This window comes from Cherax quadricarinatus, chromosome 39 (genome assembly GCF_038502225.1).
Source record: "Cherax quadricarinatus isolate ZL_2023a chromosome 39, ASM3850222v1, whole genome shotgun sequence".
Lineage (NCBI taxonomy): Eukaryota > Metazoa > Arthropoda > Malacostraca > Decapoda > Parastacidae > Cherax > Cherax quadricarinatus.
The window spans coordinates 16,193,214-16,265,302 of NC_091330.1; the positions used below are offsets into that span (position 1 = coordinate 16,193,214).

Below are 72,089 nucleotides of genomic sequence, written 5' to 3' on the forward strand. Positions count from 1 at the left end.
GACAGACACACACCTCTCAGTGCATATGCACTGACAGAACCACACCTCTCAGTGTATATACACTGACAGACACACACATCTCAGTGCATATGCACTGACAGACACACACCTCTCAGTGTATATACACTGACAGACACACACCTCTCAGTGCATATGCACTGACAGACACACACCTCTCAGTGTATATACACTGACAGACACACACCTCTCAGTGCATATGCACTGACAGACACACACCTCTCAGTGTATATACACTGACAGACACACACCTCTCAGTGTATATACACTGACAGACACACACCTCTCAGTGCATATGCACTGACAGACACACACCTCTCAGTGTATATACACTGACAGACACACACCTCTCAGTGCATATACACTGACAGACACACACCTCTCAGTGCATATACACTGACAGACACCTCTCAGTGCATATACACTGACAGACACACGCCTCTCAGTGTATATACACTGACACACACCTCTCAGTGCATATACACTGACAGACACACGCCTCTCAGTGTATATACACTGACAGACACCTCTCAGTGCATATACACTGACAGACACACGCCTCTCAGTGTATATACACTGACAGACACCTCTCAGTGCATATACACTGACAGACACACGCCTCTCAGTGTATATACACTGACACTGACAGACACACGCCTCTCAGTGTATATACACTGACAGACACACACCTCTCAGTGCATATACACTGACAGACACACGCCTCTCAGTGTATATACACTGACAGACACACACCTCTCAGTGCATATACACTGACAGACACACGCCTCTCAGTGTATATACACTGACAGACACACACCTCTCAGTGCATATACACTGACAGACACACGCCTCTCAGTGTATATACACTGACAGACACACACCTCTCAGTGCATATACACTGACAGACACACGCCTCTCAGTGTATATACACTGACAGACACACACCTCTCAGTGCATATACACTGACAGACACACGCCTCTCAGTGTATATACACTGACAGACACACACCTCTCAGTGCATATACACTGACAGACACACGCCTCTCAGTGTATATACACTGACAGACACACACCTCTCAGTGCATATACACTGACAGACACACGCCTCTCAGTGTATATACACTGACAGACACACACCTCTCAGTGCATATACACTGACAGACACACGCCTCTCAGTGTATATACACTGACAGACACACACCTCTCAGTGCATATACACTGACAGACACACGCCTCTCAGTGTATATACACTGACAGACACACACCTCTCAGTGCATATACACTGGCAGACACACGCCTCTCAGTGTATATACACTGACAGACACACACCTCTCAGTGCATATACACTGGCAGACACACGCCTCTCAGTGTATATACACTGACAGACAAACACCTCTCAGTGCATATACACTGACAGACACACGCCTCTCAGTGTATATACACTGACAGACACACACCTCTCAGTGCATATACACTGACAGACACACGTCTCTCAGTGTATATACACTGACAGACACACACCTCTCAGTGCATATACACTGAAAGACACACGCCTCTCAGTGTATATACACTGACAGACACACACCTCTCAGTGCATATACACTGACAGACACACACCTCTCAGTGTGTATACACTGACAGACACACACCTCTCAGTGCATATACACTGACAGACACACACCTCTCAGTGTGTATACACTGACAGACACACACCTCTCAGTGTATATACACTGACAGACACACACCTCTCAGTGTGTATACACTGACAGACACACACCTCTCAGTGTATATACACTGACAGACACACACCTCTCAGTGTGTATACACTGACAGACACACACCTCTCAGTGTATATACACTGACAGACACACACCTCTCAGTGTATATACACTGACAGACACACACCTCTCAGTGTATACACACTGACAGACACACACCTCTCAGTGTATATACACTGACAGACACACACCTCTCAGTGTATACACACTGACAGACACACACCTCTCAGTGTATATACACTTACAGACACACACCTCTCAGTGCATACACACTGACAGACACACACCTCTCAGTGTATATACACTGACAGACACACACCTCTCAGTGCATATACACTGACAGACACACACCTCTCAGTGTATATACACTGACAGACACACACCTCTCAGTGCATATACACTGACAGACACACACCTCTCAGTGTATATACACTGACAGACACACACCTCTCAATGCATATACACTGACAGACACACACCTCTCAGTGTATATACACTGACAGACACACACCTCTCAGTGTATATGCACTGACAGACACACACCTCTCAGTGTATATATACTGACAGACACACACCTCTCAGTGTATATACACTGACAGACACACACCTCTCAGTGTATATACACTGACAGACACACACCTCTCAGTGTATATGCACTGACAGACACACACCTCTCAGTGTATATGCACTGACAGACACACACCTCTCAGTGTATATACACTGACAGACACACACCTCTCAGTGTATATGCACTGACAGACACACACCTCTCAGTGTATATACACTGACAGACACACACCTCTCAGTGTATATGCACTGACAGACACACACCTCTCAGTGTATATACACTGACAGACACACACCTCTCAGTGTATATGCACTGACAGACACACACCTCTCAGTGTATATACACTGACAGACACACATCTCTCAGTGTATATGCACTGACAGACACACATCTCTCAGTGTATATACACTGACAGACACACACCTCTCAGTGTATATGCACTGACAGACACACACCTCTCAGAGTATATACACTGACAGACACACACCTCTCAGTGTATATGCACTGACAGACACACACCTCTCAGTGTATATACACTGACAGACACACACCTTTCAGTGTATATGCACTGACGGACACACACCTCTCAGTGTATATACACTGACAGACACACACTTCTCAGTGTATATGCTCTGACAGACACACACCTCTCAGTGTATATACACTGACAGACACACACCTCTCAGTGTATATACACTGACAGACACACACCTCTCAGTGTATATACACTGACAGACACACACCTCTCAGTGTATATACACTGACAGACACACATCTCTCAGTGTATATACACTGACAGACACACACCTCTCAGTGTATATACACTGACAGACACACATCTCTCAGTGTATATACACTGACAGACACACACCTCTCAGTGTATATACACTGACAGACACACATCTCTCAGTGTATATACACTGTCAGACACACATCTCTCAGTGTATATACACTGACAGACACACACCTCTCAGTGTATATACACTGACAGACACACATCTCTCAGTGTATATACACTGACAGACACACATCTCTCAGTGTATATGTGTAAGAATCGCAACAGAAATAAGTCACATAGTGTGACTGTGTTATCATGTTATGTCAGTCTATTTAGGTATAATGTTACACAATTTTTGGATGATTACAGTTAAGTTGTAAATGGTTGAGAAAACCGACAAGTTGAAGAATGAGACACTTGTGTAAGTAGGTTTATTTAGGCACAAGTATACATGAATACAATTATCATATATAATAATAAAATCTTTATTTGTACATGTTTACCTGGAGAGAGTTCCGGGGGTCAACGCCCCCGCGGCCCGGTCTGTGACCAGGCCTCCTGGTGGATCAGAGCCTGATCAACCAGGCTGTTGCTGCTGGCTGCACGCAAACCAACGTACGAGCCACAGCCCGGCTGATCAGGAACTGACTTTAGGTGCTTGTCCAGTGCCAGCTTGAAGACTGCCAGGGGTCTGTTGGTAATCCCCCTTATGTGTGCTGGGAGGCAGTTGAACAGTCTCGGGCCCCTGACACTTATTGTATGGTCTCTTAACGTGCTAGTGACACCCCTGCTTTTCATTGGGGGGATGGTGCATCGTCTGCCAAGTCTTTTGCTTTCGTAGTGAGTGATTTTCGTGTGCAAGTTCGGTACTAGTCCCTCTAGGATTTTCCAGGTGTATATAATCATGTATCTCTCCCGCCTGCGTTCCAGGGAATACAGGTTTAGGAACCTCAAGCGCTCCCAGTAATTGAGGTGTTTTATCTCCGTTATGCGCGCCGTGAAGGTTCTCTGTACATTTTCTAGGTCAGCAATTTTACCTGCCTTGAAAGGTGCTGTTAGTGTGCAGCAATATTCCAGCCTAGCTAGAACAAGTGACCTGAAGAGTGTCATTATGGGCTTGGCCTCCCTAGTTTTGAAGGTTCTCATTATCCATCCTGTCATTTTTCTAGCAGATGCGATTGATACAATGTTATGGTCCTTGAAGGTGAGATCCTCCGACATAATCACTCCCAGGTCTTTGACGTTGGTGTTTCGCTCTATTTTGTGGCCAGAATTTGTTTTATACATGTACAAGGTACACAGTCCTAGCTGACACCAGTGATAAACTACTACATAGAAAGCCGCTTGTTATCTACCTGGAGTCTACCTGGAGGTCATTCCGGGGATCAACGCCCCCGCGGCCCGGTCCACGACCAGGCCTCCCGGTGGATCAGGGCCTGATCAACGAGGCCGTTACTGCTGGCCGCACGCAATCCAACGTACGAACCACAGCCCGGCTGATCCGGCACCGTCTTTGGGTATCTGTCCAGCTCCCTCTTGAAGACAACCAGGGGTCTTCCCGTAATGCCCCTTATTGCTGGTGGGAGGCTGTTGAACAGTCTTGGGCCCCGGAACTTATTGTGTTTTCTCTTAGTGTACCAGTGACGCCCCTACTTTTCATTGGGGGTATGTTGCATCGCCTGCCAAGTCTTTTGCTTTCGTATGGAGTGATTTCTGTGTGCATATTAGGGACCAGTCCGTCCAGAATCTTCCAGGTGTAGATTATGATATATCTCTTTCGCCTGCGCTCTAGTGAGTACAAGTCAAGTGCTTCCAGGCGCTCCCAGTAGTTAAGGTGTTTCATGGAACTTATACATGCAGTAAAGGCTTTCTGTGCATTCTCTAGCTCTGCAATTTCACCTGCCTTGAATGGGGATGTTAATGTACAGCAGTATTCCAGCCTAGAAAGAATAAGTGATTTAAAAAGGATCATCATTGGCTTAGCATCTCTTGTCTTGAATGTTCTCATTATCCATCCTATCAGTTTCCTAGCAGATGTGATAGTGGCATTGTTGTGGTCCTTGAAGGTGGGGTCTTCAGACATTACCACACCCAGGTCCTTCACATTACTTTTCCGCTCTATTGTGTGATTTGAGTTTGTAGTATACTCAGTCCTAGTTATTATTTCCTCCAGTTTTCCATAATGGAGTAATTAGAATTTGTCTTCATTGAACATCATATTGTTCTCTGTTGCCCATTGGAAAACTTGATATATATCTTCTTGGAGCTTTGCCGTGTCCTCATGCAGATCCTAGTATCGTCTGCAAAAGATGATACAGCGCTGTGGTTTACGTCTCTGTCTGTGTCTGATATGATTGTTATGCTGAGCATTTCAGGCAAATTAGGTCAGTTTTGTCCCAGGATGCGACCCACACCAGTCGACCAACACCCTGGTACTCATTTTATTGATGGGTGAACATGGACAACCGGTGTAAGGAAACACACCCAATATGTTTATCCTTGCCGAGAATCGAACCCGGACCCTCAGCGTGTGAAGCCAGAGCTTGAGTCACTAGACCACGAGTCACCGTATCAGTTACCCAGGATAACCCAGAGAAGTCAGATATTTGGGAATTTTTATTGTGGAAGAGTTTCTTCAGTCCAATACAGAGAAGAGCAGTAGATGATGATGATAATTATCTTACTTAGTAATATATGTAAATTATCTAGAATAACTCCCCCCCGCACACACAAAAATAAAGTCAAAGTGACTAATTTTCACTGGGTTGTTATTAATGCTTTACTCCCACCAGTTTAACTATCAGATACAGTAAAAAAAAATCATGACTGTTGACAATAAAAATAATACACCTTTGATTATTCTAATGCAAATAAAATAAGCAAATCCAATTCATTAAACAGAGGGGAAAAAATCAAGGACCCTAGTGGAAATAAGCCATTTTTGTCTGACTTTTCTGGGTTATCTTATGTAATGTTACTTAACTGTATTCATGTGTACCCGTACCTAAATGAACTTGAAAATTAAGACACATGTGCAACATCTGGGTATCTTTATTGTAGACGTTTCACCATCCAGTAGCTTTATCAATACAAATTCAAGGACATGAATGGAAGACAGTAGAACTATATGTAAAAGTTGAAGTAATCAGTTGGTTGGTTGATTACCTCATCTATTGTACATAGATCTACTGCCTTCCATTCATGTCCTAGAATTTGTATCGATAAAGCCACTGGTAGGTGAGACGTCTACAATAAAGATACCCAGATGTTGCACATGTGTCTCAATTTTCATCTCGTCAGTATTGTATACCATTCATGTACAACTAAATAAACTTACAAAAAGCGACATTTTATAGTAGTAGATTCATATACTTAAGTTTACCATCTAATTTTATCGTTTTCTTTAGTAAGAACTTTTTTACAGAAAATCTTAATGGATAACTATATAAAATTTAATAAAACTATGCTTGAGAGTAACTACATTTTAAACCCCCCTCAAGGGAGGTTCCTTGACGCTGGTGAGAGACTCTTGATCTAGGTAATTGGATCTGTGTTCTGGTTCTCTGAATCGAACCTGAATACCTTCCATCCCCCCACCACATGCGCGGTATAATCCTACGGGCTTAGCGCTCCCCGATGATTATACAACTACTACTAATAATAATAATAATACAGTTTAAACTAAGGAAAAGCAAATAAATGAAAGTAAGTTAGTAAATAAAATTATGCAAATAAGTAAGTAACAGAATCAGGTTTCTTGCTGCATCTGCGTTACAGGGCTGGGTATTTGACGGGTGGTTGTGACGGGGACTGTTTTGACGGGGTGGTTGTAACTGGGGGTGATTGTAACGGGGCCGGTTGTGGAGACGAATAGATCTATGACCCCAAGGGAAATAAGTCACTCTGTCTGACTTTTTTGGGTTATCCTAGGTTCTTTACACATATGCTGCTATGTATGATAATCTATGTAACTGCATTTGTGTTAACCTGAATAAACTTACTTACTTACTTACTTATAGAGACGAATACTTGCTTGCTTGCTTGCTTGCTTGCTTGCTTGCTTGTTTGCTTGCTGTAGATTCGCCAGTATAATCGCCTGGCCCGGGCCTTTTCCAAGAGGTGACCCGGCCTTGGCTGCCTGTCATGGGAGTGTCTCAGACCAGTCTGCCATGGGAAGCGGTAATACAAGAGGTATGTATTATTAATGACAACAGAAGGGCTATAAGGACACCAATGGAAATAAGTCACTCTGTCCAACTTTTTTGGGTTATCCTAGGTTCTTTACACATATGCTATTATGTATGATAATCTATGTAACTGTGTATACCTGGATAAACTTACTTACTTACCATGGTGCTGGTGAAGGGCTCTTGATTCAATGAATTAGAGCTACTCTTCCCTTCCCTCGGATCAAAACTCATTACCTCGAGCTCCTCAGCGCTATAAACATATTTAAGACATCTTACTTTTCCCCATCCTCCTGGTTCTGAGACCCATCCCTGGAGAGTTATACTACACTGGTCCCAGAGAGAGTCGTGTATGTCAGTATGTTTATTTAGGCATAAGTACACATAAGTACAATTATAGTATATAGTGTAAATTACGTAGGATAACCCAAATAATCGAAGTGACTTATTGCCACTGAGGTGCCATCTATGATCCTGCTGCTGTATTATAAGACCTTGCCACCTGGTCATTATTAACCACGTGTCTACACTTGCCAGGCTTGTAATGGCCAATTCACTGGTGTCGCAGCTTCGTGTTAGTTAACAGCCTCATTGCAGTGTGAGCTGAAGTTACCATCGCTGTGCTGGGGAAGGTAGGCCGGTTACCAGTTGTTTAACGCTGGATTCGAGACGAATTGTTTCTGGCCGTTGATTCTTTGACGTTGGGTCGTCATCATGTTGACTTGCTGGTTCCTGCTGGTGAGTGTAGCCTGTTTGTGTTGGTATTTCATTAGTGTTGCGTCACAGGCTAAAGAATTTTGATGGTCTTTCACCCTGGGAAAGGTACAAAGATTTAAAAAATCAGTTATACCCTTTCCCTTCATCCACTATATCTAATTGAAGCGCATTAAGTAAATTTTTAGTAAGAGCACTTCATGAACTTTCATGGTTGTTTGCTGTATAGTCCTTGTGGCATAGCGCTTCTTTTTTTATTATAATAATAATATGGTTGTTTACATCTAATATGAAGAACTTGTATGATAGTAATCAGAGATGGACCATCCCGACCCCATCCCCATGAATGAGGACACCTAGCTAATATTTCGTGTAGACTCTATTTAAGGAGATTCTCCCCAAAATCGTAGCCTCTTAATGTATTCTAGAAATGGTACGGAAATCCTCTGTACCTAATTTTTGAAAGATTGCAGGATAGCATACTTAGTGATGTATATTAATCTGCTAGACCGTGTAGCTATGAGTTCATTAATTATTCTAGATTAGCAAAGAGTATGTGAGTAATGAGTATGTTAGCGTGTAATGTGGCTTCACATATTAACCTGCAAATAACGTGAGGGTCATGCTGTTTATTTCCTTGCAACCATTACGTCTCGGGACCTAATGATCGTTACCTCAAGTTAATGTTAAAAGTACTCGAATGGTTGAATGCAACACGAAACAGATGATTAATTCCGTGGGAAGCTCCTGATGCTTAGATATTTAATAAATACCATAGACGTGAGAGGCGCCTTAATACTGTTCCTCAGAAGACTCCTTCCTCTAGACTTTCCCCCCCCCCCATCCTTCCCTGCTTCATATCTAGTACTTGTCTTAACTCTGACAATAAGTAAGAAATAAAATTTTGTCCTACTAAACCACTACAATAATAAACGTGAGATACAATATTAAATCTTCAGTCCTCGGTTCTACATTGCCGATTTCTTTTTCTGGATCACAAACCTATTTTTTAATGCAGTATTCATGGAGATGCTTGGCAGTGTCTTCTAGTTAAGCTTCAGCGGGAACCGTGTTAAGTTCCCTGACCTCCTGGATGGGTTAGTATTATGGTGATACCTTAATCAGGAGATGTACTGTAAAATTTAATGTGATTGGTTTGCACTGGTGCCACAGACCGGGCCGCGGGGGCGTTGACCCCCGGGACTCTCCAGGTAAAGTAAAATGTTCAGAAAACGGCCCATAGAAAATTACTTAATTCCTAAACTTGTTTTAAATGATTACGAAAACTTTTTCATTAAGACAAGACATTGTAATAGTAATGTCTTAAAAGTAATTCTCGACTGTAATATTAATTAGCTAGGAAACTGTTTATTTTTCCCCACCAAGAATGGAAATTCATTTACGTAAGGACTTCGTTCGTTGCGGGAGGCTGTGCTGCCACCCGGACCTTGTTCTTGATCGACTCGTGTTCCCCTCGAGGAAGGAGAGGAAGGCCTCTCCTTCCTCTATTCAACTGCTGGATAGCTGCGGGTTTAGCGCTTCACCATGGAATATAGTTCACTATTTTGCTGCTGACTTGTATATTCTTGTATATTATTTACATAAATTAGCTTTGAATATTATCTACATTGATCTAACCTTGTATGAATCTTACAAATTTAGTTAACTTCAGTATTATCACGTTAGTGCCGAAAATGAGTTTAAGATTGAACTAGTGAAGACGGTGCTCCTGTAGTCATGCCTAGTAATACTTTAAAATTTAAAACTGTTACTCCAAGGGCTTTATCTAAGGGAACTGCAGCTACTCTCCACTTGATAGCCTCCCATTTCCCAATAGTATATAGCCTTAACGGGATTAGAGCTTCCCAACTTAACGTAATGGATTTGTTGCAGGTGTTGGTGTGTGCAGTGACCTGGGGGGAGGAGTTGTCTTGTACCACCGTTGATGCTGGTGCCACTCTCTGCTGCCCCGGGCACCTCGCTCAGGATGCTGCAGGTAATGAAGATGGAGGCTCCACCATTCTAGTTTTTAATGCCAAGGCAGCCACTCGCCAAACAAACTACGTTTCTTGTGATAAATGTAGTCTCTGCCATTTCAAAATTCGGATGGCCCTCGGACCTGCAGCAGCCTTGCCCCCCTCCCTTCCCCTCCTTATGGAGAGTGCAGGCACTATAGTTTCCACCCGAGACTATTCTAAGTTCCGTAAATCATTTCAAAATATTACCTTGTTTACCCTAGAATAGCATGTAAAGCGGTATAATCCACGGTCTCCACTCACTCCAATCTTGCCTGTGCTCCCTGTCCTTGGACTGAACCTAAATGCCTCCCATCCTTTCTCCAGGTGCTTTATAACTATAATTTTATCGATCTTCTCTGACTATTACCGTTTAAAATTTATAAATTGAATATCTTCTCTTTCCTAATAGAAAAGAAATTAATTGTGAGAGATAGGTGTGTACAGTACCTTCCCCGGGAGTCACTGAGGCTGGCATCCAGCGCTCTCAAGAAGGAAGAAGTCTTGGCTCTCTGGGAACTTCTTAAAGAAACTACCATACAAAACTCCGATGAGTAAGACAGATTTTTTCTTTGGTCAGATAAATGGAATTTTGAGTTTAGTGTAGACCTTTACAGGTTTAGGTATTTCCCTGGAAATTAATTCTTTAGATGGGTTTTTGTTCCTAGTTTAATAGCGTTGTGTGCAGGTCGAGCGGATGCTGCTGTGAGGAGACCAGAGCCATCACCTTGCCAGTTCATGTTGCCACAACCACAGGTAAAACTTTACTCAGTTTCCCTGAGTTTGTCACATTTAATATTTAAGGAAATAAATTATCTGACTTTTAAGGTTTAATTCCATAACTGCACTCAAAACTTTTAAATTTGGTGAGGGGGGGGGAAGTAAGCATTAAGTTTTTTATACATTTAAGTGATATGATTATGATGTATTTGTATTTGACAGTTCCTTTGTAGTGTTTTAATTCGTATTTTCTTTGTGATAAATATACATTTTTACCACTGCAGATATACCCTCATGGTCAAAAATGACAAGACATTTAAAACTTCTTAAATTTCTAAGTAAATGCTCATTCGGTTCTCCCTTTCTAATAAATTTTCGGGTTGCATTGTTTAAATCTTTCATTAACTAGGATAAAAAGCTTCACCGATGGTCAGGGGCGGATCTATGACACTAATGAAGCGTAAACTTCAGGGGTCCCTATCACGAGGGGCCCCCAAACACTTTAGTTCACTGTGAATAAAAATTTTGGGTACTGTATGAGAAGGGGGCCCCATAACTTAAAACTTTAAGGTCCCGAAAAAGTAAGACACTGCTGACAAGGATGAAAAATGTCCTGCTGCTGAGTTGTTGCAAAGTGGCATGAAAAATTGATTTTAGGTGTGATATACCGTCCCCCAAACTTAGATAGGGACTAAGGGAGACTACTGTGGGAGGAAATTGTTGGGGCCACAAGGCACGATAATGTAGTAATTCTAGGGGGCTTTAACTTTAGTCATATTGATTGGAATTTCTTGACTGGGAATTTAGAATCATGAGACTTCTTAGAAATAGTTCAGGATTGTTTTTTTTGAAGCAGTTTGTGACAGCCTACAAGGGTAATTCACTGATTGATCACGGTAGTGCGGTTGTGCTCTGCACCCGTTTGTAGGCGAGCTCCCTTGTCAGTTACCTGGCTGCAGCGGTGCGAAGTGGTGCTGTCACACCTGTTAACAACATAGGTGCACTGTTATTGTCAAGATGGCGGTTAGTCTGAGACGCCGGATAAATACTGTAGGCATTGAGCTACTTAAAGGAACGATAACTCCTAGTTCTGCGCAAGTCTTATTGCCAAAGATCATCCGGGAGACATGTGGCATACAAGATAGTGACTTGTATGGTGTAGCATTAAACGGAGGCCAAAGAATTTTTGTTAAATTGCTATCGGCTACGGTTTATGAATTTAGTCACCAGGTTTCAGGATGTAAGTCTTAGCGTCACACCAGCTGTCAGTGTAAGAATGATGGATGTTTCACGGCATTATACGTGGATCAAGTTACGCATCGTTCCCTTTGAGGTGGACAAGGCGGATATAATGAAAGTTTTTGAGACGTATGGGATGGTGCATTATGCTCAACATGGTACGTGGGTGGCAGGTGCCTATACTGGTTTTCCAGAGGGTTCTTTCAACCTTAATGACTTTGAGGCACCCAATACCGTCCTATGTGTATCTACAAGATTTCAGGATGCAGGTAATGGTAATGTACCCAGGACAACGACGTACATGCCGCCTATGTGGTGAGTATGATCACATAGCGGCGACCTGTGACAAGCGAAGACTTGTGCCTGGTCCTGTGGTGGACGTTGCAGCCCCTGCTTCAAAGGTGGCAGGTGAGAAACAAACATCGGATGGAGGGCGTGGTGTTTTGTGGAGCGAGATAGTGGATCGGGCACACAGGACTGGCGGTGAGTTGGAGTCCCTCCCCCAGCTTCCTGATCAGGTATCGTCTCCTGTGGATAAGGAGGAGCAGCAATTACAGGAGAAGGTTCTTGAGATTGAGGAGGAATTGGTGGAGGTGCTGAAGACTGTCACCGCCAGAGAGGGACGTTACATCTGAGCGTGGTGTCATCGGAGAGTCTTCGCTTCCAGAAAGTCTGAGACATGATAATTTGGGACGTGATGGTGGTTTGGAGTCGTCCGTTGAATCGTTAAACCATTCTCAGGTAGAGGTGGAGGTTCGAGAGGCAACATCTGACCAAGAAATGTGTAACATGACGGTCATGAGAAAGAGGGCGGCTACGTCAGATTCTGATGACGTCCTTACGCCTGCACAAAGGCCTGGGAAACGGACTGAGGTTAAGTGTGAAGGTAGTGGCGTAGGTGGTGGTAGCCATGATAGGAGGCACCGGAAGAAGGGGGGGAGGGAAAGAGCACTCTGAAGGTGTCAAACTTAAATTCAAGCTCTGGAGTTGTAAAGAGTGATGAGAGGAAGCAGGGGTGGAAACTTTAATAGGCCTTAGGTGTATGTCTGTAAATGTTAATGGGTTATGTAGCGGTATGAAGAGATTGGTTTTGTAATTTCCTGAATAAATCTAGAGTGGATGTTGTTCCTGCAGGAGCACAATTTTAAAGAGGGTAGGGTGTTGGAGGTGGCAGGATTTCGAGTAGTTACCCTGCCATCTTCCCGTCTAAAAGGTGGTGTGGGAATTTTAATAAGGGAGACGAGCCTGTTTGTTTTGCAGAGAAGCGAGGGAGGAGGGGGAGGGAGGGTGTTGCGTGTGGATGGGTGGTGGATGGGTAAGAGTGTGTCTTTTGTGAGTGTGTATGCGCCGGCAGAAAATAACATAAAGGTAAAGAATGATTGTGTGTGAGGATCTTGTGTATTTAAGTGCACTGCCAGAGGTAGCAATAGTTGGTGGGGACTGGAATAGTGTAATCAGGGTGGCTTGTGTGGACCCAAAAGGGGCTGGATACGTCTGTGGCTCTTAGGGATTTATTAAGGGATGTTAGGTTACGTGATGCCTTCGGGGGGGGGGGCGGTGTGGGAGACTGAATATACGTTTGTTAGAAGTGGATATGCTGCGAGACTAGATAGTGTACCTCTCAGGGAGTGATGTGAAATCTTTCAGTACTGTGGAGGCTACGATGTCAGATCATAGGGCAGTGGAGGTTGGGTGGGGGACGCTCGCGGACATACATAGAAGTTATTGGAAATTAAATGTGTTAGGTGATGAGGAGGGGTTGGAAGGGTTTTCAGTCCTATGGAGGGAGCTTAGTGTGGAAGAACAGGGAGTGGATGACATTGTGACATGGTGGGATAGTGTCGCAAAGGAAAGGATTAGAAAGTTTTATGTGAGAAGGAAAACGTATTAATAATTTAAAATATGGACTGGCTAACTATTTAGAGGATAGGTTAAGAGGTTGCTATGGGTTTACCTGGAGAGGTAAACCCTGGAGGGGGGTGGGTGGGAATAATTTTCCTATGGATGAAATAGCTGAAATAAAGGGGAGGTTGAGGGTGTTGCAAAATGAAAGGTTTCAAGCTGTAAGGGTGCAGGCAGGGGTGGAAGAAGTGCTTTGGGGCGACAAGCCATCAGCGTGTTTTGCGGCATCAAAGGCAGGCGGTGACAGCTATCCCATGTTTAGAGGTAACTGAGATGGTTGGGAATTATAGAGTAGGGCAGGAGATACGAACCACGAAGGGGATGTGTGCGTATGCAGAGGCTTGGTACGAGAAGTACTGGAACAGTGGGGGGGGGGGGTGACGTGGCGTTGGACAAGGTGTGTACGTATGTGACGTGTAATTTAGGAAATAGCGATAGAAAGGCTTTAGGTGGGACTATCACAGCAGAGGAAATAGAGAATGTGTTAAGGGGAATGAGGAAGGGGAAAGCACTGGGTATTGATGGTCTCCCAGTAGAATTTTATTTACAACATTGGACGTTAATAAGGGGACTTATAGTTAGGTTATTTAATCGTATGAAGGAGAAGGGTATGTTGGGGGAGAAGCAGGTAACAGCAGTTGTAGTGTTGGTCCCGAAGGTCAAGGGGCAGCCCACCCTTCCGGAGTACCGAGCCATATCACCGTGTGCAGACTATAAGGTGTTCACAAAAATTTTAGGTAATAGGTTCAAATGTGTTGGGAAGGGTCGTGTCAAAATCTGTGGGTTGCCGGGAAGGTCGATGATTGAAGGACATGGGATACTGAAGTTTTGTGGAAGCTAAGGGTGGGGGTGAAGGGGCGGCTTTGTTGGCTCTAGATTGGCAGGGAGCATATGATAGTGGAAAGGGGAGCTTTGCAGGTTATACTTAGGAGACAGGGTTTTGGGGAGGAAATAGTGGGTAAATACGTTATACAAGGGGGCGAAAATGAGGATACAGATTAATGGGTGTATGGGGAGGGATATTGCAATGGGTAGAGGCCTTAGACAGGGATGCCCCATGTCCCAAATATTGTTTTTCCAGGACCCCTTTTAAAGAATGGTTGACTGCAGCTTATGTACGCCATGTGAGGGAAGTGTGGGGGGTGGGAGGGCCTGGCCGGGTTTAATTGGATATGTTGACACCACTGTTCTCATTCGTGCAGGGATGTCAATGGGAGTGTTGGACGAGGTTGTGCAATTATTTGGAAGTGCCACGGGTATGCAGGTAAATAGTGCAAAGTCAAGGTGCATGGGGTTGGGTCCTTGGGTGGGGGGTGTGGGGGGGGGGAGATGTAATGTTGTTAAAGAATGGGCGATGTCTTTAAAGATTTGTGGTATTATTTATAAGGATGACATGGTTGCAGCGCGGGAGGAAAACTCGGATAGGTTATTGGAAAGGATCGTGGGGCATCTAGGTGTTCTGAGACACCAGCACCTAACTCTTATACAGCGAGTGATAGTCGTAAACATTTTATTGTATAATAAGATTTGGCATGTTGCAGCTGTTCCCAATTACAGGGACAGCGATTGCGGGAATTCTAAGACTGGTGTACAAATTTTTGTGGGGGTTCACGTTGTGATTGGTTACGGAGGGAAGTTGTAATGTTACCTGTAAGTCAGGGTGGGTTGGGGTTGATGGATTTGAGACGGAGGGCTAAATGTGTGTTTATTAAATGGGAAGTGTTGCGTGAGGGTGTGAACGCGGGGCAGTTGGGAAGGATACACGACAGGCTGGGTGTGTGGTATCGTGTGAGACCTCTACCCACTCTACCTGAGGTATCCCAGCGAGTGAGCACGTCTCCTGTATATCCCAGTGCTTAACAGAATAGGGAATAGCATATGAAGGTACAAAATAAAAATGGGAACTATGGCTATAGTTTACTTAATAACATAAAAGGGCTAGAATACAACATATCCTGATGAAAATTTACACAATATAACAATTAACCTATGAGACTTGTTACCAGGGGGAAGGGTAGATGTTATCAGTAACACGGACTAGTACTCACTCTTAATTCACCGACCAGCTGACCCGAGATTCCCAATGCGTGGTCCACTACACACGCGGCTGTCCAGAGCTCTCGCTTCCCGGACCTGTCACCAACAACCCCTTTGCTCTGCTGTTCCCTGGGCTTATATCGTAGTCAAAGTACCCCCTCCCAATGGGGTATGTACCACGTGTTACGACCTGACGCCGAGGTCTGACGCCGTTAAGAACAAAAGACCTCAGACGTGGGCGTGACTACCCGACATTTGCTAAGGCAGGTGTGACCAAATAATTAGTCTCCCTAGAAACCTCGCAAGCCCATCTGAACTGCATCACAATCGAGGAACGGAGTTGAGGGAATGCGAAATAGTTTTAAGGGCTGTGATGTTGGTTAGGGAACTGAGAAAGGTTCGTATAAGGGTTTTGTGTAGGTTACTTGTAGGTAGGTGCGTTATCCCAGTTGAGGGTTTGTTCCCCATGTATGCGTGGAAGAGTATTTGGTTTAGATTTAGTAAAATGAAGTTAAACCCTCGGGCGTGTGAGGTGATGATTCGTTTCCTGCATGGAATCCTTCCATCTGGTGAGATACTACGAAACACAGGTTGTAGAGGGTGGGAGGTGTGGTATCTGTGGAGAGGATGAGACTGCGTTCCATGTAGTTTACTTTTGTTTAGGGCTAGAGGAGGTTAGGTGCTGGTTAAGTAGGTTGGTACAGAGAGTGGGGGGCCGTGGGGTCTGTTCTGCGTGCTTTAAGTCTAGATACGGGTGGGTTAGACGAGGGTGTCATAAGAGCTTTAGATTATATCATGGTAGATTATATATATATGTCGTGGGTGATGAGGGGGAGAGGGGATAGTGAGGAGAGAAGAAAGGTTCTTGCGGTAACGTTCTATCGTACGATGTGTCGTAACAGATTTGTATGGGAGGAGGTGGGATCAGGCTTTCTCAGAGGGGTATAGAATACTAACGTTAGGGATTCTCGTAAATCTGTGATTGATAATGAGTGAGTGAAGGGGTTTTCATAGGTTGGAGGGAGTCGGGGTCACAACGGGCTCGCCTCCTTTGGGGGGGGGGGGGTCGTGAGTGTTGTGAATGTGGGTTTGGAATGTTTTCCTGGTTTTCATTGAGACTTTATGGCAGCCAAGTGTGGATGTAGAGCTCAAGGTCTCGTTATGTTAGATATAACACTTTTCAGAATGTAGGTATAATATAGTAGATTTTTTTTTATGTATTTTGACGTGTATCAGTCTTGTATGACACTATTCTTGAGTAATAAGTTCTTTGCGACATGAAGTGTTTTAGTTTGTATTTGTTACGTGCTGAGTTTTTGTATGAGATATACTTGTATACTGTTTTGCTTTGTGCATAGTGCATCTGATTAATGTGTTTGTCTGTTTGTGTCTGTTTGTGTCTGTTTGTGTCTGTTTGTGTCTGTTTGTGTCTGTTTGTGTCTGTTTGTGTCTGTTTGTGTCTGTTTGTGTCTGTTTGTGTCTGTTTGTGTCTGTTTGTGTCTGTTTGTGTCTGTTTGTGTCTGTGTCTGTTTGTGTCTGTTTGTGTCTGTTTGTGTCTGTTTGTGTCTGTCTGTTTGTGTGTGTCTGTTTGTGTGTGTTTGTGTGTGTCTGTTTGTGTGTGTCTGTTTGTGTGTCTGTTTGTGTGTGTCTGTTTGTGTGTGTCTGTTTGTGTGTGTCTGTTTGTGTGTGTCTGTTTGTGTGTGTCTGTTTGTGTGTGTCTGTTTGTGTGTGTCTGTTTGTGTGTGTCTGTTTGTGTGTGTCTGTTTGTGTGTGTGTCTGTTTGTGTGTGTGTCTGTTTGTGTGTGTGTCTGTTTGTGTGTGTGTCTGTTTGTGTGTGTGTCTGTTTGTGTGTGTGTCTGTTTGTGTGTGTGTCTGTTTGTGTGTGTGTCTGTTTGTGTGTGTGTCTGTTTGTGTGTGTGTCTGTTTGTGTGTGTGTCTGTTTGTGTGTGTGTCTGTTTGTGTGTGTGTCTGTTTGTGTGTGTGTCTGTTTGTGTGTGTGTCTGTTTGTGTGTGTGTCTGTTTGTGTGTGTGTCTGTTTGTGTGTGTGTCTGTCTGTCTGTCTGTCTGTCTGTCTGTCTGTCTGTCTGTCTGTCTGTCTGTCTGTCTGTGTCTGTCTGTCTGTCTGTCTGTCTGTCTGTGTCTGTCTGTCTGTCTGTCTGTGTCTGTCTGTCTGTCTGTCTGTGTCTGTTTGTCAGTGTGCGTGTCTGTCCCTTTCTAATGTATTGAGCCTTTGTCATGGGGTCAGACGTTATGTAATACTTTATATATGTATGATTCGATTCTTTTTAAAGTTTATAATTATGGTCTGTACCCTGATACCGGTTTGGTGTCATTGCTAAGTTCTTGATGTGAAGTTTTAGTCTGTATGGTATACAGACATATCTAGACGGTTTGTTTTTTCGTATGTTGGTATATGTAAAGCTGTATTGTTAGGGATACATATGTAGATGTTCTAGTAAGATTATGATGTTAGGTTTTGGTTTTTTGATTAATGCGAAGGATGGGATTTAACTGATATAACTTTGTATATTTTATGTTCAAGTGTATTGAGCCTTTGTCAGATGTCATGTTATATGTACAATTTATATATATGCAAGGTTTTGCATCAATGAATGTGTACACAGTGGCTTCATCAGTCCAATACAAAGAGGAAGGCATAAGGAGTGGAGGAGAATGAGGTAATCAGTCCCTCAACCTGGAGTCGATGTGTTCAGTCCATCAATCTTGTAGAAGATTGATGGACTGAACACATCGACTCCAGGTTGAGGGACTGATTACCTCATTCTCCTCCACTCCTTATGCCTTCCTCTTTGTATTGGACTGATGAAGCCACTGTGTGCATCAATGAATGTGTATGTCAATTCATGATCATGTGACTATTTTTTTTAGCTGTGTTCTTGCCGTAAGTTCTTGTTGTATGTTTGGCAGCAATATCTTGCGGTCATATAGGTGCAATCCGTTTCAGTTAATTTGTTTGAGATCCATACTGTTTCTTTATTTTGATGTTAAACTGTATTGGTTTTAAATAAAATATAAAAAAAATCACTGAATAAAAATTTTGGGTACTGTATGAGAAGGGGCCCCATAACTTAAAACTTTAAGGTCCCGAAAAAGTAAGACACTGCTGACAAGGATGAAAAATGTCCTGCTACTGAGTTGTTGCAAAGTGGCATGAAAAATTTATTTTAGGTGTGATATACCGTCCCCCAAACTTAGATAGGGACGAAGGGAGACTACTGTGGGAGGAAATTGTTAGGGCCACAAGGCACGATAATGTAGTAATTCTAGGGGACTTTAACTTTAGTCATATTGATTGGAATTTCTTGACTGGGAATTTAGAATCATGAGACTTCTTAGAAATAGTTCAGGATTGCTTTTTGAAGCAGTTTGTGACTGAACCTACAAGGGGTAATAACCTGCTTGACTTAGTTCTGGCAAACAATGAATCCCTTGTTAATAATTTAGAAATTTCAGAGGAACTGGGTGCTAGCGACCACAAATCAATTAAATTTAGCATTGAATGGAAGTATAATAGTAGAGATAACTCGGTAACAGTCCCAGATTTTCGCTTAGCAGATTACGATGGGCTTAGAGAACACTTATCTGTTGACTGGGGTAACGGAGAGCTATCAACGACAGTTTTCTGAACACTATACATGAGGCTCAAAGAACTTTTATCCCGTATAAAGAAATTAGATCAAATAGAAATGACCCAAAATGAATGAAAAAAAATAGGCTGAAATATCTACTAGGGCATAAGAAAGGAATTTATAGGCGTATCAAAAGAGGCGAGGGTCATCTTATGAATCAGTATATTGACATTAAGAGGGACATTAAAAAGGGGATAAGAAAAGTTAAAAGGGACTATGAAATTAAAGTTGCTAGGGATTCTAAAACTAACCCAAAAAGTTTTTTCCAGGTATATAGAACAAAAGTCAGAGATAAGATAGGTCCCCTTATAAATAACTATGGGCATCTTACTGACAAAGAGAATGAAATGTGCTCAATTTTAAATAATTATTTTCTCTCGGCTTTTACACAGTAAGACACTAACAATATTCCAGTAATTTTTATAGTGGGCCTGAAGAAGATAAATTATGTAACGTCAGTCACTAGTGAAATGGTTATGAAACAAATAGACTGAAGCAAAATAAGTCACCAGGTCCTGATGAGCTTTTTTCAAGGGTTCTTAAGGAATGCAAAATGGAACTCTGTGAACCATTAACTAAAATTTTTAATTTCTCTTCAAACAGGTGTAGTCTGATATGTGGAAGATGGCTAATGTAATTCCTATTTTTAAAGCGGGGGCCAAGTCGTTACCGTCAAATTACCGCCCAATAAGCCTGACCTCAATTGTAGGCAAATTATTAGTCAATTATAGCTGAGATTATAAGAAGCCATCTCGATAAGCATAGCTTGATTAATGATACTCAGCATGGATTCACGAGAGGCCGGTCTTGTCTAACTAATTTATTAACTTTCTTAGTAAAGCTTTTGAGGCTGTTGACCACGATAAAGAATTTGATATTATTTACTTAGATTTTAGTAAGGCTTTTGATAGTTCTGCACCAAAGGCTGTTAAAGAAAGTGGCAGCTCATGGCATTGGGGGAAAAGTGCTCTCGTGGATAGTCATGGCTCAGACAGGAAGCAGTGTGGTATAAACCTTGGTAATAAATACCGACAAGTTGGTTTAGAAAGACACGTAAGCAAACACTAACATATTTATTAGAAAACGTTTCGGTCCTGGGACCTTATTCACTTCTAACATACAGAGGTAGAAAGACATTATATATATAGGCGGAGAGTGAGATGTGACGCACGTGACCTGAGGAATGTCATAAGAACATAAGAATGGAGGAACACTGTAGAAGGCCTACTGGCCCATGCGAGGCAGGTCCTTGTCAAAACAACCTCTGCCTATGATGAGGACGGGTAGACGATGAAATCATGTGACTCCTGTGTTGGGTTGGTGCTGCTTAAGTATCATGTATGCCAATGTTTTTGAAATTTTGTAGTTTCCAGTGTTGCGTTCTATAGTGTCGGTGACGGCGATTAGTGTCACCGACACTAGAACGCAACACTGGAAACTACAAAATTTCAAAAACATTGGCATACATGATACTTAAGCAGCACCAACCCAACAACACAGGAGTCACATGATTTCATCGTCTACCCATCCTCATCATAGGCAGAGGTTGTTTTGATAAGGACCTGCCTCGCATGGGCCAGTAGGCCTTCTACAGTGTTCCTCCATTCTAATGTTCTTATGACATTCCTCGGGTCACGTGCGTCACATCTCACTCTCCGCCTATATATATAATGTCTTTCTACCTCTGTATGTTAGAAGTGATCAAGGTCCCAGGACCGAAACGTTTTCTAATAAATATGTTAAGTGTTTACTTACGTGTCTTTATAAACCAGGAAGCAGTGTGTCCATAAATGGGGTAAAATCCGAGTGGGGATCTGTAACAAGTGCGGTTCCACAGGGATCAGTCTTAGGCCCGTTGTTTATAATATATATCAATGACCTGTACCAAGATACCCTTGTGTTGCAGTGTCTGACAGATTGAACATTAAAATGGTATAAAATATAAATGTATAAAAGGCATTCAGCATGAAGTTATAAATAAAGACAATAGATCAGGTCAGCAAACAAAGGGGGACAGCAGAGGGCAGCAAGGGACTAGCTCCCTTAAGCTATACTAATAGCAGGAGTGTAAGAAATAAGATAGATGAGCTAAGATTAATTGCAAGTGCAGGAGACATAGATATTATTGCTATAACAGAGACCTGGCTCAATCTGAAAGATAGAGAGATGCCCTCTGAATGTCACATACAAGGCTATAAATTATTCCACACTGACAGGGTCAACAGGAAAGGTGGTGGAGTAGCCATGTATGTCAGAGACAATTTAAATTGTTGTGTTAGACAAGATATTAAATTAGAAGCGTCAGCCACTGAATCTGTTTGGTTACAGCTTCTCGAGGGCCGAGAAAAACTAGGGACGAAATTCGTAAGGCATCTACATACGAAAATGTTGTGCTAATGGGAGATTTCAACTATAGACAGATTGACTGGAGCAATTTGACAGGAAATTTAGTCAGGTGACTTTCTTGATACGATCCAGGATTGTTTTTTAAAACAGTTTGTGACAGGTTCTTGCCAGTAGGGAAACACTAATTAATAATCTTGAGGTAGGACAAATGACCTGACTAAGGGTCAGGTAGGTGGTGATGGTTGCCGATATGATGCTTTCGGGCATAGTTCTAGCTGCTCAGTCAAATTATGTTCCAAATAGGGAAATCAGATCAAACAAAAATGATCCTAAATGGATGAACAATAGATTAAAATATCTGATTGGTCAAAAGAGAGGCATATATAGGCAAATCAAAAGAGGAGAGGGGCAATTGAGAAATCGATATATTCAGTTAAAGAGAGAAATAAAAAAGGGAATTAGAAAAGCAAAAAGAGATTATGAGGTTAAAGTTGCAAGAGAATCGAAGACTAACCCAAAAGGATTCTTTCAGGTATACAGAAGTAAGATCAGGGACAAGATAGGCCCACTCAAAAGTTCCTCGGGTCAGCTCACTGACAGTGATAAGGAAATGTGTAGAATTTTTAACACGTACTTCCTCTCAGTTTTTACACAGGAGGATGGTCAGAAAAGTGGCAGATGCAGTTCAGTGTAGATAAATGCAAGGTTCTGAAGCTCGGGAGTGTCCATAACCCTAGAACTTACAAGTTAAATGATGTAGAACTTATGCCATATAGATTGCGAAAAGGACTTGGGGGTTATGGTAAGCAGCAACCTTAAAAACCAAGACAGCAATGTGAGGTAAGACACATATGCAACAGTTAGGTATCTTTATTTCGAAACGTTTCGCCTACACAGTAGGCTTCTTCAGTCGAGTACAGAAAAGTTGATAGAAGCAGAAGATACTTGAAGACGATGTAATCAGTCCATCACCCTTAAAGTTTTGAGGTGGTCAGTCCCTCAGTCTGGAGAAGAGCATTGTTCCGTTGTCTGAAACAATATTGTTTCAGACAACGGAACAATGCTCTTCTCCAGACTGAGGGACTGACCACCTCAAAACTTTAAGGGTGATGGACTGATTACATCGTCTTCAAGTATCTTCTGCTTCTATCAACTTTTCTGTACTCGACTGAAGAAGCCTACTGTGTAGGCGAAACGTTTCGAAATAAAGATACCTAACTGTTGCATATGTGTCTTACCTAACAATCTGTCGGTATTTTATACCATTTTAATGTTCAAGACAGCAATGCCTAAGCGTACGTAATAAGGCAAATAGATTACTGGGGTTTATATCAAGAAGTGTAAGCAACAGAAGTCCAGAGGTCATACTGCAGCTTTATACATCATTAGTGGGGCCTCACCTAGATTATGCAGCTCAGTTCTGGTCTCCATATTACAGAATGGACATAAATTCGTTAGAAAACATTCAGCGTAGGATGACTAAATTTATACATAGCATTAGAAATCTTGTGTACGAATGGTATATAATACCGACAAGATGAGAGTAAGACACATGTGCAACATCTGGGTATCTTTATTGTAGACGTTTCGCCATCCAGTGGCTTTATCAATACAAATTCCAGGACATAACTTGAAGACAGTAGAACTATGTACAGAAGATGAGGTAATCAGTCCCTCAACCTAGGAGTAGGTGCGAACAGCACCATAGTCGTGGAGATTCTGAAGCAGAAGAAAGAATCCTGGCGCTTATATAGTAACATGTACATAACCTTCACAACTACAACTACTACTACAACTAACCCATCTCTTTGGGAAGGACCTACTTCCACTGGGGAATCCCGCCCACCAGTGAATTTGCCCTCGTCTGCTACACCTGACGTTACTATATAAGCGCCAGGATTCTTTCTTCTGCTTCAGAATCTCCACGACTATGGTGCTGTTCGCACCTACTCCTAGGTTGAGGGACTGATTACCTCATCTTCTGTACATAGTTCTACTGTCTTCAAGTTATGTCCTGGAATTTGTATTGATAAAGCCACTGGATGGCGAAACGTCTACAATAAAAGATACCCAGATGTTGCACATGTGTCTTAATCTCATTAGAAATCTTCCTTATGAAGAAAGATGGAAGACTCTTAAGTTACATTCACTTGTTCAAATTCAAAGTTTATTCTCTACAAGGATTACAATGCCGAGTTTACAGAAATTTGGTTATTGTGGTTTACATGTAGTAAAGTAGTGATTACAGAGTGTACCACTAGAACGCTTAGCATGGCTAGGCATTTCGGGAATGGGTTTCAGGTGTTGGGATACGTTTGGAAGTTTTGTAGATGAATGGTTCAGAGAACCGGCATGTTGATAAATTAGACACATGTGCAACTATATTGTGCCTTTTTCTAATAACTGCTCTTTAATCTATGGCAGGAGAGACGTACAAAATAGTGCAGGATGTGTTAGGCTACATGCAGCCCGTCCTGGCTCGCTCCTGCAGGCAACCTTCTTGTACTACGGTGGTTCCAGGCGGCAGCACAAGAAGAGCCTTGTGCTCACAGGTAAGGTGCTTCAAAAATTGGCTAAACTTCTTTACAGAAATGTTTAATACCATTTGTGAACTAAATTACCTGAACATTAAAATGGTATAAAATACCGACAGGCTGTTAGGTAAGACACATGCAACAGTTAGGTATCTTTATTTCTAAACGTTTCGCCTACACAGTAGGCTTCTTCAGTCGAGTACAGAAAAGTTGATAGAAGCAGAAGAGACTTGAAGACGATGTAATCAGTCCATCACCTATGGAACGATGCTCTTCTCCAGACTGAGGGACTGACCACCTCAAAACTTTAAGGGTGATGGACTGATTACATCGTCTTTAAAGTCTCTTCTGCTTCTATCAACTTTTCTGTACTCGACTGAAGAAGCCTACTGTGTAGGCGAAACGTTTCGAAATAGATACCTAACTGTTGCATGTGTGTCTTACCTAACAACTAAATTACCTGCATGAACCTCGCTATTAAATTCATAGAAGTAATTTGCTAGAATGCAACTAATATACATCACTTAAATTTTGTTGCACAGGTATGTGGGATTTTTAAACTGTTGCAGGAACGTGTCCACTCCATACCTATAACCCTCGCAATGTTCTCTCATAATACCGGGACCTAAAATTTATGCATTACATAAGAAAACATAACCAATAATTCTGGTATTGAAATTAAGGTGTACAGAGTTGGGTTTGACTTGTTGCAGCAGAGGAAATATAAACACGCATGCAGTATAATGTGATCCTTTATTGACTACGTTTCGCCCACACAGTGGGCTTTTTCAAGTCACAAACAGAACTACCTGGGGTAGTATATATAGTTCTGTGATGAATCGTTTGAAAAACCGACAAGTTGAAGATTGAGACACTTATGCAGCATATGGGAATCTTTATTCAGGAAACGTTTCGCCACACAGTGGCTTCATCAGTCCAATACAAAGAGGAAGGCGTAAGGAGAGGAGTATGAGATAATCAGTCCCTCAGCCTGGAGTCGATGTGTTCAGTCCATCAATCTTGTAGAATGTATAGTTCTGTTTGTGACTTGAAAAAGCCCACTGTGTGGGCGAAACGTAGTCAATAAAGGATCACATTATACTGCATGTTTATTTCCATTATGTCTGTATTTTATACCATTTATTTCCATTGTTGCAGCAGGAGGATGGGGGGGGGAGGGAGGGACACGGATATTTAAACAGAATAATGCCAGGAAAATGGCTATTACCATTTACCATTGTTCCTTCTGGAGATTACTTGAACCAGCTGAATCACCCTTAATACATAGCTGGACAGTTTAGTATGTGATGAATGGTTTTGAAAACCGACAAGTTGAAGAATTGAGACACTTATGCAACACATGGGAATCTTTATTGAAGAAAAGTTTCGCGCCACAGTGGCTTCATCAGTCCAATACAAAGTAGAAATGGGTAAGGAGAGAAGTATGAGGTAATCCGTCCCTCAACCTGGATTCGATGTGTTCAGTCCATCACTCTTGTGAACATTAAAATGGTATAAAATACCGACAGATGGTTAGGTAAGACATATGCAACAGTTAGGTATCTTTATTTCGAAACGTTTCGCCTACACAGTAGGCTTCTTCAGTCGAGTACAGAAAAGTTGATAGAAGCAGAAGATACTTGAAGACGATGTAATCAGTCCATCACCCTTAAAGTTTTGAGGTGGTCAGTCCCTCAGTCTGGAGAAGAGCATTGTTCCGTTGTCTGAAACAATATGAAGTTGAAGTGACAGGATGGAGCCTTTATATAGTGCCAGGAGGTGAGACGTAGGTTGCTTTGGGAGGGCAGGTCCCTCTCAAACCCAGCCGTTCTCACTAGTAGAGGTCGAAGTTGGTCTGTACCAAGATACCCTTGTGTTGCAGTGTCTGACAGAATGAACATGAAAATGGTATAAAATACCGACAGATGGTTAGGTAAGACACATATGCAACAGTTAGGTATCTTTATTTCGAAACGTTTCGCCTACACAGTAGACTGAAGAAGCCTACTGTGTAGGCGAAACGTTTCGAAATAAAGATACCTAACTGTTGCATATGTGTCTTACCTAACCATCACTCTTGTATTAAGTGCAGCATAAGGCCAGAGAGGTGGCTTATATACTGCGGTGAGATGAGTTGAAACATGAGGCGGGGGGATCACAGTGGGACCTGCCACTTGCCCAACCTTTGGACGACGACCTATTTACACTAGTGGCAGGTCCCACTGTGATCCCGCCTCCTCATGCTTCAACTCATCTCACCGCAGTATATAAGCCACCTCTCTGGCCCTATGCTGCACTTAATACAAGAGTGATGGACTGAACACATCGAATCCAGGTTGAGGGACTGATTACCTCATACTTCTACTCTCCTTGCCCATTTCTACTTTGTATTGGACTGATGAAGCCAGTGTGTGGCGAAACGTTTCTTCAATAAAGATTCCCATGTGTTGCATAAGTGTCTTAATTCTTCAACAGTTTAGTATCTATGTATGTAGACGTTTACTTGTCTGTGGGTATGAATTCTGCATCCTTTATCTTCCCCCATTCACCCAAATTCTTTCTATCCTGCCAAGTTCTTGTCCTTGTTATTCTTAGCAGGACTAACTTCAAATTTCCATTATAAATTTGAAGCAAATTCCCATTAAGCCTCTGAACTTCGAAACTGACACAAATTACAATGTGGTTCCACTACTGAATTCTAACATGGCGTCTTCATCTCCACCTTGCGCAGCCGCAGGTAGTTTTTCCCACTAATTTTCTCGGTCAAATCAGCATTTTTATACTTTTTTACATTAAAAATAACTAGTTTCGGAAAATGTACAAAATTTTCTACATTTATTCGCACTCTTTGTGAATGTTTCTCTAATAACTAATTACTTTGCAGAAAATGGGAACACGGGAGTTGTATGCTGAAGACCCTTTGAATGAAAGTGTACTTAAACTAGTCAATGCATTGGTGACAGATGGATGTCGGTGTGTGGCGTCTGGAGCCTCAACAGCTGTACCAGAGACTGACCCTATAATTGATGCACTAGTTGTTCCTAAAGTCTCCACTTGGGTGGATAAGGAATTAACGGTATTATTTGAAAAATCCTTCCCTTCAAATTCCTCGGTTGAGAAAGCTTTAACCTCTTTCCTTTCATCATTCGGTAACATGTTTATTAATATTAATGAAACTCGCGAACATATCTTAAAACATGAAGCTCAGAAGAATGTTAATTTCTCACCTGCCGTAGATCTTGGCGTCACAACGGATTCTACTGTAAATCTCGAGAGAGAAATGGACAACGTTCACATAATTGACATGATAGATGATCCTGGCAGTAATAGTGAACTTAATACAGAAAAAACTGAATTTGATCTGGAAGAAGCAGCTAAGTTTATGGATGCACTGGAGGCCTCCATACCTGAACCATCTGTAAAACTGACTGCTGATCCTTCCTCCAGCAATGCCACACTTTCACTACTACTACAGATGAAGAAACAGCTAGAAAAATTAAATTTTGTCAAGAAGTTTATAAATATGCTACTTAAGAGAAGGGAAAACCTACCTTCGTTACGAATGGCAGGTAATGTGGAGGACCCCAGCAGAGAGGAGTACCTACTTCTGGATACGGACGAGGAAGGTGGCTACTCTGGTAATTTTATGCCACTTAATTTGAACGTGGAAAATGTAAATGGCGGTCATGATTCTCAACATTTTGGAAGTCCATCAAAAGGTTATTCTATTTCTTTAATGGTGAACTACCTCGTGCGTGAAATGTGGGAAGAATCTTGTGTTGTGCCAGAACCAGTAAACCAAATTATGAACATCTTGTCTGCCAGGATGGAATGGTCTGATGCAGAGGCTGATATGGCATTATTCTCAGGGGCTCTTGTCTCTGCTGTTTACAGCTGCTTTCAAGGTGATCTTAAGACCTCCGTAGAGGATGGTACTCTAGCAAAAATAGTAATTACCAGTGTGAAGGTGGCACACCTCATGAAGAGCCACTTGCACCAACTTGACCAGGTAAGTTTTTTATGCTGGGGAAGGCCACATAGCAGGAATTCTATATTTTTTGTAGTTAAACCTAATTACCTAGTTCCCTTAAGAGTTTATGAACATCCCATAAATGTAATTTATAGGTATTATTTTAACATCTGCATCTGAGCTTAATACTACAAAAGGTATAAACTTAAACCACAGTATTCTGATCAGTTTTAGTTTAATGTTTACTTCAGCAGCTGCAAGTCTTAAATATCCATGTTTAATTACGTTGTAAGACATATAATGTAGATATTCCCAGCTTCATCAAATCCGTGCATTCAGTAATATTGTGAAATATATAACTATACAGGTTTAAAAATCGTTTAATGTATAACATGCAGAGGTTTCATAGAGTAAAAATTGCTTTTTCATGATAATATGAAGTTAGTTGGAAATACTTGTGTGCAAAGTGAAATTTCACAATATTAAGCATTAGTGTAATTTAATTTTGACTGCATTCACCATTTTGGATGCACCTGCTGGTGTTACATGGGAAATTTTTAAGATTGTTTAAACAAAGAATTTAAACTAGAATAGAAAAATGTTGCTGTTCCACTTCATTAATCTAGAATCGTGTAGAATTACTGTACCATAAAAATTACCCTCCCTTGCATCAAACCTTATTGCATCGCCTTCTCCAGGCACTGTAGGACACTGCAGGTTTAGCGCGTTGTTGCATGTGCTATTCTTAATAAAAGCTGCGTAAGGCTGGTTGGCCAGGTATATTCTATTGATGTACTGTCCTTTTCTTGCAGATGCTGTTGGCTGCTGTGGAATCTGTAGAGGCGAGGCAGAGTATAGAACTTCTCGAGTGGGCGTCTGGCAGACTAGCGAAGGGAAGACGTCTGAACAATGGAATCTATATTCCATATGTCGGTAAGAGAACCACTACTAAAGAATCCACGGAGAAAACTGACATTAATTATCCTGCTACTTACGTCACTGAAGAACTTCCATTCTATGAAATGGAAGATGGTATACAGGAAGAGGCGGCAAGCATAGATTCTAAGTCAGCCGAAACCTTTATGGAAGACCCTTCACATAAGCTAAAGATTGTTGGAGGAACAGAGGAGACCAGTGCTTCAAGAAAATTTGAAACTCTTTCCCCTACAAAAAATACGGAGGTAAAAGAAGTAAGCCGCACCACTGAAAAAATGGGGAAAGTAGACCCAGCCATTAGGAAGCTTTCTACCACAGCTAAAACCATTGTAGAGTTGCCAGACAGAGCTAATATGCTGAATGGTGGAAACGGAACTAATTCTTTTGGAGCACGAAAAGAGATTCACCCACTTGAGGAAAAGGTGGAACGAAGTGAAAGCCTCACAGAGGAAAGAGAGAAACTAGTCAACATTCCTGCAGCAGTGCCAACGAAAAAGAGCACAGCTTTCACTACTGTAGATATTGCAGACTCTGGCAGTACTACTAGTACACAAAGATCAAGGACTAACATCCCCCGGCCCACAGAGAAAGCAAAGACAATCAGCACCACTACACAGAAAGCTATGAACACCACACAAACAGAAATAACTAGTAGCCCAAGGACCACAAAGAAAGTGGCCAGCACCACAACTAGCTCCACTGAGGAAATAAAGACGGTTGTGAAAAGCACCACAGTGGAAGCCAATAATCGTGTTGGTAGGAAAGAATTCATTCCAGAGACGAACACTGGTACTACAGTACAAGTGAATACTGAGAATATTGAAAAAATAGAGGAAGAGTCCGATATTCCTGATTCCTCTGAAACTAATGGTAAGAGTAATTCAGAAACTAAGTTGGGCGTAGATGAAGAGAACGGCACAACTGATACCTTCGAGAAAGCAGATACAGAGGCGAATGCTAACAATGAAAAAAATGATGCCACAGAGGAAGCAGACACGGAGATAACTGTTTGCAGAATTGAAGTGATAAAAAAGAATAAAACCTTCACTGATATTTTAGTTGAGATGGATGAAAGCACTGAAGAAACTGGTAACACAGAGGAAGAATCAAAGATCCGTTTTGGCACAGAAAAAGTCGCCAGTATTGATACAACAAAAGAGGCAGAGAGGAAGTTGGCTATTGGCAGGTCTGAGGCACCAGATACAGAGGTCACCAGTACCACCACTGTTACTTTTGAAGATGGTGGTGAGGATGAAGATGGTGGTGAGGATGAAGATGGTGGTGAGGATGAAGATGGTGGTGAGGATGAAGATGGTGGTGAGGATGAAGATGGTGGTGAGGATGAAGATGGTGGTGAGGATGAAGATGGTGGTGAGGATGAAGATGGTGGTGAGGATGAAGATGGTGGTGAGGATGAAGATGGTGGCGAGGATGAAGATGGTGGCGAGGATGAAGATGGTGGCGAGGATGAAGATGGTGGCGAGGATGAAGATGGTGGCGAGGATGAAGATGGTGGCGAGGATGAAGATGGTGGCGAGGATGAAGATGGTGGCGAGGATGAAGATGGTGGCGAGGATGAAGATGGTGGCGAGGATGAAGATGGTGGCGAGGATGAAGATGGTGGCGAGGATGAAGATGGTGGCGAGGATGAAGATGGTGGCGAGGATGAAGATGGTGGCGAGGATGAAGATGGTGGCGAGGATGAAGATGGTGGCGAGGATGAAGATGGTGGCGAGGATGAAGATGGTGGCGAGGATGAAGATGGTGGCGAGGATGAAGATGGTGGCGAGGATGAAGATGATGGCGAGGATGAAGATGGTGGCGAGGATGAAGATGGTGGCGAGGATGAAGATGGCTATGATGGCGATGATGAAGGTGATGGTGACGACGAGGAAGGTGACGAGGGTGAAATAGAAATCTCTACTGAAATAAGATCGTCAAAGTTCCCTGATACTCCCACATATACAACAGCTACAAGCATGACTGTCGATGCCACATCCTCTCCAGAGAGTTCGAGAAATTTGTCAGTAATACCTGCAAGGTCTACAACAAGGAAACCAAGCAAAAAACCAACCTTCCCTAGAGTACAGAACCTTGAATACATGCCTGCTCCCTACCCCATAGATGTACTTTCCCCTATTGTGTTTTCTAAATTGAAAAATTAAGGCATTTGTCCAGTTTTATCGTTCAGCTTATTCCCCATCCAGTTTGGTTAACTATGAACAGCTGATACTGCCATTTAAGACTCTCCAGCTATGTATTACAAACTTGTACACTGATGGAATTAATGACAATTTTAAATTTTTATTTCAGATTTTAGTGCTGTGCCTAGTCTCTTGGTTCATTGTTTTAATAAGATTTTAATGTTATTTATACCGTAAATAAAATATTTTGGGTTGATAATTCTTTTCTTAACACAATGTAGATACTGACAAGTTTGGGTCGGGGGGGGGGGGAACTGTTAATGGTAAAGATAGTAGCCATGATACCATGTGCCATTGTATATTTTTTTCTAACTGTAACCGTATACCTTTCTGAAACAGGTGTGCGATATATAATTTTATTTTAGCATGATAAGTTTGTACAAAGGAGTGTAAGAATTGGGTAAACGTGTCAAAAGCCCCTTAAGCATAACATTTCGGGCAAACTTAAGACTAACTTAAGATAAAGTCAATAACAGTGTTGTAGTTGTACATGTGGTCATCAGGAGAGTTATAATAAATACATGAAAACTGAATATTGTATTAGTTCTCGCTATATGGCTTCAGTAAGTTACGTAGAGAAGAATTAGCTTTAATATAGTATGTATATAAAAAATATTAGTTGAGCACAACTTCCATTAATGAAAATGAAAAATTTAAAAGTAAATGAAATAGTTGTAGTCCTAATTTTTTTTTTCTTAATTGGTAGGCAAGTATAGTGTTCGGGCCCTTTATGTGCATAGCATTTTTGCAGACGGAGAGATGGACAGGAATAGTGAGTTGCCTTGTGTTATGCCTCTTCTGTTGTATTAATGTTTGTGTATGTAATAAGCACAGTAATAAGTGTGGAAGTTTTGCATATTAAATAAGGTGAGGATCTTAAAGCAGTGGAGTATGTTGTCTAGTACAGGAGTTCGTAATCAACCGCATAGCAGCTTTGTTGGGTTATTAAACGTTTAAGGTGATTTGTTGTGGTTGAGCCTCCTTCACAAATATCATGGGTGAGGTAAGGGTAAAAGTGGTAAATAGCAAGAAGAGCTGTTTGGGGGGGGGGGTACATAGTACCGCGTCTCTGAAAGGATGCCTACTGGTTTGGAGACTTGGATATTTGTTGTATGTGGGTCTGGAATTTGACTGCAGTCAAGGTGGAGACCTGGAAATTTCCCCTCTCGAAATGGGTGAACCATTTATCAATTTTAGCTGTACATTTGAAACTTAACAAATAACATTAAGTATGTTTTGTCTATATTGAGAGAGAGTTTGTTGGTAATAGTCTCGGTAGATATTTTTAGTAGCTATTTTAGTCTGCTATAATTGGGTTTGGGCGAGAGAAGACGTTAGTGTCTGCAAATAAAACTGGCTTAAGTTCAGATGCGTTTGGGAGGTCGCTGATGTAAACGAGAAAAGTGGGCTAAAGACTATCCTGTGGGACTCCAACAAGAACAGGTTGTGTAGTAGTTAACGCCATTTGTATATACATACTGGTTCCTATTGCTAAGACTGTCCTCTGACCTTATGTTAGTTTAAAGTGCAATAGGTCATGGTCAACTGTATCAAATGCTTTCCGTAGGTCTGAAAAATCCAAGGGAATTTCATTTTTTAGTGCAGAATATATTGGTTCAAGCGTGTGTAAAATTGCATCATTAGTACTTTTTGGTCTAAATCCCAACTAACAGGGGTTATGTTGTGGGATACTGAGTAGGAGTAACTTGTTTGTGAATTAATTTTTCGAAGATTTTTAGATAGTAAACGTAAAGTTTAATATTGGCCTATAGTTGTCCAATTCAGTTGGATCACCCCCTTTGAGACCTCTTCAAGGGTCCAGTGGAAAGGCTCTTGATCTGAGGAATTAGACGTTCGGGTCTTCCTTTGACCGAATCGAATTACCCTCCCCCAATCCCCCTTCTCTATCCTATCCTATCCTCCCAGTTTCATTTTCCTCCCCCCCCCTCCCATCCCTCCCTTTTTCCCCTTCCCGTTTGTAGTCTCTGGGGTCCTCTCTGGCATTACGGTTTCTAGGTAGGAACTGTCGGGTTCATCCCACTGTGGGGTTCCTCGGGAGTGTAGTAGTTTGCTGTGGAATCTGGATCTGGAGACGCCCTGCTCCCTTACCGATTTCCAGGTGGGGGGGGGGCGGCGGCGGCGGCGGCGGCGGCGGCAAGGTGTCCTGTAGGTGACTTGTGCATCTCCAGAGGGTGCCTGTCAGTTCTGGGAGGTGACAGCCGAAGGAGGCATGCTTTGTGGCGGGTATTAGACTGCCCTCGTTCATCTGCTGAGGTGGCTTGGTAGATGTGAGGTTGCTATCCCAGAGCGCTAGTTTACTGGCGTGAAGGGTATGGCAAAGGTTCACGCTGCATCTGCACTGCTGGCAGTCTCCTCTTGTGTGGGAAGGGGAGAGAACTTACGGCCCCTTCGTATCTTAGTAACTGTCCCTCTGCTGCACACCTTTGACTATGCATCCGGCTTCCCCAGATATGGTGTGATGGTTTTTGGATCGCCCACTTGCCTCAGGTTGGGCCACCCGTAGTCCTATGCCTAAGTGTTCTAGACCATTTGCTGACTGATTCTGGAATTTCTGCTCATTCCACCCAGAAACAACCTACACGACACCACTTCCTTTACACACCATGTTTACAAGTACACAGTGGACCAAATTCTTTTCCCTACAACCATCATCTCCAACTGAACTTTTAGACCACAGTACTGGTAAAACTTCAACACGTTGGCCAAAATATATCCTCTCGTGCTCTTCAGTGTGCACATCGTTAGTTCAGAATGAAGATAGTTCATGATCTTTCCCATCTTGCTTCCATTGACTACATTCCTACCAATTCACAAGCACACCATTCTCAATTCTTGGTGGTACGGTGGTCTTACCTCATAACATTGTAAAGTGTGGTTTTTCTGTCTTGTGGTGACGATATTTTAGAGGAATTGGCCCTTCCGATTCTCAGTGGATACAAATATCCTACCTGCTCATGGGTAGAGGCGCTTTCCCAGTAACATTGCCCACTTAACCTCGACTGTAGTGAGCTCCCGTCCTCTGTTCATATCACGGGACATAGCCTAAGGTCCGCAAAGTGGTCCCTACACCCCAACAGTGTTGAAATTGTTGGCACTTCGGATATCCTGTTAAATACTGCAGATCTGCTGCAGTGTGCCCAGTCTGGTGCTGCAGATCATGTCAATACATCGTGCAGTCTCCCCCCCCCCCACTTGTCTTAATTGTAATGAAACTTCTTTTTCTACCAATGTCAGGTCTCTTAATGAATGTGAAATCCATTGTCTTAAGGAGAGTGAAGACCTTATGTTACGGCTCTCTCGGCTCTGCCTTCAGGGGGAATCATGTTCCCCCCTTTAAGGGGAGCTTCTTGCAGTGGTAGAGGCTATTGGTATGAGGAATTGGACCTCTTGGTCTTCCTCTGACCGAACCTAACTACACCCAATCCTCCCTTCCTTACCCTACCCCCAATACCCCCATAACCCCATACGCCAATACCTTTTACTCCTCTAGAATTGGAGACCACATTTTCCATTTGCTGGCCATCGGCAACGGGACCTGATATCCATATCAGTATACTACGTTATTTCCATTCTACAGCCCTCCCATTCTTTTACGTCTTTTCAATCTAATTTGGGAGGGAGGGGTTCTCCCTCAACACTAGAAATCGGCTATTGTACAAGTTTCGCAAATCTGGCACCTCGGGGCTTGACACCTCACTATCACCCCATTGCCCTGGCCAGCGTGGTCTGCAAGGTGATGGAACAATTGGCGAATAGACGTCAGACGTTTTTAGACCCGCTTAATAGCCTTTTCCCTCGCCAATATGGCTTTTGCAAAGGCGCCACTACTTTAGACCCCTTCCTACACTTGGATACATACATTCGAAATGCCTTTGCTAACAACCCCTCTCCTAGCATTTTTTTTTTCTAGAGAAGGCATATTACACAATACCACCAGTCCAATGACATTCTTTGCAAATATACAGGATCTAAAGCCAGCAACAAACAAAATAGCTTTCATCGGTGGACTGCTTGCAGAGGCAAAGGCAATGTTTGCGGCTTTCACTGAGACCCACATAAGGGATCACTTGGACAACGAAATATGGATCCCAGGTTACAACCTATACAGATGTGAGAGTGAACAGGCAAAAGGGGGGGGAGGTTGGCATGTACATTGCAGAGTCACTTGTTTGCACAGAACTGCTTAATGCCTCAAATGATGTAGTGGAAGTTTTAGCAGTAAAGGTCGAGAACCAAAACCTAGTCATTGCGGTAGTCTACAAGCCTCCGGATGCAACATCCCAGCAATTCCAGGAACAGCTGTTAAATATTGACCACTGTCTGGAAAATCTTCCAGCTCCTGCACCCAACATCTTGCTCCTGGGGGATTTCAACTTAAGGCACCTAAAATGGAGGAATATAGCAAAGATTGTTGCAGTAATAACACCAGGAGGCAGCTCTGATGAAAACTCACTCACACGAGCTTTTAAATCTCTGCACAAAATTCAATTTAAACCAGCAAATAGAGCCTACTAGACTGGAGAATACACTAGACCTCATCTTCACTAACAATGATGATCTGATAAGAAATGTCACCATATCAAAAACAATATACTCAGATCACAACATAATTGAGGTTCAGACATGTATGCGTGGAGCCCCAGACCGACATAATGAGACTAGTCACGAGGGAGCATTCACCAAATTAAACTTCAATAACAAAAACATAGTGGGACCAAGTAAACCAAGTCCTAACCGATATAAGCTGGGGAGATATACTAAGCAACACAGACCCCAACTTATGCCTAGAACAGATTAACTTGGTGGCACTCGATGTATGCACAAGGCTTATTCCTCTAAGAAAAAGGAGTAGATGTAAAATAGAAAGACAGGCGCTCCCTTTACAGGCGACGGAAAAGAATAACAGAGCGGCTGAAAGAGGTCAATATATCTGAAATGCGTAGGGAGACACTGGTCAGAGAAATAGCAAGCATCGAACCTAAGCTAAAGGAATCTTATAGGAGTCAGGAATCGCGGGAAGAACTAAAAGCCATAAATGAAATCGAAAGAAACCCAAAGTATTTCTTCTATGCCAAATCAAAGTCGAGAACAACGTCCAGTATTGGGCCCCTACTTAAACAAGATGGGTCCTACAGATGACAGCAAGGAAATGAGTGAGCTACTCGAGTCCCAATATGACTGTTTTTAGCAAGCCGCTAACCAGACTGAGAGTCGAAGATCAAAATGAATTTGAGAGAGCCACAAAATTTGATTAACACAAGCCTATCCGATGTTATCCTGACGCCAAACGACTTCGAACAGGCGATAAATGACATGCCCATGCACTCTGCCCCAGGGCCAGACTCATGGAACTCTGTGTTCATCAAGAACTGCAAGAAGCCCCTATCACGAGCCTTTTCCATCCTATGAAAAACAACAGACACAGCCCCACTCCACAAAGGGGGCAGTAAAGCAACAGCAAAGAACTACAGACCAATAGCACTAACATCCCATATAAAAATCTTTGAAAGGGTCCTAAGAAGCAAGATCACCACCCATCTAGAAACCCATCAGTTACACAACCCAGGGCAACATGGGTTTAGAACAGGTCGCTCCTGTCTGTCTCAACTATTGGATCACTACGACAAGGTCCTAAATGCACTAAAGACAAAAAGAATGCAGATGTAATATATACAGACTTTGCAAAAGCCTTCGACAAGTGTGACGATGGCGTAATAGCGCACAAAATGCGTGCTAAAGGAATAACAGGAAAAGTTGGTCGATGGATCTATAATTTCCTCACTAACAGAACACAGAGAGTAGTCGTCAACAGAGTAAAGTCCGAGGCAGCTACGGTGGAAAGCTCTGTTCCACAAGGCACAGTACTCGCTCCCATCTTGTTCGTCATCATCATATCCGACATAGACAAGGATGTCGGCCACAGCACCGTGTCTTCCTTTGCAGATGACACCCGAATCTGCATGAGTGTCTTCCATTGCAGACACTGCAAGGCTCCTGGAGTTTACCTGGAGAGAGTTCCGGGGGTCAACGCCCCCGCGGCCCGGTCTGTGACCAGGCCTCCTGGTGGATCAGAGCCTGATCAACCAGGCTGTTGCTGCTGGCTGCACGCAAACCAACATACGAGCCACAGCCCTGCTGGTCAGGAACCAACTTTAGGTGCTTGTCCAGTGCCAGCTTGAAGACTGCCAGGGGTCTGTTGGTAATCCCCCTTATGTATGCTGGGAGGCAGTTGAACAGTCTCGGGCCAATGACACTTATTGTATGGTCTCTTAACGTGCTAGTGACACCCCTGTTTTTCATTGGGGGGATGTTGCATCGTCTGCGAAGTCTTTTGCTTTCGTAGTGAGTGATTTTCGTGTGCAAGTTCAGTACTAGTCCCTCTAGGATTTTCCAGGTGTATATAATCATGCATCTCTCCCGCCCACGTTCCAGGGAATACAGGTTCAGGAACCTCAAGCGCTCCCAGTAATTGAGGTGTTTTATCTCCGTTATGCGCGCCGTGAAAGTTCTCTGTACATTTTCTAGGTCGGCAATTTCACCTGCCTTGAAAGGTGCTGTTAGTGTGCAGCAATATTCCAGCCTAGATAGAACAAGGACATCAACCAAATCTTTCACTGGGCTGCAGAAAACAATATGAAGTTCAACGATGAGAAATTTCAATTACTCAGATATGGTAAACACGAGGAAATTAAATCTTCATCAGAGTACAAAAATTCTGGCTACAAAATAGAGCGAAACACCAACGTCAAAGACCTGGGAGTGATCATGTCGGAGGATCTCACCTTCAAGGACCATAACATTGTATCAATCGCATCTGCTAGAAAAATGACAGGATGGATAATGAGAACCTTCAAAACTAGGGAGGCCAAGCCCATGATGACACTCTTCAGGTCACTTGTTCTATCTAGGCTGGAATATTGCTGCACACTAACAGCACCTTTCAAGGCAGGTGAAATTGCTGACCTAGAAAATGTACAGAGAACCTTCACGGCGCACATAACGGAGATAAAACGCCTCAATTACTGGGAGTGCTTGAGGTTCCTAAACCTGTATTCCCTGGAATGCAGGCGGGAGAGATACATGATTATATACACCTGGAAAATCCTAGAGGGATTAGTACCGAACTTGCACACGAAAATCACTCGCTACGAAAGCAAAAGACTTGGCAGACGATGCACCATCCCCCCAATGAAAAGCAGGGGTGTCACTAGCACGTTAAGAGACCATACAATAAGTGTCAGGGGCCCGAGACTGTTCAACTGCCTCCCAGCATACATAAGGGGGATTACCAACAGATCCCTGGCAGTCTTCAAGCTGGCACTATACAAGCACCTAAAGTCGGTTCCTGACCAGCTGGGCTGTGGCTCGTACGTTGGTTTGCGTGCAGCCAGCAGCAACAGCCTGGTTGATCAGGCTCTGATCCACCAGGAGGCCTGGTCACAGACCGGGCTGCAGGGGCGTTGACCCCCGGAACTCTCTCCAGGTAAACTCCAGGTACACCACTTGGCCTCTTCAAGGGGGGCTCCTTGGTGTGGTGAAGAGGCTCTTGGTCTGAGGAATTAGACCCGTCAGTCTCCTTCCTCAGACCAAACCTAATTACCCCCCAATCCCCCTTCCCTATCCCATCCTCCCCTTTTCCCTTTCCTCCTCCCCCTCCCCACCCCTCCCTTTTGCCCTTCCTCTTTTTGGCCTTTGGAATTTTTCCCACAGGCACGCTAGTTCCTAGGAAGGGGAAAGGGTACCGGGGTCCATCCCATTCTGTTCTTGGTGGTGGCATAGTTTGCCGTGGAATCTGGATCGCCTGGTGATGTCCTGATCCCTCTCCGGTATCCCGGAGAGTGGCTTTGGGTGTCTTTCGGGCGACGGGTGTCTCTCTGGAAGCCACCTTTCGGATTCCGGGGGTGGTGACCGAAGGAGGTATGCTTTGTGGCGGATATCCGGCCGCCCTCTCTTTTGTCCACCGAGGCAGCTCAGCAGATGTGAGATTGCTATCCCGGATTGCTGGTTTACTGGCATGATGGGTAGGGTATGGCACGGGTTCCATGCTGCATCTATGCTACTTGCGGTGCTGAGGCCCTCTTGGGCGCAGAGGGAGATTTCTGGCCCTTTCATTCCTCCTAGGAACTATCCCTCCCCAGTCCCTTTTTTTTATTCTTTTTTTATTTTTATTTTATTTTTATTTTTTTCTTAGAAGTAACCTAACCATGGAGAACCCAATCCATGAACCTGGTACCCCCGGGCTCCTTCTTGATACTGCACCCCTTTCTGACCCCGCCTCGTCTTTGGACCACTCTTCGGACACTCCTCATGCCTCTGTACCTCTTGCCGGTGCTGTTTCCTCACCCGCTTCAGGTACTGAGGTCTCGACTGACTCTTGATTTATCTGACCTCCGCTCTCCTTTGACTATGCTTCCGGCCTCTCCCTCTTCGGTACGGCAATTTTCGAATCGCCAGCCCATTCCATGTCGGACCAACTCTGGTCCCACGCCTAAACGCCGCCGACAATTATCTGCTGATGATACTTCTCCACCTTCTCGTTCTTCTCAGAGAAGATCGACGCATTCTGCACTCCCTTTCCACGCTCAGTTTCAGACTGCACAATGGACTAAATTCTTCACTTTACGACCGACTTCCTCTACCGCCTATCTTTCTGACCACAGTAAATCCTAGAGGGACTAGTACCGAACTTGCACACGAAAATCACCCACTACGAAAGCAAAAGACTTGGCAGACGATGCACCATCCCCCCAATGAAAAGCAGGGGTGTCACTAGCACGTTAAGAGACCATACAATAAGTGTCAGGGGCCCGAGACTGTTCAACTGCCTCCCAGCACACATAAGGGGGATTACCAACAGACCCCTGGCAGTCTTCAAGCTGGCACTGGACAAGCACCTAAAGTCAGTTCCGGATCAGCCGGGCTGTGGCTCGTATGTTGGTTTGCGTGCAGCCAGCAGCAACAGCCTGGTTGATCAGGCTCTGATCCACCAGGAGGCCTGGTCACAGACCGGGCCGCGGGGGCGTTGACCCCCGGAACTCTCTCCAGGTAAACAGTATTGGCAAGGCACTCCTGTGCCATGTTGGTAAAGATATTTCTTTTCATGCTCTTAAGAGCAGTACGCGCATCATCACTGTACAGAATGCTACCCAAGCTCATGATCTCTCTCTCTCTCCTTTCCCATATAGATACTGTTCCTGTCACTATTGAAAAACATCATTCCCTCAATTCTTGTAGTGGTACCGTCATTCTGCCCCATACCATAGTTCAACAAAATTTCCAGACATGTGGCAATGACATTCTTGAACAGCTGGAACTCCAAGATCTCCCAATCCTCAAGGTAGACACTTGTGTTCTTCCTGCCCGCGGGCGGAGACGATACCCTAGCAATGTGGCTCGTTTAACTTTTGACAGCCGTGAACTCCCATCCTCAGTTTATGTAGCAGGACATCGGTTACAAGTTCGAAAGTTGATCCCTACACCACAACAGTGTAGAAATTGCTGGTGATTTGGCCATCCAGCAAAATATTGCAGATCCATAGCCAAATGCCCAGTCTGTGGTGCCGATGACCATTCTAATAGGTCTTGCAATCGACCTCCCTCTTGCCTTAATTGTCATGAGGCTCACCCTTCGTACTCTCGCCGTTGCCAAGTCTACTTAAATGAGCGGGAAATTCATTACCTCAGAGACAGAAGGTCTCCCTTATGCCATGGCAGTTTCTCATCTCTGCCTCCAAGGGAGACTACCTCATGTTTCTTATTCCCGTGTTTCAAAACATCCCCCCCACTTCTGGGGTCCCATCTTCTGTAACCTCTGTGGTTACCTCTCCCATAGTCACTCCTGTATCTAATTCTTTTGCTGTCCTAGGCTCAGACGTCCCTACTTCAACGCCTCAGTCTGTTCTTGCTTCTTCGTGTTCTCCCTCACAAGCCTCAGTATCGATGAGACCTTGTACGACACCTCTTCCCAATCATCCCTCTACTTCTCAGAAGTCAAAAAAAGGTCCTTTAACCCCTCCTTCCCTTCTTCCACCTCCTCATTTTACCTTCCCTGTCTCTGTACCGGGTTCTTCCCCTCTCACTGGCTCTGTTACAAGTGTAGAGGTTCACCCTCCTCCTCGTACTATACCTACCTCCCCTGTTCCCTCCCAAGTTTCTTCCTCTTCTGCCACCTCCCAGGTTTCTGCCTCTTCTGTCCCCTTCCAGGCTTCTTCTCCAGTTCCCTCCACCCTACCATGGTACAGTCCATTAGTTCCAATCTTCACTCATCCTCCCCCTACCATCTCCAATATTGTCTCCCATACAACGTCTCTGAATTCCGAAACACTTGAAGCAATCTCGGAATATATTGCAGAGACCAAACCATCAATGGACACTGATCCACTCTGTTCCTTCTCTCTCCTCTCCTCCATCTGCGCAACTCTTTCTTCACCCCTTTCTTCGCCCCTTGTGCAGATATCCAAGAACTAGCTACAAGCAGTGTTAAAACAGGGAAATGTTTTTGGGTATGCCCAAATGAGATAAATTTGTGGACTAAAATCACATGGGTATTAAAAGAGGACAACATCAAAGCTGCTTTCATAGACAACCTGGAAGCTTTCTACAACAGATGGGAACATAAAAAGTCTGTGCTGAATGGTACTGCCCTTGATACTGGCCATGTAGTCAGAAACTGTAAGGCTGGAGGTGATGTCCTGGTAGTCGGTAAATGTGGGGCTGATAGTGCTGTCCTTGGAGACAGTAATGGTGAAGCTGGAGGTGCTGTCCTGGGAGACAGTAATGGTGAAGCTGGAGGTGCTGTCCTGGGAGACAGTAATGGTGAAGCTGGAGGTGCTGTCCTGGGAGACAGTAATGGTGAAGCTGGAGATGCTGTCCTGGGAGACAGTAATGGTGAAGCTGGAGGTGCTGTCCTGGGAGACAGTAATGGTGAAGCTGGAGATTTTGTCCAGGTAGTCGGGAACTATACGCAGGAAGGAATACATATAAATGACCTCATAGGGGACAGGAGCCATAGTAGGGAAACAAGTGTAGTCAAAGATAAGATAAAACCAATATTGCAAACTAGAAATACCGCAGGAAATAGCAAACAAGAGGACTCCACTAGCAATAGTGAGGATATATTACCAAAAACAACTGGTGGGAGCTCCATTGTTGGTGCTAGGGAGGATAGAAGTAAAACAGGGAAACATGCACCAACAGGGAATAGTCACAGAAACCCAAGGCAAACGGAAACCAAGCCTGTGCACATACTATGCACTTGGTATCTGCTGGCATGGGAAATCTGGAAAAACAGATGGGACGTGCAACTATGACCACCCTAGAAAATGCCATCCCCATATGACAACAGGAAAATGCAAACTCCCTTCCTGTAAGCTTTTTCACCCTGAACTGTGTACCTCTTCAGTACAGGAAAGACTGTGCTATAACTTAAATTGCCAGGCATACCATCTAAAGGGGACAAAGATACAAAACATCCAGGCCATGGGAAAACCTGGGTAGCCACAGCCACTCAAGAGGGAGAGGTTTTTTAGTGCCAGGAAGGAAAAAAAACTGGCAGGAAATGGCAGAAATCGTACACCAAATCCAGTCATTCCTGGAGTGGAACCACAGTCGATGGCCTCCACTCCAAACCAACAGATACAGATACTAATGCTGGAAAAAAAATCCCCCCCAGTACCAACAATACCACCAGTCCGATAACATTCTTCTTTGCAAATATACAGGGTCTAAAGCCAGCAACAAACAACAAAATACCTTTCATCCGTGGACTGCTTGCAGAGGCAAAGGCAATGTTCGCGGCTTTCACTGAGACCCACATAAAGGATCACTTGGACAACGAAATATGGATCCCAGGTTACAACCTATACAGATGTGACAGAGTGAACAGGCAAAAGGGGGGGGGGGTTGGCATGTACATTGCAGAGTCACTTGTTTGCACAGAACTGCTTAATGCCTCAAATGATGTAGTGAAAGTTTTAGCAGTAAAGGCCGAGAACCAAAACCTAGTCATTGTGGTAGTCTACAAGCCTCCAGATGCAACATCCCAGCAATTCCAGGAACAGCTGTTAAAAATTGACCACTGTCTGGAAAATCTTCCAGCTCCTGCACCCAACATCTTGCTCCTGGGGGATTTCAACTTAAGGCACCTAAAATGGAGGAATATAGCAAATAATATTGTTGCAGTAATAACACCAGGAGGCAGCTCTGATGAAAACTCACACTCACACGAGCTTTTAAATCTCTGCACAAAATTCAATTTAAACCAGCAAATAATAGAGCCTACTAGACTGGAGAATACACTAGACCTCATCTTCACTAACAATGATGATCTGATAAGAAATGTCACCATATCAAAAACAATATACTCAGATCACAACATAATTGAGGTTCAGACATGTATGCGTGGAGCCCCAGACCGACATAATGAGACTAGTCACGAGGGAGCATTCACCAAATTCAACTTCAATAACAAAAACATAAAGTGGGACCAAGTAAACCAATTCCTAACCGATATAAGCTGGGAAGATATACTAAGCAACACAGACCCCAACTTATGCCTAGAACAGATTAACTCGGTGGCACTCGATGTTTGCACAAGGCTTATTCCTCTAAGAAAAAGGAGTAGTAGATGTAAAATAGAAAGAGACAGGCGCTCCCTTTACAGGCGACGGAAAAGAATAACAGAGCGGCTAAAAGAGGTCAATATATCTGAAATGCGTAGGGAGACACTGGTCAGAGAAATAGCAAGCATCGAACTTAAGCTAAAAGAATCCTTTAGGAGTCAGGAATCGCGGGAAGAACTAAAAGCCATAAATGAAATCGAAAGAAACCCAAAGTATTTCTTCTCCTATGCCAAATCAAAATCGAGAACAACGTCCAGTATTGGGCCCCTACTTAAACAAGATGGGTCCTACACAGATGACAGCAAGGAAATGAGTGAGCTACTCAAGTCCCAGTATGACTCAGTTTTTAGCAAGCCGCTAACCAGACTGAGAGTCGAAGATCAAAATGAATTTTTTATGAGAGAGCCACAAAATTTGATTAACACAAGCCTATCCGATGTTATCCTGACGCCAAATGACTTCGAACAGGCGATAAATGACATGCCCATGCACTCTGCCCCAGGGCCAGACTCATGGAACTCTGTGTTCATCAAGAACTGCAAGAAGCCCCTATCACGAGCCTTTTCCATCCTATGGAGAGGGAGCATGGACACGGGGGTCGTCCCACAGTTACTAAAAACAACAGACATAGCCCCACTCCACAAAGGGGGCAGTAAAGCAACAGCAAAGAACTACAGACCAATAGCACTAACATCCCATATCATAAAAATCTTTGAAAGGGTCCTAAGAAGCAAGATCACCACCCATCTAGAAACCCATCAGTTACACAACCCAGGGCAACATGGGTTTAGAACAGGTCGCTCCTGTCTGTCTCAACTATTGGATCACTACGACAAGGTCCTAAATGCACTAGAAGACAAAAAGAATGCAGATGTAATATATACAGACTTTGCAAAAGCCTTCGACAAGTGTGACCATGGCGTAATAGCGCACAAAATGCGTGCTAAAGGAATAACAGGAAAAGTCGGTCGATGGATCTATAATTTCCTCACTAACAGAACACAGAGAGTAGTAGTCAACAGAGTAAAGTCCGAGGCAGCTACGGTGAAAAGCTCTGTTCCACAAGGCACAGTACTCGCTCCCATCTTGTTCCTCATCCTCATATCCGACATAGACAAGGATGTCAGCCACAGCACCGTGTCTTCCTTTGCAGATGACACCCGAATCTGCATGACAGTGTCTTCCATTGCAGACACTGCAAGGCTCCAGGCGGACATCAACCAAATCTTTCAGTGGGCTGCAGAAAACAATATGAAGTTCAACGATGAGAAATTTCAATTACTCAGATATGGTAAACATGAGGAAATTAAATCTTCATCAGAGTACAAAACAAATTCTGGCCACAAAATAGAGCGAAACACCAACGTCAAAGACCTGGGAGTGATCATGTCGGAGGATCTCACCTTCAAGGACCATAACATTGTATCAATCGCATCTGCTAGAAAAATGACAGGATGGATAATGAGAACCTTCAAAACTAGGGAGGCCAAGCCCATGATGACACTCTTCAGGTCACTTGTTCTATCTAGGCTGGAATATTGCTGCACACTAACAGCACCTTTCAAGGCAGGTGAAATTGCCGACCTAGAAAATGTACAGAGAACTTTCACGGCGCGCATAACGGAGATAAAACACCTCAATTACTGGGAGCGCTTGAGGTTCCTAAACCTGTATTCCCTGGAACGCAGGAGGGAGAGATACATGATTATATACACCTGGAAAATCCTAGAGGGACTAGTACCGAACTTGCACACGAAAATCACTCACTACGAAAGCAAAAGACTTGGCAGACGATGCACCATCCCCCCAATGAAAAGCAGGGGTGTCACTAGCACGTTAAGAGACCATACAATAAGTGTCAGGGGCCCGAGACTGTTCAACTGCCTCCCAGCACACATAAGGGGGATTACCAACAGACCCCTGGCAGTCTTCAAGCTGGCACTGGACAAGCACCTAAAGTCAGTTCCTGATCAGCCGGGCTGTGGCTCGTACGTTGGTTTGCGTGCAGCCAGCAGCAACAGCCTGGTTGATCAGGCTCTGATCCACCAGGAGGCCTGGTCACAGACCGGGCCGCGGGGGCGTTGACCCCCGGAACTCTCTCCAGGTAAACCTCTCCCAGTTTTCCCCTGTTGGTGTTTGCTTACAGGAACCAAAATTACACTCTGCTGTTATCTCTCCCATCTCAGGCTATAATTTATTGTATTCTTCAGATCCTTTTCCTGATGGGACCTTTAATGAAAGTTCCCTTCTTCTACGCACTGATATTCCGTACCATCAGCTATTTGTTCGTACTTCGCTGCATTACACAGCAGCCTGTATCCACTTGCATAGGTGGTATATGCTGTTCTTTATATCTCTCTCCTTCTCGGGCATTATCTATTCTGGATATTGCCTTTCTTGTTTCGTCATTACCACCACCAATTCTGTTACTTGGCGATTTTAATGCCCATCATTTCCTCTGGGGGAAGGGTCTCGCTGTGATTCCCATGGCATTCAGTTAGAGGCTTTTCTTGCCACCCACCCCCTCCATGTTTTAAATACAGGTACTCGCACCCATTTTGATCCTCGGACTCGCACTCTCTCTTGCATCGATCTCTCAGTCTGCTCTTCCTCCGCCGCATTAGACTTCACTTGGTCTGTTCTCCTGGATTTACGTGACAGCAATCATTTCCCAATCATTCTTACTTCTCCTTCATATTCACCACCTCTTCGTATCCCATGCTGGCAATTTGATCAGGCAAATTGGAACCTTTACTCACAACTAACAGCTTTTAGTGAGGTTCCTTCTTCGTCCTCCATTGATGAGCTTTTACACCTCTTCTCGTCCTCTGTTTTAACTGCAGCTTCTCATTCTATACCCCAAACTTTGGGCAGGCATTCTCAGAAATGCGTGCCTTGGTGGTCTCCTGCTTGTGCTCGTGCAGTAAGTTTGAAACGCCCTGCGTGGGGCAGGTACCAGTACAATAGAACCACGGAGAGACTTCTTGATTTTAAGCAGAAGCGTGCGATCGCTCACCGTGTCATCCATGACGCTAAACGCACTTGCTGGCGAGATTGTCTCCACCATCACCTCTGCTTCCTCTATGAGTGCAGTCTGGAAAAAAGTATGTAAACTGAGTGGTAAATATTCTCCTGACCCGGCTCCTGTTCTGCGGGTTGCCGGTGTTGATATAGCAAACCCACTAGATGTTGCCAATGAAATTGTCAATCATCTGGTCCGTATTTCTCAGGGGCTCCATCTATGCCCCTTGTTTCTTTCCTCAAAGTCTGCCAGAGAGTTAGCACCCTTGGACTTTTCTTTCGGAGAAGAGCAGTATAATGTGCCTTTTACACTTCAAGAACTGGAGGCAACACACTCAGCTTGTCGATCATCGGCAGCTGGACCTGACGACATTCATATTCGTATGCTACAACATTTACATCAGTCAGCCCTTGCAGTCCTATTACGCCTTTTCAATCTTATTTGGTCACTAGGAGTTCTTCCACAGCTGTGGAAATCTGCCATTGTTCTCCCTTTCCGCAAACCAGGCACTACGGGACATGAAGCCTCCCACTATCGTCCCATTGCTCTTGCCAGTGCAGTTTGCAAAGTGATGGAACGCCTGGTAAATAGACGTTTAGTGTGGTATTGAGAGACACACAACAGTCTCTCCACTCATCAATATGGCATTCGTAAGAGATGTTCTACCATAGACCCCTTACTACGCTTGGATACGTATGTTCGTAATGCCTTTGTGAATAACCACTCAGTTATTGCCATATTTTTTGACCTTGAGAAGGCATATGACACAACTTGGAGGTATAATATTTTGGCCCAAGCCCTCTCCTTAGGCCTCCGAGGCAATCTACCATCCTTCCTTAAGAACTTTTTAACTGATAGATATTTCCGTGTTCGGGTTAATAATGTGGTCTCCCCGGACTTTATCCAAGCTGAAGGTGTCCCCCAGGGATGTGTTCTGAGCACAACACTTTTTCTCCTTGCAATTAATGATTTGGCCTCTAGTCTTCGATCAAATATTTGGTCATCACTCTATGTTGATGACTTCGCTATTGCCTGTGCAGGCACTGACTGTCACCTCATTACAGTTTCTCTCCAGCATGCGGTCGACCGTGTTTCCAATTGGGCCGCCACACATGGGTTTAAATTTTCCAGCACTAAAACCCACCAAATTACTTTCACTAGACGCTCAGTCATCTCCGATCATCCTTTGTACCTCTATGGCTCCCGTATCCCTGAATGGAATAGTCAAGTTTCTGGGCCTCCTCTTTGACCGTAGGTTATCCTGGAAACCTCACATTACCTCTCTGAAGGCAACTTGTCACAGCCGGCTGAACCTTCTTAAAACCCTTGCTCATCTGTCATGGGGAGCTGATCGTCGAACCCTCCTTCGCCTACATTCCACCCTCATTTTATCGAAACTTGATTATGGTGACCAGATCTATTCAGCGGCATCTCCTGCTACTCTCTCTAGTCTTAACCCCATTCATCACCAAGGATTACATTTATGCCTTGGTGCTTTTTGCTCTTCCCCTGTGGAAAGCCTCTATGCAGAAGCGAACGTTCCATCCTTATCCGATTGCCGTGATGCCCATTGCCTTTGCTACTATGTACGCTCTCATGATCTCCGCAATCCTTCCATTTATAGAATGGTCACTGATATTAGTAGACATTCTTTATTTGTTCGCCGCCCCTGTTTACTCCGTCCCTTCTCTCTTCACCTTCATTCACTCTTGTCTTCTCTTCAATTACCACCTTTCTATGTTCATGTAACATCTCACTTTTCCCTACCCCCCTGGGAAGTTCCAGCTGTTCGAGTCTGTTCTTTCTCTCTCCCTTGCTCGAAAGCCCAACTGTCTATGGTCGCTTCCCGCTCTTTTTCTTGACCACTTCCACTCATTCTCATGCCATTGCTGTGTACACAGATGGCTCTAAGTCTTCAGACGGCATCAGATTCGCAGCAGTGTTTCCGGACAGCGTCGTGCGGGGGCATTTACTATCTTCAGCTAGCATTTTTACTGCTGAACTGTATGCCATTCTTGCAGCACTTATTCGTATCGCATCTATGCCTGTGTCATCATTTGTAGTAGTCTCAGACTCCCTTAGTGCTCTACAGGCTATACGAAAATTTGATACATCTCATCCCCTAGTTCTCCGTATCCAACTTTGGCTATGCTGTATCTCTACCAAACATAAAGATATTGTTTTTTGTTGGGTCCCTGGTCATGTCGACGTACAGGGCAATGAACAGGCAGACACTGCTGCGCGGTCAGCAGTACATGACCTACCAATTTCCTATCGAGGTGTTCCATTTCTGGACTATTTTGCTGCAATAGCTACCCACCTTCGCACCTGTTGGCAACAACGTTGGTCAACTCTGCTCGGTAACAAACTTCATTCTATTAAACCGAGCATAGGTTACTGGCCGTCTTCTTGTCATCAGTGCCGAGGTTGGGAGACCACTCTCTCCCGCCTTCGCATTGGCCACACTCATCTTACTCATGGGTATCTCATGGAGAGGCACCCTGTTCCTCTCTGTGAGCAGTGTCAAGTTCCAGTATCGATTAGCCACATTCTGTTAGACTGCCCTCTCTATCAACGAGCACGCAGAATTTACCTCCAACGTCGTCTTCGTTCTACTACTCTCTCTTTACCTTCCCTTCTTGCTGATGGACCCTCCTTTAATCCTGACTCTCTCATTGACTTCTTGACAATGACTGATTTACTCCACAAACTCTGATGATACTTTTCGCACTCCCCTCAGCCCTTTCTAGTTCAGTCTCTTGCTGCCCTTTACCCTTTCACCATCCACTACCTCGCTGTTATCCGTAACCTATTACTCATCCATCTCCCTTTTGCCACCTGATGCCCTCGCTTCCTTCCTGCCCTGCAGCGCTGTATAGTCCTTGTGGCTTAGCGCTTCTTTTTGATTATAATAATAATAATACTCCGTCCCTTCTCTCTTCACCTTCATTCACTCTTGTCTTCTCTTCAATTACCACCTTTCTATGTTCATGTAACATCTCACTTTTCCCTACCCCCTTGGGAAGTTCCAGCTGTTCGAGTCTGTTCTTTCTCTCTCCCTTGCTCGAAAGCCCAACTGTCTATGGTCGCTTCCTGCTCTCTTTTTCTTGACCACTTCCACTCATTCTCATGTCATTGCTGTGTACACAGATGGCTCTAAGTCTTCTGATGGCGTAGGATTCACAGCAGTGTTTCCGGACAGCGTCGTACGAGGGCATTACTTTCTTCGGCTAGTATTTTTACTGCTGAATTGTATGCCATCCTTGCAGCACTTATCCGTATTGCATCTATGCCTGTGTCATCATTTGTGGTTGTCTCAGACTCCCTTAGCGCTTTACAGGCTATACAGAAATTTGATACACCTCACCCCTTAGTCCTCCGTATCCAACTTTGGCTATGCCGCATCTTTACCAAGCATAAAGATATTGTTTTTTGTTGGGTCCCTGGTCATGTTGACGTACAGGGCAATGAACAGGCAGACACTGCTGCGCAGTCAGCAGTACATGACCTACCAGTTTTATATAGAGGTATTCCATTTATGGACTATTTTGCTGCAATATCTTCCCACCTTCACACCCGTTGGCAACAACGTTGGTCTACTATGCTCGGTAACAAACTTCAATCTATTAAACCGAGTATAGGTTACTGGCCGTCTTCTTATCACCAGTGTCGAGGTTGGGAGACTACTCTCTCCCGTCTTCGCATTGGCCATACTAGTCTTACTCATGGATATCTCATGGAGAGGCACCCTGCTCCTCTCTGTGAGAATTGCCAGGCTCCATTATCAGTCAGCCACATTCTGTTGGACTGCCCACTTTATCAACGAGCATGCAGAATTTACCTCCATCGTCATCTTCGCTCCGCTGCTCTCTCTTTACCTTCCCTTCTCGCTAATGGACCCACCTTTCATCCGGACTCTCTCATTGACTTTTTGACAACAACTGACTTACTTCACAAATTCTGATACCTTCAGCCCTTTCTACCTCAATCTCTTGCTACCCTCTACCCCCGTACTATCCCCTGCCCCGCTGTTTTCTGTAACCTACTGATCATCCCTCCTCCCTTCTGCCGCCCAATACCCTTGCTTCCTTCCCTACCCTGCAGCGCTGTATAGCCCTTGTGGCTTAGCGCTTCTTTTTGATTACAATAATAAAACACCACTTGGAGGTATAACATTCTAGCCCAAGCCCACTCCTTAGGCCTCCATGGTAATCTACCAAACTTCACTGCTACTTTCTTGTCCGATAGACATTTTCGGGTCCATATTTGCACCTCGCTTTCCTCGGACTTTGTAAAAGCCGAGGGAGTCCCACAAGGTTGCGTCCTTGTCACTTTTTCTCTTAGCTATAAATGACCTACCTTTCGTTCTTCCTTCACATATTTGGTTGTCACTTTGTTGATGACTTTGCTATAGCTTACTCGGGTGCTGACTGTCGACTAGTAACAGCCTTCCTTCAGATTGTGATAGTCTCCCATTGGACCACTTCTTATGGCTTTAAATTTTCTAGTACAAAAGCCTGATCTATTACCTTCATTAGACGTCCGCTTATTCCAGATGCTCCTTTGTACTCGCACGGTTCACGTATTCCGGCATGTGATAGTAAAGTTTCTGGGCCTGCTCTTTGATCACTGGCTGACGTGGAGACTTCACATTTCTTCTTTAAAGACAACTTGCCATGGTCGGCTAAATCTCCTTAAGGTTGTTGCATATCATGACTTCGTTAAGTTAATCACTGTTTCGACCATTAAGGGGCATTAAATGTCAATGGGTAGTAAGAGTACTTAACTTAAAAAAAGCTAATAGTTAGGGCAAACATGTATGTCCCCACCTCATTAGTGAAAAGTTTTAATGCATGATGTTGCCGTTTGAAATTCTTCAGCAACAATTGGCAACAACGTTGGTCTGATTTGATTCATGACTTGTATTCTATCAAGCAGAGTTTAAGTTTCTGGCTGCCTTATCAATGCCAGGAGACTACACTCTCCTGTCTTCGCATTAGCCATACAAGTGTGTCTCCTAGGAATCACAGAGGTGCCCAGTTCACTCAAATTGTCAGGTTCCAATTTCAGTTTGCCATATTCTATTGGACTGTACTGTACTATCAACTGCTCTAACACCCTTTACTTTATCTTCTCTCCTTGCTGATGGCCCCACCTTTAATGTATATTCCCTCTGACCTGACAGAAACAGATTTATTACACAAACTTTGATAGTACAATTTTTAGCACTCCTCACAGCCCTTTTGAACTCTACCTTATCCTCTCCTCTTCAAGGGGGACTCCTTGGCGTGGTGAAGAGGCTCCTGGTCTGAAGAATTAGACCTGTTGGTCTCCTTCCTCAGACCAAACCTAATTACCCCCCAATCCCCCCTTCCCTATCCCATCCTCCCCTTTTCCCTTTCCTCCTCCCCCCCCCCATCCCTCCCTTATTCCCTTCCTCTTTTTGGCCTTTAGGATTCTTCCCACAGGCCTACTGGTTCCTAGGTAGGGGTAAGAATACCGGGGTCAATCCCATTCTGTTGAGGTTCTTGGCAGTGGTGTAGTTTGCCATGGAATCTGGATCACCTGGGGATATCCCGTTCCCTCTCCGGTAACTGCCTCCAAGCATACATAAGGGGGATTACCAATAGACCCCTGGCTGTCTTCAAGCAGACAGGCACTGGACAAGCACCTAAAGTTGGTACCTGACCAGCTGGGCTGTGGCTTGTACGTTGGATTGTGTGCAGCCAGCAGTAACAGCCTGGTTGATCAGGCTCTGATCCACCAGGAGGCGTGGTCACAGACCCCGCGGGGGCGTTGACCCCCGGAACACTCTCCAGGTATTCCGGGGGTGCCTTTTGGGCGACGGGTGTATCTCTGGTGGCCGCCTTTCGGATTCCAGGGATGGTGACCAAAGGAGGTATGCTTTGTGGTGGATATCCGGTCGCCCTCTCTTTTGTCCACCAAGGTAGCTCGGCAGATGTGAGGTTGCTATCCTGGATTGCTGGTTTACTGGCATGAAGGGTAGGGTATGGCACAGGTTCCATGCCGCATCTGCACTACTTGCAGTGTTGAGGTCCTCTTGGGTGCGGAGGGTGATTTCCGGCCCTTTCATTCCTCCTAGGAACTATTCCTCACCATTCCCCCTTTTTCTTTTTTTGGTTTTTATCTTCTTTTCTTTGTTTTTTTCTTAAAATAAAAAAAGTAACCTAACCATGGAAGCCCTAGTCCATGAACCTGCTACCCCCGGACCTCTGATACCACACCCTGTTCTGACCCTGCCTCATTTTTTTGACCACTTTGGACACTCCTGATGCCCCTGTACCTCTTGCTGGTGCTGTTTCATCACAAGCGTCAGGTACCGGGGTCTCAACTGACTCCTCCAATTTGTCTGAATTCCACCCTCCTTTGACTATGCTTCCTGCCTCTCCCTCTACGGTGCGGCAATTTTCGAATCGCCAGCCCGTCCCATGTCAGACCAACTCTGGTCCCACTTCTAAATGCCAACGGCAATCTCCTGATTATGTTACTTCGTTACCTTCCCATTCTACTCGGAAAAGACTGACACGTCATGCACTCCCTCTCTATGCTTGGTTTTGGACCACACAATGGGCTAAATTCTTAACTTTATGACCGACTTCTTCTATTGCCTATCTTTCCAACCATAGTATTGGCAAAGCGCTCCTACGCCATGTTGGTAGAGAAATTTCATTTCATGTTCTCGAGAGCAGTACGTGCATCATCACTGTCCAGAATGCTACCCAAGCTCATGATCTCTCTCTCCTTTCACATATCGATACTATTCCTATCACTATTGAAAAACATCATTCTCTCAATTCTTGTAGTGGTACTGTCATTCTGCCCCATACCATAGTCCAATAGAATTTCCAGACATGTGGCAATGATATTCTTGAACAGCTGGAGCTCCAGGATCTCCCAATCCTCAAAGTAGACACTTATGTCCTTCCTGCCCACGGATGGAGACGATACCCTTGCAATGTGGCTCGATTAACTTTCGACAGCCCTGAACTCCCGTCCTCTGTTTATGTCGCAGGACATTGGTTACAAGTTCAAAAGGTGATCCCTACACCGCAACAGTGTAGAAATTGCTGGCGATTTGGTCACCCAGCGAAATATTGCAGATCTATAGCCAAATGCTCAGTCTGTGGTACCGACGACCATTCTAATACATCTTGCAGTCGACCTCCCTCTTGCCTTAATTGTCATGAGGCTCCCTTTTCGTACTCTCGGCGTTGTCAGGTCTACTTAAATGAGCGTGAAATCCGTTGCCTCAAAGAAGCAGAGGGTCTCCCTTATGCTATGGCAGTTTCTCATCTCCGCCTCCAAGGAGACCACCCCGTGTTTCTTATTCTCGTGTTTCAAAACGTCCCCCTACTTCTGGGATCCCATCTTCTGCAGCCTCCTCTGTTGTTACCCCTCCCATAGTCACTCCTGTATCTAATTCTTTTGCTGTCCTGGTCTCAGACGTCCCTACTTCAACACCTCAGTCAGTTCTGACATCTTTGAGTTCTCACTCACAAGCCCCAGTATTGACAAGATCTCGTACGACACCTTCTACCAATCGTCCCTCTACTTCTCAGAAGTCCAAAAAATCCCCTTTGCTCAAATCTTCCTTGCCCCCTCCTTCCCTTCTTCTGCCCCCACATATTACCTTTCCAGTCTCTGTACCTGGTTCTTCCCCTCTCACTGGCTCTATCACAAGTGTGGAGGTTTACCCCTCCTCGTTCTGTGCCTCCCTCCCCTGTCCCCTCCCAAGTCTCTCCCTCTTCTGCCGCCTCCCAGGTTTCTGCCTCTTCTGTCCCCTCCCACACTTCTCCAGTTCCCAACATGCTTTCGTTCCCCCCTACTTTAGTACAGTCCATTACTGTCCCAATCTTTATTCGCCCTCCTCCTCCTATCTCCAATATTGTCTCCCATACAATGTCTTTGAATTCAGAAACACTTGACGCTATTTCAGAATATATTGCAGAGACTAAACCTTCAATGGACACTGATCCTCCACCTGTTCCTTCTCTTCCCTCTCCTCCATCTCCACAACTCCATTCTTCGCAACACTCCATTCCTTAGCTGCTTGAATGTCTTCTGATGCCACCGCACGTAGACTTTCCTAACCCCTCTAGTCCGTAGGTGCCCTTCCCTACAGATTCCTGGTATTTTCCTCGTTGCCAATCATGGCCTATTTACAGTGGAATATCCGCGGCCTCGGGGGTAATTGGGGTGAGCTTCAGATGTTGCTTTCTAGGTTTTTCCCTGTTGGTGTTTGCTTACAAGAACCAAAATTACACTCTGCTGTTTTCCAACCTATTTCAGGCTATAATTTATTGTATTCTTTGGATCCTTTCTCAGATGGGACATTTAATGAAAGTGCCCTTCTTCTACGCAATGATATTCCGTACTGTCAACTATTTGTCCATACCTCGCTGCAGTACGTATCCACTTGAATAAGTGGTTTACAATATGTTCTTTACATCTCTCTCCTTCTTGGGCACTTTCTATCCCAGATTTTGCCTTTCTTGTTTCATCCTTACTACCACCACTTCTGTTACTTGGCGATTTTAATGCCCACCATTTCCTCTGGGGGGGGTCTCATTGTGACTCACGTGGCATTCAGTTGGAGGCTTTTCTCGCCTCTCACCCCCTCCATGTTTTAAACACGGGTACTCCCACCCATTTTGATCCTCGTACTCATACTTTCTCTTTTATTGATCTATTGGTATGCTCTTCCTCCACTGCACTAGACATTGCCTGGTCTGTTCTACTGGACTTACATGACAGCGATCATTTTCCAACCATTCTTACTTCTCCTTCATATTCACCACCTTTCCGTAGCCCTCGCTGGCAATTTGATCAGGCAAATTGGGACCTTTACTTGCAACTCACTGCTTTTAGGGATGTTCCTTCTTCATCCTCCATTGATGAGCTCCTACACCTGTTCTCGACGTCAGTTTTCACCGCAGCTTCTCATTCTATACCCCAAACCTCAGGCAGGCATTCTCAGAAGTGCGTGCCTTGGTGGTCTCCTGCTTGTGCTCGTGCAGTACGTTTGAAATGCACTGCATGGGGCAGGTACCGGTACAATAGAACCAATGAGAGACTTCTTGATTTTAAGCAGAAGTGTGCGGTCGCTCGCCGTGTCATCCGTGACGCTAAACGCACTTGCTGGCGAGATTGTTTCCATCACCTCTGCTTCCTCTGAGTGGTCTGGAAAAAAGTGAGGAAATTGAGTGGTAAATACTCTCCTGACCTGGCTCCTGTTCTACGGGTCGCCGGTGTTGATTCAAATTCAATTCAAATTCAAAGTTTATTCTCTATAAGGATTACAATGCTGAGTTTACAGAAATTTGGTTATTGTGTGGTTTACATGTAGTAAAATAGTGATTACAGAGTGTACCACTAGAACGCTTAGCATGGCTAGGCATTTCGGGCAGACTTAGTTTTATTCTTAATTGTAAAATATTACAAATTATGAGGTAAGTTGGTATTATGGCTAAGTGACTAAATACTAGTTTGTGAGTTTAGCAATGTAAATGCTTTTGTTTTGGCACAGTACATAGTTTCAGTATTGGAGTATCACAGGATTCATTATTTTAATATTGAGATTAATATTTCTGTTTATGGTCAAATGAGTCAGTGAGTGTAAGTGTGAACCACCAGGTGGTATTCGTGTAGTTAGTTGACAGGGTGTATCAGGGAGATAAGATGTTTTCTAATGGTAGTTTTGAAGGTGATGAATGTGTCTGCAGTTCTAGAGTTCTCAGGTAGGGTATTCCAGATTTTAGGGCCTTTGACATACATTGAATTTTTGTAAAGGTTTAGTCGGACACGGGGAATGTCAGAGATGTTTGTGTCTGGTGTTATGCCTGTGGGTTCTGTCACAACTATCAAGAAAGCGTTTTAGGTCAAGGTTGATATTAGAGTTTAAGGCCCTGTAGATGTAGATTGCACAGTAGTAAGTGTGGATGTACTGAACAGGGAGTAAGTTTAGGTCTATGAAGAGTGGGGGGGGTGTGTTGCCAGGGATGGGATTTAGTGATTATTCTTACTGCAGCTTTTTGTTGGGTTATTATTGGCTTTAGGTGTGTTGCTGCAGTTGATCCCCAAGCACAAATAGCATAGGATAAATAAGTGAGTGGTATAGTGTGAGAAGGGCATTTTGCGGCACGTAGTATCGTATCTTGGAGAGGATCCCAACCGTTTTGGGTACTTTTTTGGTTATATGCTGGATATGGGTGCTGAAATTCAGGTTGTTGTCAAGGTATAAGCCTAGGAATTTGCCCCCATTATTTCTGGTAATTAGAGTGTTGTCAATCTTAATGTTAATTTGTGCATCTCCTGCTCTGCTACCAAACATAATTTAGTAGGTTTTGTCAGTGTTAAGCGTAAGTTTATTGGCTGTCATCCAAGTCGATATTTTGATCAGCTCCTCATTCACAGTGGTGTTGAGGGTGGCAAGATTAGGGTGAGAGATGACATAAGTCGTGTCGTCAGCAAAGAGAATGGGTTTCAGGTGTAAGGATACGTTTGGAAGGTCATTGATGTATATGAGGAAGAGCAGGGGACCAAGGACACTTCCCTGCGGAACTCCAGTATCAAGTGGCCGTGTTGCTGATGCTGTGTCTTTAATGGTGACATACTGATACCTATTAGTAATGTAAGATTTGAAATAAGCAAGCGCATGGCCTCTTATACCGTAATGATCAAGTTTGTGGAGTAGGATGTCGTGGTCTACTGTGTCAAAAGCTTTTCTTAGGTCAATAAAAATTCCTAGTGGATATTCCTTATTTTCCAATGCTGTGTAAAGCAGATCTAGCATTTTTATGATTGCATCATTAGTGCTTTTATTTTTCCTGAATCCAAATTGGCAGGGGTTGAGTATGTTTTGAGCCGTTATAAATGAATACAGTCTCCTGTGCACGAGTTTCTCAAAGATTTTGGATAGCAATGGTAAGTTAGATATTGGCCTATAGTTGTTCAAGTCTGTAGGGTCACCACCTTTATGTATTGGTGTAACCTTTGCCATCTTGAGTAGTTTCGGGAAGGTGCTAGTCTCTAGTGACTTGTTAAAGAGTACTGAAATAGCATGCGAAAGGACATGGGCCACTCGCTTGTACAGTAATGGTGGGACATGAGACAGATTCCCCGAGTTATTTTTAAGTGACTTTATAATCTCGGTGACTTCCATGGGCTCAGTTGGTGCAAGATAGAAGGAATTAGGGAAATTCCCATCTAGGTAGTCCCCGGCATGGGCATTGGTATGTGGGATTTTACTGGCGAGATTAGATCCTATGGTTGAGAAGAAGTCGTTTATCTTGTTAGCTGTGTCAGTGGGATGTAGTGGTGTTTCATTAGGTTTAGTTAGGACAATATTCTTGGTTTTTCTCAGTTTGTGGATCCCTAGAATCTGAGAGTGTTTTCCAGGTCTTTTTTATATCTCCTCTAGTGTCTGTGAATCTACTGGAGTAGTATAGTTGTTTGGCTTTCTTTATTACTTTGGTGAGAGCTGATGAATAGTGTTTAAGAATATCTTTGTGTATTAAGCCTTGTCTATATTGCTTTTCATATTGGTGTTTCTTGTCAATGGATTTCAGAATGGTGCTGGTTAGCCATGGGCAACCAAGCCGTTTGTTTGTGATCTGTTTTGTTTTTATAGGACAATGTTTGTTGTATAGTCTAAGTAATTTGTTAAGAAAAATGTCTGTCCAGTCATCAGTACCATTGGCCTTGGAGAATTCTGTAGGCCAGTCAACAGTCTCTAGGTCAGCTGTGAACTTCCTTACTGAGGCCTCGTCATGGAGTCTAAATGAGACTTTGTTGCATTCAAGTGGTGGTTTACTAATGTTTGTCAGGAGGAAGGTAGGGTAGTGGTCTGTAGTGCTATCTGTGATTATCCCTGATTTAAGGGGGGCTAGTATATTGGTCCATATGTGGTCTATTATGGTTGCACTTGTCTCAGTGAGCCTGGTTGGTTTAGTTATTGTTGGTATGAGAAGTGTGTTGTTCATATTGTTGATGAAATCAGTTACAGGCTGATCATCTAGTAAGCCAAGGTTGATGTTGAAGTCTCCAGCTAAGAGAAGGTGGTGCTTATTCATTTGTCTGTTTGTTATTAGTGACTTTAATTTCTCACTGAAATTTGGGATGTTTGTGTGAGGTATCTGGTAAATGGCACCGACTGTTATAGGCGTCTTAAGGTTTTTTACAGTAAAATTAGCAAAAATGTATTCCCCATATTCATCACTAAAGCAAGTGGTGCTAATACAAGATAATTGGTTAGAGTAATAGATTGCAATACCGCCCCAACTTGGTTTGGTCTGCAGTTGTGAATTGCTGTGTATCCTGGTAGAGGGTAGATATCTATTGTGTCCTGCTTAAGCCAGGTCTCAGTAAGAATAATGCAGGAGAAGGGTGTCTTTAGTGATTCAAGGAGTGCTAGGAGGTCATCATAGTGTTTGCTTAAGGACCTGATGTTGTAGTTAAGTACTGATAGACTTTTAGCATTGTTTAGGATAGTGCTGGCTTGTGATGCTGTGTAATAAAGGCAGTTACTTTCCAATAGGTTTTGATTGGGTGTCAGATTATGGAGGTTTAGATCAGGGTCAACGTGATCAATCATCTTCTAGGTTTAAATTATGGTTATTTATATCCTGAGTTGTGTGTTGAGTTCTAGTACTGATATCTGTAGTGGTAGGAAGTTTGGACAAGTATATAGCTAGAGTATTTTGGTCATGTAGAGTATAGTCACTACTACACATAATGAAGTTGATGTTGTCTATGTGTTGTGCTGGAATGAACTAAAGTACAACTAGGTATAAACTAGTAATATAAAAATACAAATTAAAAATAGAACAAGACTCTCACTTGTAATTGCACTAAGGTCTAATAATGACTTTTGTGGAGTCTATGTTTTGAGCTAGAATGAGCTATAGTACAATAGGTTTAATCTAATAATATAAAAATACAAATTAAAAATAGCACTAGTCTCTCACTAGTAATTGCACTATGGTCTAATATAGTGAATTTGGTATTGACTATGTATTGAGTTAGAATGAGCTATGGTACAACTGAATTTAATCTAATATAAAAATACAAATTAAAAATAGCACCCGTCTTTCACTAGTAATTGCACTATGGTCTAATATAGTGAATTTGGTATTGACTATGTATTGAGCTAGAAAGAGCTATAGTACTACTAGGTTTAGTCTAATAATATAAAAATACAAATTACAAATAGCACCAGTCTCTAACTAGTAACTGCACTATGGTCTAATATAGTGAATTTGGTATTGACTATGTATTGAGCTAGAATGAGCTAGAGTAAAACTGTGATTAATCTAATAATATAATAAAGGCACAAGACACTCAATTGTAATTGTACTAAGGTCTTATATAAGTTGTTTACAAGAATTAGAGTATAATTAGATTTAAAAAAATTGTATTATGAGAAGAGATTATCCAACTTACGAGGTGATATAAAAAAGACCTGGAAAACCCTATCAGAAATTCTAGGAACAAAAAAGATATCACGAAATAGCGAAATAAAATTAGCAAAATCAGATGAACCCCAACTCCCACCAACAGAAACAGCAAACAGACTCAATGACTTCTTCTCCACTATAGGACAAAACCTTGCCAATAAAATCCCAAGCTCAGATACCCCACCAAATGACTACCTCACTGGCAACTACCCGAACACACTGTTCCTAGCTCCGACTAACCCATACGAAGTCTCCCTTATTATCAACACTCTAAAAAACAAGGCAGGAGATTTAAATACCTTACCACCCTTTATATACAAAAAAGTGTCACAAGTGCTATCACCAATCATTGCAACACTCTCTAACAAATCCATTGAATCCTCCACCTTCCCTACAGTACTCAAAATAGCAAGGGTCACCCCGATCCACAAAGGAGGAGACCAAACAGAGTTGAATAACTATAGGCCAATATCCAACTTACACCCTCTCTCAAAAATCTTCGAAAAATTAATTCATAAACGAATCTACTCCTACCTTATCTCCCAAAACATACTCAACCCCTGCCAATTTGGATTCAGGCCAAATAAAAATACTAATGATGCTATTATACACATGCTAGAACATATATACACTGCAATAGAGAAAAAAGAAGTCCCACTGGGGATCTTCATTGACTTACGTAAAGCTTTTGATACAGTTAACCATGACTTGCTCCACGTAAAATTGTCACACTATGGTATAAGAGGGCACTCCCTCAACTACCTCAAGTCATACCTCAGCAACAGAAGCCAATATGTGTATGCAAATGGGGCAAACTCTTCTGCACAACCAATTACAGTTGGTGTCCCACAGGGAAGTGTCCTTGGCCCTCTTCTCTTTCTCCTATACATAAATGACCTACCAAATGCTTCGCAATTACTCAAACCCACACTATTTGCAGATGACACTACATACGTCTTCTCCTACCCGAGCCCAGTCACGCTAGCCAATACTGTAAATACCGAATTACAGAAAATATCTACCTGGATGAGGACTAACAAACTTACACTAAACATTGACAAAACCTACTTCATTCAGTTTGGTAACAGAGATACAGATGTCCCTCTTAACATAATGATAAACGGATCACCTATCACAAAGCTAACAGAGGGAAAATTCTTAGGAATCCACCTTGATAATAGACTCAAATTTCATACACATATACAACAAATTTCTAAGAAAATTTCCAAGACTGTAGGCATACTATCGAAGATACGGTACTATGCTCCACAGTCAGCCCTCCTGGCCCTATATCACTCTCTTATTTACCCCTATCTCACCTATGGAATTTGTGCATGGGGCTCAACAACAAGTAACCATCTCAGACCACTAATTACCCAACAAAAGGCTGCAGTTAGAATGATAACAAATTCTCACTATAGGCAGCACACTCCACCAATATTCAATACACTAAACCTATTCACCATACAAAACATTCATACTTATTACTGCACCTATTACATACATAGAACACTTAACTCTGATATTAACCCTCCCCTCAAACATCTCCTTGCCAACCTCAACAGAACACATGACCATAACACAAGGCACAGATCACTCTTTGATGTTCCTCGTGTCCATCTCACACTATGCAAAAACTCAATGCACATAAAAGGCCCTAAAATCTGGAACTCATTACCTGTAAATATAAAAGAAACACTACCTGTTTATAAATTCAAGTCTCTTCTCAAAGATCACTTACTCACCCAAAACCAAATAAATACTGAATAACTGAACCTTATAAATTGTATATCTTAAATGTTTCTCACAATTATATCACATAAATGTTAAACCTAAAACCCAATCTAACTTTATTATTTTTTAAATACACTACCTAACAGAATACTCCATTCTACTGAATGTACAACAATGCATACAACCATATGACCTGTCTTTGTAATACTCACTTGTGCTTTATAGTAATCTGTATACATTAAAGTTTTATCACTGATGTCATCATTGCTTAGTTCATCTTAAGTTAATTTTAAGCCAGCCCGTAATGCTATGCATAGTATAAGTGGCTTTGGCATGCTGCTCTTATCTGTATTTTTTGTACCTCTGTATGTGTGCTCAAATTTTTAAATAAATAAATAAATAAATAAATAAATTGACAGGATAAAATACACAAATTAAGGTAGCAAAAGAATAATAAAAAAAAATGATAAAAATAAAAATGGCAATGACTTGGTTATAATATGCTAGTAAGATGGTAGACAGGATAATATAAAAGTTGTAGTTGAAAATACTAGTTTAAAAAAGTATGGAATAAAAATGGTCAATAAAAGAAGTTTACAATAAGTTTGATCAATATAGTTTAAAGTAAAATTGGGCAATAATAGGGATTTAGAATAAAATTGGGCAATTGAGTATTTTTTAAAGTGAGGTAGAATTATTGAAGACAAGTTATGGTTAGTTTATAATAAAATAAGATAGAACAGTAATGTGGTAAGTTGTAAAAAAGGAGACAGATTCTGTAGATATTAAACACAATTAAGACTATGAGGTAGAATGGTCGTTGAATACAACAATGACAATCAAAAGTAGTTGGGGTATTAGAATTTTAGGGGGGCACAAATTTATGACAATATAACACTAACGGTGGACTATGGGTATTATCTGCACTTTACTCTGATTCTGTTAGTCCAGCCTCACTTAGGAATGTTTTAAGGTCATGTTCTGTAGAGATGAAGTATCTCTTCCCAGTGGGCTGTTTCCTAACTGCGATTTTTCCATCCCTCACAAAGCACTGGTGGATTTTTTGGGCATAGCGTAATTTTCTTAGCCGATAAAGAAGGTTTTGTCTTGTTTTGGTAAGGCACTCGTTGACGTAAACATCAGTTTTCATAGAAATAGATGTTTTTAGTAGGTTGTTTCTTTGTAGGCTAGTTTGGAATTTTAACAGCACTGTTTTTTTTACCTGCTTGGTAGCCCATCAGTTTGCAATCCTTTAGGTCGTCACTACGTATGTTAAGGCGAAGGTGGTCTTTGATAAGCTGTAGGGTGGTCTCCATGCAGGTCTCTTGGGTGACTGTAGCAAACCCTCTTGATGTTGCCATTGAAATTGGCAATCATCTGGTCCGTATTTCTCAGGAGCTCCATCTATGCCCCTCGTTTCTTTCCTCAAAGTCTGCCAGAGAGTTAGTACCCCTGGACTTTTCTTCTTAGAGAAGAACAGTATAATGTGCCTTTTACACTTCGGGAACTGGAGGCAAAGCTCTCAGTTTGCCAATCATCGGCAGCTGGGCCTGACGACATTCATATTCATATGCTACAACATTTACATCAGTCAGCCCTTGCAGTCCTCTTACACCTCTTCAATCTTATTTGGTCACAAGGAGTTCTTCCCCAGCTGTGGAAATCTGCCATTGTTCTCCCTTTCTGCAAGCCGGGTACTACGGGACATGATGCCTCCCACTATCGTCCCATTGCTCTTACTAGTGCAGTTTGCAAAGTGAAGGAACGTCTGGTAAATCGACGTTTAATGTTGTATTTAGAGACACCCAACAGTCTCTCCATTAGTCAATATGGCTTTCGTAATAGACAATCTACCATAGATCCCTTATTACGCTTGGATATGTATGTTCGTAATGCCTTTGTGAATAACCACTCAATTATTGCCATATTTTTTTTACCTTAAGAAGGCATATGACAACTTGGAGGTACAATATTTTGGCCCAAGCCCACTCCTTAGGCCTCCGAGGCAATCTATCATCCTTTCTTAAGAACTCTTTAACTGACAAACACGGAAATGTCTGAGTTAATAATGTGCTCTCTCCGGACTTTGTCCAAGCTGAAGGTGTCCTTCAGGGATGTGTTCTGAGCACAACACTTTTTCTCCTTGCTATAAATGATTTGGCCTCTGTTCTTCCATCCAATATTTGGTCATCACTCTATGTTGATGACTTCGCTATTGCTTGTGCAGGCGCTGACTGTCACCTCATTACAGTTTCTCTCCAGCATGAGGTCGACCTTGTTTCCAATTGGGCCACAACGCATGGGTTTAAATTTTCCAGTACTAAAACTCGCTATCATGGAGTGAATGATGGTGAAAGTTTTTCTTTTTCGGGCCACCCTGCCTTGGTGGGAATCGGCCAGTGTGATAATAATAAAATAAATAAAACTCGCCAAATTACTTTCACTAGACGCTCTGTCTCCGATCATCCTTTGTACCTCTATGGCTCCCGTATCCCTGAACATGATAGTCAGGTTTCTAGGACTTCTCTTTGACCATAGGTTATCCTGGAAACCTCACATTACCTCTCTGAAGGCAACTTGTCACAGCCGGCTGAACCTTCTTAAAACCCTTGCTCATCTTTCATGGGGAGCTGATAGTCAAACTCTCCTTCGCCTACATTCAGCCCTTATTTTATCGAAACTCGATTATGGTGACCAGATCTATTCAGCGGCCTCTCCCATCCATCACCAAGGATTACATTTACACCTTGGTGCTTTTCGCTCTTTCCCTGTTGAGAGCCTCTGTGCAGAAGCAAATGTTCCATCCTTGTCTGATCGCTGTGATGCCCATTATTATTATTATAATAAAAAAGAAGCGCTAAGCCACAAGGGCTATACAGCGCTGCTATGATGCCCATTGTTTTCGCTATTATGTGCGCTCTCACGATCTCCGCAATCCTTCCATTTATAGAATGGTCGCCGATATTAGACATTCTTCATTTGTTCGCCGCCCATTTGCTCCGTCCCTTCTCTCTTCGCCTACATTCGTTCGTCTTCCCTTCAGTTACCATCTTTATATGTTCATGTAGCATCTCGCTTTTCCCTACACCCCTGGGAAGTTCCAGCTGTTCGGATCTGTTCTTTCTCACTCCCTTGCTTGAAAGCCCAACTGCCTACGGTGGCTTCCCGCTCTCTCTTTCTTGACCACTTCCACTCTCATTCTCATGCCATCGCAGTGTACACAGATGGCTCTAAGTCTTCTGACGGCGTCGGATTCGCAGCAGTTTCCGGACAGCGTCGTGCAAGGGCATTTACTCTCTTCGGCTAGCATTTTTACTGCTGAATTGTATGCCATTCTTGCAGCACTTATTCGTATCGCATCTATGCCTGTGTTATCACTTGTGGTTGTCTCAGACTCCCTTAGTGCTCTACAGGCTATACGGAAATTTGATACACCTCACCCCCTAGTTCTCCGTATCCAACTTTGGTTATGCCGTATCTCTACCAAGCATAAAGATAGCTTTTTTGTTGGGTCCCTGGTCATGTTGACGTACAGGGCAATGAACAGACACACCTGCGCGGTCAGCAGTACATGACCTACCAATTTCATGTAGGGGTGTTTCATTTCCAGACTATTTTGCTGTAGTAGCTACCCCCCCTTCACACCCGTTGGCAACAACGTTGGTCAACTCTACTCGATAAAAAACTTCATTCTATTAAACCGAGCATAAGTTACTGGCCGTCTTCTTGTCATCAGTGCCGAGGTTGGGAGACTACTCTCTCCCGCCTTCGCATTGGCCACACTCGTCTTACTCATGGGTATCTCGTGGAGAGGCACTCTGTTCCTCTGTGAGAAGTGTCAAGTTCCAGTATCGATTAGCCACATTGTTACTGCCCCCTCTATCAACGAGCACACAGAGTTTACCTCCGTCGTCATCTCCACTCTACTGCTCTCTTTACCTTCCCTTCTTGCTGATGGACCCTCCTTTAATCCTGACTCTCTCATTGACTTCTTGACGACTGATTTACTCCACAAACTCTGATAACTTTTGCACTCCCCTCAGCCCTTTCTACCTCAATCTCTTCCTGCCCTCTACCCTTTCACTATCCACTGCCCTGCTGTTCTCCATAACCTACTACTTGTCCATCTCCCTTTTGCCACCTGATGCCCTCGCTTCCTTCCTGCCCTGCAGCGCTGTTTAGCGCTTCGTTTTGATTATAATACCTTATCCTCTCCACCCTCAAGTCTAATCAAGCAAACACCCTGCCCTGCAGCACTGTGTGGCCCTTGATTTTAATGTAATTTTTCAACATACATTCTTTACATGCATCACAAATTAAAACAAATCAGTGGAGAATGGAGCTTATGAAGTAATAAAACTAATTATAAATAAAAATTTTTATTTAACAAAATATATCCATAACCAGTTTGTAAACAATGGGACCTTAGTATTATCACTCAGTACACCATGGTAATAAATTAATATACCACAGTTGGCTAGCATGTCTAAGTGTAAAAATATGACAGATCAGTTACTATTAGTCAAACATAAAATAAATATTATGATTTGTGTACATTAATATTGTGACATTTATCAATGGAAAGATTTAAAACTAAACTAATTTGTTCAACAGATTACAATCACAAAATATAAATATGGCCCTACCTGTCATGTTAAAAGGTAAAATGGTTTGTGGCCTTAAATGTCTTGCATAACATTAGAATTTAATTTACATGGGACCTGTGCTGTATGACCCTTGTAGGTTTAGCACTTTTTACAATACACATGACAGACTTTCAAAAATGACAAAAATTACTTATGTACCAGTAATAAATAAATGCAGATGTTCAATGACAGGGAAAAAAAAAATCAAAATGCAAGAACCACCTTGCCACACTAGTAAATGATTATAAATTATCACACTTAGTTAAAAAAAAAAAATCTCTTGGGCCAACTGACATTCCCTATGCAATTTCTTTTATACTGATTTTTCACCACTGGTACATACAAACTTTTGTTAGATCGGCTGTAATAATAATTAAAAATATCAGCAGTGCTCTATGACTTGTGGGTTTAGCACTTGGTTTTGATATATAATCAGACTTGTTAAAGATCACGTGTGAAACTATGTGGGGATCTAATGAATCAAAGGATGAGAACAATAGAAAATCAATGAAACAATTAACCCTGAAAATTAAATTTTTTTTATATGAATCAGTTCTACAGCCACTATCTTTAAACTGATTAGTATTTTTTCACTAATGTAAAGTTCATAATTCAGAGAATTGACTTTTACAAGAACATAATCAATTTATAAAAGGGTGAAATTTAGCAAACTTCCCCTCCCCCCTCAAAAAATATGCCAATAATTTAACACCAACTATAAAACAATACAGCAAATACAATAAGAATTAAAAAACTATGGCAAATATAACCCTAATACAGCCTCTCCTCACTTAGACGTACTTGTTTACCGACGCCTCGGACTTATGATGGGCTCTTTGACCAGTATTCATACCTAAATAATGTATATTACAGCTGATTTCCTCTATTCTGTTTATTTCAATATACAGTACAGTACTGTACAAACATTTAAAAATATACCAGAAATGTTATAAACGGTGCAAAGGTGACATTAAAACAATATCAAAGATGGCTAACACAAACTCTACCATTATAGTAGGCTCCTCACTTAGTGACAAATTCATTTAATGACGTGGTCTCAGGAATGGAACTCTTAAGTGAGGATAGGTTGTACTTGCTATACAATTATTTAATACTAAAACTCTGTATCCTTTTAGGAAAACTACCTTATCCCATGTCACAACTAATGTGAAATCACAGCCTTTGACTAAGATATTTTCACAAGCATTTAGGGAGTTATACTTTTTCTATAATTCTATGGTAGCAATCTTTCACTGAAGAAAATGACTTATCACTTATAAATTATAAGTTAATGAGAATCTCTAAACAGCATTAGCACTTGCTGCTGCTGCAGCATTACGCTGAGCCTGAACAAATTCTGGATAATCAATAAATCCATCTTTATTCTTATCATCCTGAAGTAAAATTGGATCTATCATATTTACCAGCTCGTCATCAGTAAAGAGCTTTGGTTCAGGTGGAGGATGGCCAGTCTTTCCAGCATCATGGTTGGCTGCATCATGCCAATGAAAGAGAGATTTGATAAGTTCCTGCCCATCAAGCTTATTGTTGTTATCTGCATCATGCATTTTGAAGTAATGAAACTGCAATTCCTGTTCAGACATTCCTGATGTATCAATTGGAACCTCGAGATGATCTTTGAGATGGTCACGCTCCTTGCTTAAATTGGGGTTGTGCAGGACTCTCTGGTTGTGATGCTGATGACCTCCGCCAACCTGCTGTGGCTGCTGCAAATGAAGCATTTTTTGAAAAGGGGTTGTGCAACAAATTGCAAATCTGAAGTAGGGACAAGCTTAAATGGCAAGTATCAGTTTAAATAACTAAATTACCGGGTATGCCGAAGTTCTTAAATCTCTATTCCCTGGAAAACAAAGGTTTTCTAACTGGGCTTTCAAATTACTTATGACAGCAGAAGGTACTGCAGATGGTGTGAAATACCCCTGAAGAAAAACAAGGGAGCAATAAATAAAAGTACACTAACCCTATAGCATTTTAAGAGAAAAAAAAAAATGACCGTTCGTTTGGATTAAAACGCCGACTTTGAGGTGTATTTTCATATAGTATTTATTGTTGTATTCTCATTTCATGGTCTCACGTGATAAAATGGAAAACATATTACAGAAATAGAGATGATTTTGATTAGTTTCACGGCAAAAACGACCTGGAAATTGAGCTCAAAGTAGCGGAAATGTTCGATTTTTAATAATGTTCAGGAGTAAGCAAATCACACCACACGTCCAATACACGTCAACTGGGGAGTCTAATATTCTTTCACTAGTGCACTGATATTATTTATGTTGTGTGGGGTTCGGAAGGAGATGGATGGATAAGGTAAACTCACTTGTTGGATGGTAACGCTATATTGTCAGACTGTGGTAATGGGAGATGGAGGGAGCCCAGCCTGCCGTGTTCTGCCTTCTTCTATGCCTATGCGTCGGCTGAGAGGGAGGCAGCTTGTCTCACTAACTCATGCTGTATCCCGTGACGTCATACAGTTACTCGGCCTAGGGATCTTCTATATAAAGCACATGGATGGTACTATGATATGCTATACAACACATAAGGGGATCAGCAACTATGCTGACATTTATACCATTTTTACAATAATGCAGTAGTCTGCATAACAGTAAATTTTGTATTTTTTGTATGAATAAAAAATCAAAATAGAAAGCAATAGTAATATAAGAGGGGCCTAGAGACGTGACTAATGAACAGAGGATATGTTATTTTAGTGCCAAGAATGTCTACGTTGTTTATTCTGGACCTTATTTTGAAATTGGCATTTTTTTTAATTTGTGTGAAATTGGCCAAATTGCCAATTTCTGACCACGTTATTGGGTACTTCAAATCGGTAAATGGGTGGTTTCTTGTACTCAACTGATAGACAAAATGGAGTTCTAAAGAAATAGCTATGAGTTTGGTCAACTGGAACAACAGAATTGACCAAAAACAGGGCTCAAAGTCGGCGAAATCGCCGATGCGTGTATGTCACAGAGACCGCTAAACTTCACGCGAGCGTAATTCCATGAGTTTTTGACCAAATTTCGTACTTTTGGTGTCATTACCATCGGGAAAAGATTCTCTAATCATTTCATAAGAAAAATTTTTTTTTTCTCAAAAATTTTGCGACATAGAATGAGTTTCAGAAAGGGGCTTGCAACAGTCAAAGGGTTAATCAATTTACTTAGAAGTGAAAATTATTGTAATTCGCATTTAAGTGTATTTTGTAATTTTAAAACCATGTATTTTTTAATAAAATAAATACCTTGTACACTTAATACTTCTACTACCCTACATTTATCATCAATGTATTATTTATTTAGGTTAGGTTAGGTAAGGTTCGTCAGGAAACAGGACAAATGTTTCCTGACGCGGGTCTTAGTCAGATGATGACCCGCCTTTGGAGCTTTTGGTCATCTGACCGAGGCCTTCCGCTGGCTTACCGGTCCACCGCTTTAAAAATTATGGTCATTTATAACCACCGTTACCATATATATATTATTAATTATAAAAAATTAAAAACATTTCTCCAATGGGCCATGAAACTGGTTTAGGATGTGCATGGTTTGTCGAAGCATGATGTGCATAGTTTGTCGAGACAAGTCATCTCAAAATTTTAAAAATATTCAGGAGCAAAAATCTTAGAAAGGGCTAAATAAGTACAGTAGGGCCCCACTTATACGGCGGGTTAGGTTCCAGGCTGTCGCCGGAAAGCAGACATCGCCGGAAGGCAGAACTCCATTTTTTTCCATTTATAAATGCATATAAATGCCAGACAACAAGTTTACACTAAATTATATTAAGTTAGTAATAGAACTAGGCATTAAAAACACACAAAGTAAAATACAGTCACAGTAAATTCATTACTTATCTTTAAGTATTTGTAATCTTAATATAGGGAGAGAGGTGAGTAGTACTTATTTGTAGGAAGTCAGGTGCAGGTAGCCCAGGTGTAGGTAGCACTGGCTCCCCGTCTCACACTTAATATATGATATTTAAAATATCCCAGAGAGGTAAAATGCACATACAGTACACTCATTATTTACCTTAAAATATGTGTAGTATTAATATAGGAAGAGAGGCGAGTAGTATTTATTTGTATAAAGTCAGTGTAGGTAGCCGGTAGGTGTAGCCTGGGCTACACCTACCGGCTACCTACACTGTGGCCCAGAGCCATATTATTAACATCGACATGCCTTGTTCACTGAATTTAATCATTTCTAACAACTACCTTTAGATGCCATCATAAACGAAGGTAGAAGCAATGAATAATTCATGCCAAAAATTGTAAACAAAAGCGGAGTGGGGGAGTGGCTGGGCCAAACGCAGATTCATACACGTTTTCTCTGATGGCTGAACAGAGAAAACGTAATGTTGTCCCTCCACCCGGCTCCACAAGTATTATCATCAGAGCATATAAAATATGCAATAAATGCCAGACAACAAGTTTACACTAACTTATATTAACCCTTTCAGGGTCCGTCCCGTAGATCTACGGCTTCACGTTGAGTGTCCAAACCGTAGATCTACGCCAAAATTCTAGCGCCGTCAAATTTAGCGCGAAAACGCTCATAGGCCTACATGTGAGAGAACGGGTCTGCGTGGTGGGTGTGCGCCATAAACAAAAAATCTAGGCGCCCGCATAGCATTGTGGGAACGCCGGCTCAGTTACCCTTGTTCACCATGCCTCGTCGCAAGTCAGCTCTCACTCCCCGGAAAATTGGGACTCTCCTCTTCCTATCTGATAGTTCTGACACTGATGGAAGTGGAAATGAAGACGAATTCTACGGCTTTGATCAGTTAGTGACCGAAAAGAATGACCAGGATATCGATAATAGTGCAGAAAACCCTGACGATCCTCAACCTTCTACCTCTGGTGTGGGCACTCGTGACTCACGGTCGGTTGTTCCTCATCGTAAGAGAAAACTAATATTTTCGCGTGGCCAGGCCTCTGACTTCGGTAATGATGATGATA

General features: G+C 42.9%; 2 protein-coding genes across 4 annotated transcripts in view; one reads left to right on the forward strand and one right to left on the reverse strand.

The window, feature by feature from the left end:
* Positions 1-7,898: 7,898 nt before the first annotated feature.
* On the forward strand, positions 7,899-31,795 carry LOC128696430 (uncharacterized). The gene is made up of 7 exons (XM_053787693.2): positions 7,899-8,067; positions 9,937-10,039; positions 10,471-10,612; positions 10,747-10,814; positions 24,377-24,504; positions 27,371-28,495; positions 29,269-31,795. The coding sequence occupies exons 1-7, from the start codon at positions 8,044-8,046 to the stop codon at positions 31,555-31,557; spliced, it is 3,879 nt and encodes a 1,292-aa protein (XP_053643668.2). The 5' UTR covers positions 7,899-8,043; the 3' UTR covers positions 31,558-31,795.
* Positions 31,796-66,831: 35,036 nt separating this feature from the next.
* LOC128696366 (lymphotoxin beta receptor inhibitor-like) overlaps positions 66,832-72,089 on the reverse strand; it is a 19,890-nt gene continuing 14,632 nt past the window's right edge. For 2 of the 3 annotated variants that reach the window (XM_070092447.1, XM_070092446.1), the window contains exon 3: positions 66,832-68,841. In XM_070092447.1, coding sequence (XP_069948548.1) covers positions 68,416-68,841 — 426 coding nt within the window. In that variant the 3' untranslated portion in view covers positions 66,832-68,415. The remainder of the gene's footprint in view (positions 68,842-72,089) is intronic. The other variant, XM_070092448.1, reaches the window with a different exon arrangement.

Bases quoted from the DNA above. Each gene is read 5' to 3' on its own strand.
- LOC128696430 (XM_053787693.2), top strand. From the start codon at position 8,044: ATGTTGACTTGCTGGTTCCTGCTG. The intron at 24,505-27,370 runs GTAAGGTGCTTC...ATTACTTTGCAG, and splicing joins GAAGAGCCTTGTGCTCACAG to AAAATGGGAACACGGGAGTT. The intron at 28,496-29,268 runs GTAAGTTTTTTA...CTTTTCTTGCAG, and splicing joins ACTTGCACCAACTTGACCAG to ATGCTGTTGGCTGCTGTGGA.